General features: G+C 40.0%; 1 protein-coding gene and 1 gene segment (V, D, J or C); one reads left to right on the forward strand and one right to left on the reverse strand.

Annotated features, from left to right (window-relative positions):
- Positions 1-5,605: 5,605 nt before the first annotated feature.
- Positions 5,606-37,166, reverse strand: LOC109884463 (T-cell receptor beta-1 chain C region-like). The segment is given in 5 exon segments: positions 5,606-6,658; positions 9,427-9,533; positions 9,717-9,740; positions 9,947-10,297; positions 37,103-37,166. Coding segments are annotated over 5 exon segments (555 nt in total).
- A 33,445-nt stretch (positions 37,167-70,611) lies between these two features.
- The window catches only part of LOC109885740 (zinc transporter ZIP9-like), a 12,446-nt gene continuing 10,968 nt past the window's right edge, over positions 70,612-72,089 (forward strand). The window contains exon 1 of the mRNA XM_031829348.1: positions 70,612-71,924. Within this exon, the coding sequence (XP_031685208.1) occupies positions 71,823-71,924 (102 nt within the window). The 5' untranslated portion in view covers positions 70,612-71,822. The remainder of the gene's footprint in view (positions 71,925-72,089) is intronic.

Raw genomic sequence — 72,089 nt, forward strand, 5'->3', positions numbered from 1 at the left:
TATAAGGTCCCACAGTTGACAGTGCATGTCAGAGCAAAAAGGTTGAAGGAATTATCTGTAGCTCTACGAGACAGGATTGTGTCGAGGCACAGATCTGGGGAAGGGTACCAAAACATTTCTGTAGCATTGAAGGACCGCAAGAACACAGTGGCCTCCATCATTCTGAAATGGAAGAAGTTTGGAACCACCAACACTCTTCCTATAGCTGGCTACCCGGCCAAACTGATCAATTGGGGGAGAAGGGCCTTGGTCAGGGAGGTTACCAAGAACCCAATGGTCACTCTGACAGAGCTCTAGAGTTCCTCTGTGGAGATGGGAGAACCTTCCAGACGGACAACCAATCAGGCCTTTATGGTAGAGTGGCCAGACGGAAGCCACTCCTCAGTAAGAGGCACAAACAGCCCACTTGTAGTTTGCAAAAGGCACCTAAAGGACTTTCAGACCATTAGAAAATAGATTCTCTGTTCTGATAAAACCAAAATTGAACTCGTTGGCCTGAATGCCAAGCGTCACGTCTGGAGGAAACCTGGCACCATCCCTACGGTGAAGCATGGTGGAGGCAGCATCATGCTGTGGGGAGGTTTTTCAGGGGCAGGGACTGGGAGATTAGCTAGGATCGAGGGAAAGATTAACGGAGCAAAGTACAGAGAGATTCTTAATCAAAACCTGCTCCAGAGCGCTCAGGACCTCAGACTGGGGCAATGGTTCACCTTCTAACAGGACAACAACCCTAAGCACACAGCCAAGACAACACAGGAGTGGCTTTGGGACAAGTCCCTGAATGTCCTTGAGCAAGGCTCTCCAGAGGGTGGTGAGGTCTGCACAACGCACCACCGGGGGGCAAACTACCTGCCCTCCATGACACCTACACCACCCGATGTCACAGGAAGGTCAAAATGATCATCAAGGACAACAACCACCCGAGCCACTGCCTGTTCACACCGCTACCATCCAGAAGGCGAGGTCAGTACAGGTGCATGAAAGCTGGGACTGAGAGACTGAAGAACAGCTTCTATCTCAAGGCCATCAGACTGTTAAACAGCCACCACTAACACAGAGAGGATGCCTACATTGAGACCCAATCACTGACCTCTTTAATAAATGGATCATTAGTCACTTTAAACCAATGCCACTTTAATAATGTCTACATATCTTACATTACTCATATCACATGTATATACTGTACTCTATACCATCTACTGCATCCTCATTATGCCGCTCGGCCATCGCTCATCCATATATTTATATGTACATATTCTCATTCACCCCTTTAGATTTGTGTGTATTAGGTAGTTGTTAGGGAATTGTTAGATTACTTGTTAGATATTACTGCACTGTCGGAACTAGAAGCACAAGCATTTTGCTACCCTCGCATTAACATCTGCTAACCATGTGTATGTGACAAATACATTTGATTTGATTTGAATGGCTAGAGCCAGAGCCCGGACTTGAACCTGATCGAACATCTAGAGAGACCTGAAAATAGCTGTGCAGCGATGCTCTCCCATCCAACCTGACAGTGCTTGAGAGTCATCTGCAGAGAAGAATGGGAGGAACTCCCCAAATACAGGTGTGCCAAGCAGGTAGCCTCACTGCCAAAGGTGTTTCAACAAGGTATTGAGTAAAGGGCCTGAATACTACATATTATGTAAATGTGATATTTCTGTTTTTTAATCTTTTTATAAATTTGCTAACATTTCTAAAAACCTGTTTTTGATTTGTCATTATGGGGTATTATGTTTAGATTGATGAGAAAAAAATATATTTGATCCATTTTAGAATAAGGCTGTGAAGGAACAAGATATTGAAGGGGTCTGAATACTTCCTGAATGCATCGTACTCAATGGGCTGGGCGATTCTCATCTCATCAGTCTCAAAACGTAAACTAAAAACTTCGAAGTCAATCAATCTGCCATCATTAACACAATGGATAAAAACAAATGATTATTTTTTTATATATTGAAATTCCACAAATTAACTTTTAACAAGGCAGACCTGTTAATTTCAATAAATTCCAGGTGACTACCTCATGAAGCTGGTTGAGAGAATGACAAGAGTGTCCAAAGCTGTCATTTGAAGAATCTCAAATATAAAATCTATTTTGATTTGTGTAACACTTTTCTGGTTACTACATGATTCCATAGGTGTTGTTTCATAGGTTTGATGTCTTCACTATTATTCTACAATGTAGAAAATAGTAAAAATAAAGAAAAACCCTTGAATGAGTGTCCAAACCTTTGACTGGTACTGTAAATACTGTAACAAGTGTTCCTAATGTTTTTCTCAGTGTTCAACATGATTTTAGACTGTTGTGAACACAACTCCCCTTATTTGTGGAAAAATAAGATTTGACTCAGATGAATTTATAAAAATGTCTAAAAACACGTTTTCCCGTTGTCATTATGGGGTATTGTGTGTAGACGGGTAAATGTGTTTATATTTAATCCATTTTGAATCCAGGCTGTAACAACAAAATAACACAGAATACTTTCTGAAGGCGATGTATATCTGTTCCACCTGAGGTCTGAGACCATGATGCACTGCAGCGCTGCAGAGTGTCACGGAAACTTCCTGTCTGTGTGGGCAGGAAAGCAGGAAGCGGTGTGTTTCTCAGAAATCAGGCGTGATACAGACATAAACATCACAATATACTCCCTCGATGGAAAGAAACAGTTGAAATCAATATTGTAGAGAGTTTCAGCTCCAAAGAGACAGACTCTATCTACCATGTCTTGACCTTATTTCAGGTGTCACGTCCTGACCTTAGTTCATTTTTTATGTCTCTGTTTTAGTTTGGTCAGTGAGTTGGGGTGGGCATTCTATGTTGTGTGTTCTAGGTTTTGTATTTCTGTGTTTGGCCTGGTATGGTTCCCAATCAGAGGCAGCTGCCTATCGTTGTCTCTGATTGAGAACCATAATTAGGCAGCCTGTTTTCCCACTATGGGTTGTGGGTAGTTGTTTTCTGTGTCTGTGTTTCACCATACAGAACTGTTTTGTTTTAGTTTCACTCTCTTTGTTATTTTGTTTAGTGTTTCTGTTCTAATAAATATTACATGAACATTTACCACGCTGCACATTGGTCCGATCCATCCTATTGGTCCGATCCATCCTATTGGTCCGATCCATCCTATTCCTCATCAGAAGAGGAAGAGAACCGTTACATCAGGTGAAGTGATATATTTACCACGCTGCACATTGGTCCGATCCATCCTATTGGTCCGATCCATCCTATTGGTCCGATCCATCCTATTCCTCATCAGAAGAGAACCGTTACATCAGGTGAAGTGATATATTTACCACGCTGCGCATTGGTCCGATCCATCCTATTGGTCCGATCCATCCTATTGGTCCGATCCATCCTATTGGTCCGATCCATCCTATTCCTCATCAGAAGAGAACCGTTACATCAGGTGAAGTTATATATCTACCAGTTATATATCTACCAGTTATATATCTACCAGTTATATATCTACCAGTTATATATCTACCAGTTATATATCTACCAGTTATATATCTACCAGTTATATATCTACCATGTCTTGACCTTATTTCAGGTGTCATTTCCTGCATCTGGGTAATGTCACAAACAGTGTATCATGTTCAGTCATCACCCACATGCTGGGAGGGACTGGAAACGGGACTACATGCCAGTATGTCTTTTAAAGAGCCTGACTGGGTATTGAGTCATGAAATGAACTCTTTGAGGGAAGTCAGTCGTAATGAATCATTCAAAGGTTTCAACATTACCAACTTCTCTTAGGTGGAAATAAGTGTCAAATAGTCACATTCCCAACTTTATTATTGAGTAACACGTGAGTAATATAGTAACAAGTGAGTATATAGTAACATGTGAGTAATATAGTAACAAGTGAGTAATATAGTAACAAGTGAGTAATATAGTAACAAGTGAGTAATATAGTAACAAGTGAGTATATAGTAACAAGTGAGTAATATAGTAACAAGTGAGTAATATAGTAACATGTGAGTAATATAGTAACAAGTGAGTATATAGTAACAAGTGAGTAATATAGTAACAAGTGAGTAATATAGTAACAAGTGAGTATATAGTAACAAGTGAGTAATATAGTAACAAGTGAGTAATATAGTAACATGTGAGTAATATAGTAACAAGTGAGTATATAGTAACAAGTGAGTAATATAGTAACAAGTGAGTATATAGTAACAAGTGAGTAATATAGTAACAAGTGAGTATATAGTAACAAGTGAGTAATATAGTAACAAGTGAGTATATAGTAACAAGTGAGTAATATAGTAACAAGTGAGTATATAGTAACAAGTGAGTATATAGTAACAAGTGAGTAATATAGTAACAAGTGAGTAATATAGTAACAAGTGAGTATATAGTAACAAGTGAGTATATAGTAACAAGTGAGTATATGGTAACACGTGAGTAATATAGTAACAAGTGAGTATATAGTAACAAGTGAGTATATAGTAACAAGTGAGTAATATAGTAACAAGTGAGTAATATAGTAACAAGTGAGTATATAGTAACAAGTGAGTAATATAGTAACAAGTGAGTATATAGTAACAAGTGAGTATATAGTAACAAGTGAGTATATAGTAACAAGTGAGTATATAGTAACAAGTGAGTATATAGTAACAAGTGAGTAATATAGTAACAAGTGAGTATATAGTAACAAGTGAGTATATAGTAACAAGTGAGTATATAGTAACAAGTGAGTATATAGTAACAAGTGAGTATATAGTAACAAGTGAGTATATAGTAACAAGTGAGTAATATAGTAACAAGTGAGTAATATAGTAACAAGTGAGTATATAGTAACAAGTGAGTAATATAGTAACAAGTGAGTATATGGTAACACGTGAGTAATATAGTAACAAGTGAGTAATATAGTAACAAGTGAGTATATAGTAACAAGTGAGTAATATAGTAACAAGTGAGTAATATAGTAACAAGTGAGTAATATAGTAACAAGTGAGTAATATAGTAACAAGTGAGTATATAGTAACAAGTGAGTAATATAGTAACAAGTGAGTATATGGTAACACGTGAGTAATATAGTAACAAGTGAGTAATATAGTAACAAGTGAGTAATATAGTAACAAGTGAGTAATATAGTAACAAGTGAGTATATGGTAACACGTGAGTAATATAGTAACAAGTGAGAAATATAGTAACAAGTGAGTAATATAGTAACACGTGAGTAATATAGTAACAAGTGAGTAATATAGTAACAAGTGAGTATATAGTAACACGTGAGTAATATAGTAACAAGTGAGTAATATAGTAACAAGTGAGTAATATAGTAACAAGTGAGTAATATAGTAACAAGTGAGTAATATAGTAACAAGTGAGTAATATAGTAACAAGTGAGTATATAGTAACAAGTGAGTAATATAGTAACAAGTGAGTAATATAGTAACAAGTGAGTAATATAGTAACAAGTGAGTAATATAGTAACAAGTGAGTAATATTGTAACAAGTGAGTATATAGTAACAAGTGAGTAATATAGTAACACGTGATGATGAAATTACTAGAGCAGATGTCACAGCGTGTTGAAGGAAAACGTTACCTGACAACTCAGACTGATAAAATGACACTTGAACAGACTAATTATATATATATATTTTATTTAACCTTTATTTAACTGGGCAAGTCAGTTAAAAAACAAATTCTTATTTATAATGTCGGCCTACCGGGGCCAAACCCAGACGCCTCTATTTGCACATTATTGAATGTGTTGTTCATCAGGAAAACATTGAAATTGGAAAGCAACATATATTTATACTGTATACACTATGATGTAATTCCTGCAACAAAAATAATACAAACATTAACATAAATGTTGATTTTGTAAGTTAATGGAATAGTTTTTTGACACACTTCCTGAATTAACTCATATACACTGAGTGAACAAAACATTATGAACACCTGCTCTTTCCATGACATAAATTGGCCAGGTGAATCCAGGTGAAAGATATGATCCCACTTGTTAAGTAGAATGAAGGGGAGGAGACTGGATAAAGGAAGGATTTTTAAGCCTTGAGACAATAGAGACATGGATTGTGTCTGTGTGTCCTTCAGAGGGTGAATGGACAAGACAAAATATTTAAGTGCCTTTGAACGGGGGTATGGTAGTAGGTGCTGGGTGCACTGGTTGTGTCAAGAACTGCAACGCTGCTGGGTTTTTCACGTTCTACAGTTTCCGGTGTTTATCAAGAATGGTCCACCACCCGAAGGACATCCAGACAACTTGACACAACTGTGGGAAGCATTGGAGTCAACATGGGCCAGCATCCCTGTGGAACGCTTTCAACACCTTGTAGAGTCCATGTCCCCGACGAATTCAAGGGGGAGGATGAGGAAGGTGTTCTTAATGTTTTGTACACTCAGTGAATACATGAATAAAGATTCTGTTTATTGGGGACGATAAAATACATCCTCACATTGTATAGTAAGTGACAGATAATAGACAGCACACTGTACATTGTAATCACATGATAGAAATGGGTTTGTTCTTCGTCCCAAATGGCATCCTGTTCCCTTTATAGTGCACTACTTTTCACCAGAGCCTTATGCCACACATGACTCCCTCCAGTACACTGAGCTCAGCTTCCACAGGTGGCCTGGTCTCGGTCAGGGATCAATTACATCTGTTTATCTGAGGAGCGCTGTATGGGAACACAGAGATACAGGATAAAGACAGTATGGTGTCTGTATGGGAACACAGAGATACAGGATAAAGACAGTATGGTGTCTGTATGGGGAACACAGAGATACAGGATAAAGACAGTATGGTATCTGTATGGGAACACAGAGATACAGGATAAAGACAGTATGGTGTCTGTATGGGAGCACAGAGATACAGGATAAAGACAGTATGGTGTCTGTATGGTGTCTGTATGGGAACACAGAGATACAGGATAAAGACAGTATGGTGTCTGTATGGGAACACAGAGATACAGGATAAAGACAGTATGGTGTCTGTATGGGAACACAGAGATACAGGATAAAGACAGTATGGTGTCTGTATGGGAACACAGAGATACAGGATAAAGACAGTATGGTGTCTGTATGGTGTCTGTATGGGAACACAGAGATACAGGATAAAGACAGTATGGTGTCTGTATGGGAACACAGAGATACAGGATAAAGACAGTATGGTGTCTGTATGGGAACACACAGAGATACGGGATAAAGACAGTATGGTGTCTGTATGGGAACACAGAGATACGGGATAAAGACAGTATGGTGTCTGTATGGAAACACAGAGATACAGGATAAAGACAGTATGGTGTCTGTATGGTGTCTGTATGGGAGCACAGAGATACAGGATAAAGACAGTATGGTGTCTGTATGGTGTCTGTATGGGAACACAGAGATACAGGATAAAGACAGTATGGTGTCTGTATGGGGAACACAGAGATACAGGATAAAGACAGTATGGTGTCTGTATGGGAACACAGAGATACAGGATAAAGACAGTATGGTGTCTGTATGGTGTCTGTATGGGAACACAGAGATACAGGATAAAGACAGTATGGTGTCTGTATGGGAACACAGAGATACAGGATAAAGACAGTATGGTGTCTGTATGGGAACACACAGAGATACGGGATAAAGACAGTATGGTGTCTGTATGGGAACACAGAGATACAGAATAAAGACAGTATGGTGTCTGTATGGTGTCTGTATGGGAACACAGAGATACAGGATAAAGACAGTATGGTGTCTGTATGGGGAACACAGAGATACAGGATAAAGACAGTATGGTGTCTGTATGGGAACACACAGAGATACGGGATAAAGACAGTATGGTGTCTGTATGGGAACACAGAGATACAGGATAAAGACAGTATGGTGTCTGTATGGAAACACAGAGATACAGGATAAAGACAGTATGGTGTCTGTATGGGAACACAGAGATACAGGATAAAGACAGTATGGTGTCTGTATGGGAACACAGAGATACAGGATAAAGACAGTATGGTGTCTGTATGGGAACACAGATACAGGATAAAGACAGTATGGTGTCTGTCTGGTGTCTGTATGGGAACACAGAGATACAGGATAAAGACAGTATAGTGTCTGTGTGGGAACACAGAGATACAGGATAAAGACAGTATGGTGTCTGTATGGGAACACAGAGATACGGGATAAAGACAGTATGGTGTCTGTATGGGGACACTGAGATACAGGATAAAGACAGTATGGTGTCTGTATGGGAACACACAGAGATACAGGATAAAGACAGTATGGTGTCTGTATGGGAACACAGAGATACAGGATAAAGACAGTATGGTGTCTGTATGGGAACACACAGAGATACAGGATAAAGACAGTATGGTGTCTGTATGGGAACACAGAGATACAGGATAAAGACAGTATGGTGTCTGTATGGTGTCTGTATGGGAACACAGAGATACAGGATAAAGACAGTATGTTGCCATCTTAGATCCTTTATTAGCACAAAGCTAGCCTGGTCCCAGATCTGTTTCCTGCCAACTCCTACAGTATGTCACAGTGCCATCCGTTTTGTCACTAAAGCACCTTATACTACCCACCACTGCGACTTGTATGCTCTAGTCGGCTGGCCCTCGCTACATATTCGTCGCCAGACCCACTGGCTCCAGGTCATCTACAAGTCTATGCTAGGTAAAGCTCCGCCTTATCTCAGCTCACTGGTCACGATGGCAACACCCATCCGTAGCACGCGCTCCAGCAGGTGTATCTCACTGATCATCCCTAAAGCCAACACCTCATTTGGCCGCCTTTCGTTCCAGTACTCTGCTGCCTGTGACTAGAACGAATTGCAAAAATCGCTGAAGTTGGAGACTTTTATCTCCCTCACCAACTTCAAACATCAGCTATCTGAGCAGCTAACCGATCGCTGCAGCTGTACATAGTCTATTGGTAAATAGCCCACCCTTTTCACCTACCTCACCCCCGTACTGTTTTTATTTATTTACTTTTCTGCTCTTCTGCACACCAATATCTCTACCTGTACATGACCATCTGATCTTTTATCACTCCAGTGTTAATCTGCAAAATTGTAATTATTTGCCTACCTCCTCATGCCTTTTGCACACATTGTATATAGACCCCCCCTTCGTTTTCTACTGTGTTATTGACTTGTTAATTGTTTACTCCATGTGTAACTCTTTGTTGTATGCTCACACTGCTATGCTTTATCTTGGCCAGGTCGCAGTTGCAAATGAGAACTTGTTCTCAACTAGCCTACCTGGTTAAATAAAGGTGTTCTCAACTAGCCTACCTGGTTAAATAAAGGTGAAAATAAAAAATAAAATAAAAATGTCGTTGTCATGCCGACCATAACAGCACAAACAGATCTGGGACCAGGCTAGCTGGCACAAGACATAGATTGAAGAAGAGAGAGAAGGCTGTGTGATGTCCCTCATCATAGTAGCAGTGAACTCACCTGAAACTTCCAAATCAGAGCCACGACGACCAGGCCGTAGAAGGTACTCTTAGCGATGAAGAAGCTGTAGGCCAGCTTGGCAGTCTGGGTGCTCTTCACGTAGTACTCTACAAGGACAACAAGACATTGAAATGACCTTGACTAAGATGCTGTCGGGTTAATATTGTTCCGCAGATTAGGCATCTAAATATGATAGTATTGTAAACAGTATTATGTAAACTATAGGTTATATGTATTCCATGTATTTGGCATGAACAATAAGTATTTCAGTATAGAATGGGCACATTTACCTGTCGTCATCCCTCCATCACCACCTTGACATGGAGGAAACAGAGCAGTGTTTCACATGACACAGGCTAAAGTACATCCTAGTTCTACATAATGATGTAGAGAAGCTCACTAGTTTACTTATTATTTTACTAGAGAATGACAAATACAGAGAAGCATACTATTGTCATTCAATGAAACCTGTTTCTTCTCATAAACAAGGACAGTGTTTTAGTTCATCATTTGACCATACCTTCTTCTCCGTTAATGTGATCTGCAACATATATGTCATCGGTCCCATTGAAGAAGCGGACGGTGCAGGTGAATCTGTTAGAGGCCGTGTTCCATGTCTTGGCTGGGACTCTCAGTCTGCTGGTGATACTGTAGCGTCTGTTTTCATCCCTCAAGGCAGTGTTGTCGGTCCCCACTCCATCGGTGATGTTGGCGCCTCCATTTAACTTCCAGAACACAGTGACGTGGTCGGGGTAGAAGTCGGTGGCCACACACACCAACGTCTTCTTCTTCTTCTTGTTTCTATCTTCACACTCCTTAGTGGAGGGTGGAAGGACTTTGACTTTGGGTGGAGTGACAGGGATGTCTGGCTCTGCAGGGAGGAAATAGAAGAAGCTTTAACCTTTAACAGTCAATCAATGGCTCTATTTGTTGTCCACTCAGACCTGAACCTGAGTGCTTTAAAAGAGACGAGACAGAAATGACACCTATAAACCAGTCCTGTCTATCTCCTTCTATAAACCGGTCCTGTCTATCTCCTTCTATAAACTGGTCCTGTCTTTCTCCTTCTATAAACCGGTCCTGTCTTTCTCATTCTATAAACCGGTCCTGTCTTTCTCCTTCTATAAACCGGTCCTGTCTATCTCCTTCTATAAACCGGTCCAGTAACATCAAGGCAACGTGAACCACCAAATTCTGTGTCCAGACAAGCCCATAACACAACATTTCAGTCAGCATCTCAGAGTGAACCTCTTTGTAACCCAGCTGCCAAAGTCATTGTCAAGACCGTCGAACATGAAAGCTATAATATACGATTATTACAGTATTATTACAGTATTATTACAGTATTATTACAGTATTTTTACAGTATTATTACAGTATTTTTACAGTATTATTACAGTATTATTACAGTATTTTTACAGTATTTTTACAGTTTTTTTACAGTATTTTTACAGTATTTTTACAGTATTATTACAGTATTTTTACAGTATTATTACAGTATTTTTACAGTATTATTACAGTTTTTTTTACAGTTTCTTTTTGCAGCATCCTTACCCAGAACTGTTAGCATGGTTCCCTCTCCAAAGTAGGCAGGATAAGCGCCAGAGAACACCACATACTCACAGACAGAAAACCAGGCTGATGCTAGCTAGCAAGTACTGTAGTTGCTGTAGTTTGTCTTTACCAAGGGGGGTTAATACTGTAGTTGCTGTAGTTTGTCTTTACCAAAGGGGGTTAATACTGTAGTTGCTGTAGTTTGTCTTTACCAAAGGGGGTTAATACTGTAGTTGCTGTAGTTTGTCTTTACCAAAGGGGGTTAATACTGTAGTTGCTGTAGTTTGTCTTTACCAAAGGGGTTAATACTGTAGTTGCTGTAGTTTGTCTTTACCAAGGGGGGTTAATACTGTAGTTGCTGTAGTTTGTCTTTACCAAAGGGGGTTAATACTGTAGTTGCTGTAGTTTGTCTTTACCAAAGGGGCTAGTACTGTAGTTGCTGTAGTTTGTCTTTACCAAAGGGGCTAGTACTGTAGTTGCTGTAGTTTGTCTTTACCAAAGGGGCTAGTACTGTAGTTGCTGTAGTTTGTCTTTACCAAGGGGGCTAGTACTGTAGTTGCTGTAGTTTGTCTTTACCAAGGGGGCTAGTACTGTAGTTGCTGTAGTTTGTCTTTACCAAGGGGGCTAGTACTGTAGTTGCTGTAGTTTGTCTTTACCAAAGGGGCTAGTACTGTAGTTGCTGTAGTTTGTCTTTACCAAAGGGGCTAGTACTGTAGTTGCTGTAGTTTGTCTTTACCAAAGGGGCTAGTACTGTAGTTGCTGTAGTTTGTCTTTACCAAAGGGGCTAGTACTGTAGTTGCTGTAGTTTGTCTTTACCAAAGGGGCTAATACTGTATTTCTAGCATGTTTATGTCGACAGAGCTTAACTCTCTTTCTCCGTTAGCTCTATTCACAGGACTAAAACAAACCTAGCTATTTTCCACCTCCTGAATATTTGCATGTTCAACTAATATACCAGATCAATCAACTAGAATTCAACCAATATTTAAAAATCATTCACAATCACAACTCTAGCAGAGTCTTGCCTTTACCTCAGACTGTGAGTCTAGTTCCATTGTCGTAGTAAGTCTGTGTCTTGAAACTCAACTAGATAACAACTAGAACCATGAGAGATGTAGACTGGGTCTGGGCATAGAACCAGACCACTTTATACCTCAATACCATGAGAGATGTGGACTGGGTCTGGGCATAGAACCAGACCACTTTATACCTCAATACCATGAGAGATGTAGACTGGGTCTGGGCATAGAACCAGACCACTTTATACCTCAATACCATGAGAGATGTAGACTGGGTCTGGGCATAGAACCAGACCACTTTATACCTCAATACCATGAGACATGTAGACTGGGTCTGGGCATAGAACCAGACCACTTTATACCTCAATACCATGAGAGATGTAGACTGGGTCTGGGCATAGAACCAGACCACTTTATACCTCAATACCATGAGACATGTAGACTGTTAGAGGAAGATAACTGATGTTTTTACTGTGATCCAGTTACATTAAAACAACCTTTTAGTTTAAAGTGTGACTGTTTTTATAATGCAGAATACTGTATCTCTGTGTTTCCATTTTTCTCTAATATAGATATACAGTATAGACATGCTGAGCCTGGCACCATTAACACAGTACAGTGGAATACTGCTCTAATATAGATATACAGTATAGACATGCTGAGCCTGGCACCGTTAACACAGTACAGTGGAATACTGCTCTAATATAGATATACAGTATAGACATGCTGAGCCTGGCACCATTAACACAGTACAGTGGAATAGTGCTCTAATATAGATATACAGTATAGACATGCTGAGCCTGGCACCGTTAACACAGTACAGTGGAACACTGCTCTAATATAGATATACAGTATAGACATGCTGAGCCTGGCACCGTTAACACAGTACAGTGGAACACTGCTCTAATATAGATATACAGTATAGACATGCTGAGCCTGGCACCATTAACACAGTACAGTGGAATACTGCTCTAATATAGATATACAGTATAGACATGCTGAGCCTGGTACCATTAACACAGTACAGTGGAATACTGCTCTAATATAGATATACAGTATAGACATGCTGAGCCTGGCACCGTTAACACAGTACAGTGGAACACTGCTCTAATATAGATATACAGTATAGACATGCTGAGCCTGGCACCGTTAACACAGTACAGTGGAATACTGCTCTAATATAGATATACAGTATAGACATGCTGAGCCTGGCACCGTTAACACAGTACAGTGGAATACTGCTCTAATATAGATATACAGTATAGACATGCTGAGCCTGGCACCGTTAACACAGTACAGTGGAATAGTGCTCTAATATAGATATACAGTATAGACATGCTGAGCCTGGCACCGTTAACACAGTACAGTGGAATACTGCTCTAATATAGATATACAGTATAGACATGCTGAGCCTGGCCGGCACCGTTAACACAGTACAGTGGAATACTGCTCTAATATAGATATACAGTATAGACATGCTGAGCCTGGCACCGTTAACACAGTACAGTGGAATACTGCTCTAATATAGATATACAGTATAGACATGCTGAGCCTGGCCGGCACCGTTAACACAGTACAGTGGAATACTGCTCTAATATAGATATACAGTATAGACATGCTGAGCCTGGCACCATTAACACAGTACAGTGGAACACTGCTCTAATATAGATATACAGTATAGACATGCTGAGCCTGGCACCATTAACACAGTACAGTGGAATACTGCTCTAATATAGATATACAGTATAGACATGCTGAGCCTGGCACCGTTAACACAGTACAGTGGAATAGTGCTCTAATATAGATATACAGTATAGACATGCTGAGCCTGGCCGGCACCGTTAACACAGTACAGTGGAATACTGCTCTAATATAGATATACAGTATAGACATGCTGAGCCTGGCACCGTTAACACAGTACAGTGGAATAGTGCTCTAATATAGATATACAGTATAGACATGCTGAGCCTGGCACCGTTAGCACAGTACAGTGGAATAGTGCTCTAATATAGATATACAGTATAGACATGCTGAGCCTGGCACCGTTAACACAGTACAGTGGAATACTGCTCTAATATAGATATACAGTATAGACATGCTGAGCCTGGCCGGCACCGTTAACACAGTACAGTGGAATACTGCTCTAATATAGATATACAGTATAGACATGCTGAGCCTGGCACCGTTAACACAGTACAGTGGAACACTGCTCTAATATAGATATACAGTATAGACATGCTGAGCCTGGCCGGCACCGTTAACACAGTACAGTGGAATACTGCTCTAATATAGATATACAGTATAGACATGCTGAGCCTGGCACCGTTAACACAGTACAGTGGAATACTGCTCTAATATAGATATACAGTATAGACATGCTGAGCCTGGCACCGTTAACACAGTACAGTGGAACACTGCTCTAATATAGATATACAGTATAGACATGCTGAGCCTGGCCGGCACCATTAACACAGTACAGTGGAATACTGCTCTAATATAGATATACAGTATAGACATGCTGAGCCTGGCACCATTAACACAGTACAGTGGAATACTGCTCTAATATAGATATACAGTATAGACATGCTGAGCCTGGCACCGTTAACACAGTACAGTGGAATACTGCTCTAATATAGATATACAGTATAGACATGCTGAGCCTGGCACCGTTAACACAGTACAGTGGAATACTGCTCTAATATAGATATACAGTATAGACATGCTGAGCCTGGCACCATTAACACAGTACAGTGGAATATTGCTCTAATATAGATATACAGTATAGACATGCTGAGCCTGGCACCGTTAACACAGTACAGTGGAATACTGCTCTAATATAGATATACAGTATAGACATGCTGAGCCTGGCACCGTTAACACAGTACAGTGGAATACTGCTCTAATATAGATATACAGTATAGACATGCTGAGCCTGGCACCGTTAACACAGTACAGTGGAATACTGCTCTAATATAGATATACAGTATAGACATGCTGAGCCTGGCACCGTTAACACAGTACAGTGGAATACTGCTCTAATATAGATATACAGTATAGACATGCTGAGCCTGGTACCGTTAACACAGTACAGTGGAATACTGCTCTAATATAGATATACAGTATAGACATGCTGAGCCTGGCCGGCACCGTTAACACAGTACAGTGGAATACTGCTCTAATATAGATATACAGTATAGACATGCTGAGCCTGGCACCGTTAACACAGTACAGTGGAATACTGCTCTAATATAGATATACAGTATAGACATGCTGAGCCTGGCACCGTTAACACAGTACAGTGGAATACTGCTCTAATATAGATATACAGTATAGACATGCTGAGCCTGGCCGGCACCATTAACACAGTACAGTGGAATACTGCTCTAATATAGATATACAGTATAGACATGCTGAGCCTGGCACCGTTAACACAGTACAGTGGAATACTGCTCTAATATAGATATACAGTATAGACATGCTGAGCCTGGCACCGTTAACACAGTACAGTGGAATACTGCTCTAATATAGATATACAGTATAGACATGCTGAGCCTGGCACCGTTAACACAGTACAGTGGAACACTGCTCTAATATAGATATACAGTATAGACATGCTGAGCCTGGCACCGTTAACACAGTACAGTGGAACACTGCTCTAATATAGATATACAGTATAGACATGCTGAGCCTGGCACCGTTAACACAGTACAGTGGAACACTGCTCTAATATAGATATACAGTATAGACATGCTGAGCCTGGCACCGTTAACACAGTACAGTGGAATACTGCTCTAATATAGATATACAGTATAGACATGCTGAGCCTGGCACCGTTAACACAGTACAGTGGAATACTGCTCTAATATAGATATACAGTATAGACATGCTGAGCCTGGCCGGCACCATTAACACAGTACAGTGGAATACTGCTCTAATATAGATATACAGTATAGACATGCTGAGCCTGGCACCATTAACACAGTACAGTGGAATACTGCTCTAATATAGATATACAGTATAGACATGCTGAGCCTGGCCGGCACCATTAACACAGTACAGTGGAATACTGCTCTAATATAGATATACAGTATAGACATGCTGAGCCTGGCACCGTTAACACAGTACAGTGGAATACTGCTCTAATATAGATATACAGTATAGACATGCTGAGCCTGGCACCGTTAACACAGTACAGTGGAATACTGCTCTAATATAGATATACAGTATAGACATGCTGAGCCTGGCACCGTTAACACAGTACAGTGGAATACTGCTCTAATATAGATATACAGTATAGACATGCTGAGCCTGGCACCGTTAACACAGTACAGTGGAATACTGCTCTAATATAGATATACAGTATAGACATGCTGAGCCTGGCACCGTTAACACAGTACAGTGGAATACTGCTCTAATATAGATATACAGTATAGACATGCTGAGCCTGGCACCGTTAACACAGTACAGTGGAATACTGCTCTAATATAGATATACAGTATAGACATGCTGAGCCTGGCACCGTTAGCACAGTACAGTGGAACACTGCTCTAATATAGATTTAGTCTCTAGCTGTGCTGTTTTCTAGAACCTTCCATCCCCGATCACGACCTTTGATAAATCTATTCTCCTAATACCAACCAACACCCTGTTCTTACCAGTTTAGAACAAATAGATGAGACAAACATACTATAATCTACTAGGATATCACATCTCTCTTCTCACAATTACGTTGTCTAACTCAAACGACACATAAAGGCAAACATAGTGTACGGATTACTTACCGAGAACTGTTAATTTGGTGCCTGAACCGAAATGTGCCTCATAGTTGGCACAGTGTACAGGCTTAACATCAAAAAGCATTGAGTGGAGTAACACTAGTATGAACTAATCTAATATACTGAATCCACAACCAACTAACTCTTCACATCACTATGCTACTACACCACACATAGACACCCATTAGTTCCATCATGGTGAATATTCTCTTACCCAGAACAGTCAGTTTGGTTCCTGCTCCAAAGAAGGCAGGATTATAGTTGTCACAGTGCGGACATACTGAGCAGTAATGGACCAACTACTACTGCCTTGTTCTATGCTTTTGGCATCAGTAATACTTTAAGAATGCTTGTTTTTAGTCAATTATTCATGTTTTTATGAAGAAAGAAAATAAAAAATCATACATTTCACGATGAGAAAGTAGGAAGTCTTTACCTAAAACAGTGAGTTTGGTTCCTTTGCCAAAGAAGGCTGGTTGGTTTGAAGTCACAGCGTTTTCACATCAACCCTTTAGTTCAGATTGACCACTTTAGGAGACTCTTATTGGCAACGAAACACCTTCAGGGTTACATATTTACATACATATTATGAATCTTTAAGAAGTTAACTTACCTAAAACAGTGAGCTTTGTTCCATTTCCAAAGTAGGGCACACTTCCAGTGTCACATCGCTACTCTCCTCTTCCAAAAATACCTCAGATCTCTCTGTCATTCACCCTCTAGGGAAAATGAACAGAGATACTCAGAGATACAGAGAACAGATACTACCTCAGATCTCTCTGTCATTCTCCCTCTAGGGAAAATGAACAGAGATACAGAGAACAGATAATACCTCAGATCTCTCTGTCATTCACCCTCTAGGGAAAATGAACAGAGATACTCAGAGATACAGAGAACAGATACTACCTCAGATCTCTCTGTCATTCTCCCTCTAGGGAAAATGAACAGAGATACAGAGAACAGATAATACCTCAGATCTCTCTGTCATTCACCCTCTAGGGAAAATGAACAGAGATACTCAGAGATACAGAGAACAGATACTACCTCAGATCTCTCTGTCATTCTCCCTCTAGGGAAAATGAACAGAGATACTCAGAGATACAGAGAACAGATACTACCTCAGATCTCTCTGTCATTCTCCCTCTAGGGAAAATGAACAGAGATACTCAGAGATACAGAGAACAGATACTACCTCAGATCTCTCTGTCATTCTCCCTCTAGGGAAAATGAACAGATACAGAGAACAGATAATACCTCAGATCTCTCTGTCTTTCACCCTCTAGGGAAAATGAACAGAGATACTCAGAGATACAGAGAACAGATACTACCTCAGATCTCTCTGTCATTCTCCCTCTAGGGAAAATGAACAGAGATACAGAGAACAGATAATACCTCAGATCTCTCTGTCATTCACCCTCTAGGGAAAATGAACAGAGATACTCAGAGATACAGAGAACAGATACTACCTCAGATCTCTCTGTCATTCACCCTCTAGGGAAAATGAACAGAGATACTCAGAGATACAGAGAACAGATACTACCTCAGATCTCTCTGTCATTCACCCTCTAGGGAAAATGAACAGAGATACTCAGAGATACAGAGAACAGATACTACCTCAGATCTCTCTGTCATTCATCCTCTAGGGAAAATGAACAGAGATACAGAGAACAGATACTACCTCAGATCTCTCTGTCATTCACCCTCTAGGGAAAATGAACAGAGATACAGAGAACAGACACTAGGAGGTTTTTGTACGAAAGTGAATGGGAGGAGGTTGTTTTTGTATGGAAGTGAATGGGAGGAGGTTGTTTTTGTATGGAAGTGAATGGGAGGAGGTTGTTTTTGTATGGAAGTGAATGGGAGGAGGTTTTTGTACGGAAGTGAATGGGAGGAGGTTGTTTTTGTATGGAAGTGAATGGGAGGAGGTTGTTTTTGTATGGAAGTGAATGGGAGGAGTTTTTTTTGTATGGAAGTGAATGGGAGGAGGTTGTTTTTGTATGGAAGTGAATGGGAGGAGGTTTTTGTATGGAAGTGAATGGGAGGAGGTTTTTGTACGGCGTCTCTATGTGAATATATCACCGTGGCCCCCTGTCCCCACAGTGTGAAAGCATCACACAAAAACACAAATTCTCTCTCATTCTCTCGTCTTTCTCTTCCCTCCTTCCCCCCACCCGGTCTCTCTCTCATTCTCTCGTCTTTCTCTTCCCTCCTTCCCCCCACCCGGTCTCTCTCTCTCTCTCTCTACCCATCTCTCCTTCTCAGTATCTGTCTGTAGCAGCAGGTGTGTCGATATGGGGGTTCCTGTTCCAAACGGACTCTTTCTATTTCTGTCAACAGCGCTAAGAAAAGCAGAGGGGAGGAAGCAGAAGAGAAGACAGAGGAACAGGAGGGGACAGGTAATGTTTTGTTTCTGTTTCGTCCTATAGTGGAGTTGACGCCTCTCTCTGCCATCTCTCTGTCTCTAAAACAGAAAGATGTAATATCAATCAGGGATTCATATGTATTTATATTCGTATATATAATATTTAGAGGGAATCTTAAATACGTTTTCTTTTTGTTTTATATCTGAAGTCATGGAATTGAATCCAGGATAGTTTATAATCTAGGATAGTTTATAATCTAGGATAGTTTATAATCTAGGATAGTTTATAATCTAGGATAGTTTATAATCTAGGATAGTTTATAATCTAGGATAGTTTAGACTCCTGGTTTCATTTCTGTGTAGTCTGACATTTACCCTCCAGAGGTCAGTGTATAATCTAGGATAGTTTATAATCTAGGATAGTTTAGACTCCTGGTTTCATTTCTGTGTAGTCTGACATTTACCCTCCAGGGGTCAGTGTATAATCTAGGATAGTTTAGACTCCTGGTTTCATTTCTGTGTAATCTGACATTTACCCTCCAGGGGTCAGTGTATAATCTAGGATAGTTTAGACTCCTGGTTTCATTTCTGTGTAATCTGACATTTACCCTCCAGGGGTCAGTGTATAATCTAGGATAGTTTATAATCTAGGATAGTTTAGACTCCTGGTTTCATTTCTGTGTAATCTGACATTTACCCTCCAGGGGTCAGTGTATAATCTAGGATAGTTTAGACTCCTGGTTTCATTTCTGTGTAATCTGACATTTACCCTCCAGGGGTCAGTGTATAATCTAGGATAGTTTAGACTCCTGGTTTCATTTCTGTGTAATCTGACATTTACCCTCCAGGGGTCAGTGTATAATCTAGGATAGTTTATAATCTAGGATAGTTTAGACTCCTGGTTTCATTTCTGTGTAATCTGACATTTACCCTCCAGGGGTCAGTGTATAATCTAGGATAGTTTATAATCTAGGATAGTTTATAATCTAGGATAGTTTAGACTCATGGGTTGATTTCTGTGTAATCTGACATTTACCCTCCAGGGGTCAGTGTATAATCTAGGATAGTTTATAATCTAGGATAGTTTAGACTCATGGGTTGATTTCTGTGTAATCTGACATTTACCCTCCAGGGGTCAGTGTATAATCTAGGATAGTTTAGACTCCTGGTTTCATTTCTGTGTAATCTGACATTTACCCTCCAGAGGTCAATGGAAGGTCAACTCTGAGAAACTTCTCCCTTTTTAATCAAATAGTTTAATTTGATACAAGGGTAGACCTATATACCAGGTACATCTGGATGACAGTCAGACAGTCAGAAAAACACCCATATACTGTTTGTTATATCTATCTTTGAAAGTGTAGAACCACTGACTTGGCCTGCAGGTATGAGGACAACGAGGACAACAACTCTAGTATAATGGTTGGCACCTGTACTCTCCTATCTCATAGGATCAGTTATCTGATGCGAAAACAACAACTGAAGGACAGTTTAATGTCAAATACTATCAAATTAGAGATATCAACCACACTAGCTGAACTACCCCCCCCCCCCCCCAGAGATATCAACCCCACTAGCTAAACTACCCCCACCGGGAAAAACAACACTAGCTGAAAAACAACACTAGCCCCCCCCCCCCCCCCCCAAATAGGCCTATCTCCTGTACACTACCACTACTGATTGGCTCAAATGCATTAAGAAGTAAAGAATTTCCACAAATTAACTTTTAACAAGGCACACCTGTTAATTGAAATGCATTCCAGGTGACTACCTCATGAAGCTGGTTGAGAGAATGCCAAGAGTGTGCAAAGCGAACACTTTTCTGGTTACTACATGATTCCATATGTGTTATTTCATAGTTTTGATGTGACTATTATTCTACAATGTAGAAAAGAGTAAAAATAAAGAAAAACTCTGGGATGAGTAGGCATGTCTATCACGGCTCAGGAAAAGACACAGATGCAGACAGTTGAAATAACAGACGTTTATTATATAAACATGGGGCAGGCAAACAACAGGTCAGGGTCAGGGCAGGCAGGCTCAGGGTCAGGACAGGCAGGCTCAGGGTCAGGGCAGGCAGGCTCAGGGTCAGGGCAGGCAGGCTCAGGGTCAGGGCAGGCAGGCTCAGGGTCAGGGCAGGCAGGCTCAGGGTCAGGGCAGGCAGGCTCAGGGTCAGGGTCAGGGTCAGGGTCAGGCAGGCTCAGGGTCAGGGTCAGGGTCAGGGTCAGGCAGGCTCAGGGTCAGGGTCAGGGTCAGGGTCAGGCAGGGTCAGGGTTAGGGCAGGCAGGCTCAGGGTCAGGGCAGGGTCAGGGTCAGGGTTAGGGCAGGCAGGCTCAGGGTTAGGGTCAGGGTCAGGGTCAGGGTCAGGGTCAGGGTCAGGGCAGGCAGGCTCAGGGTCAGGGTCAGGGTTAGGGCAGGCAGGCTCAGGGTCAGGGCAGGCAGGCTCAGGGTCAGGGTCAGGGTTAGGGCAGGCAGGCTCAGGGTCAGGGCAGGCAGGCTCAGGGTCAGGGTCAGGGTTAGGGCAGGCAGGCTCAGGGTCAGGGCAGGCAGGCTCAGGGTCAGGGTCAGGGTTAGGGCAGGCAGGCTCAGGGTCAGGGCAGGCAGGCTCAGGGTCAGGGTCAGGGTTAGGGCAGGCAGGCTCAGGGTCAGGGCAGGCAGGCTCAGGGTCAGGGTCAGGGTTAGGGCAGGCAGGCTCAGGGTCAGGGTCAGGGTTAGGGCAGGCAGGCTCAGGGTCAGGGCAGGCAGGCTCAGGGTCAGGGTCAGGGTCAGGGTTAGGGCAGGCAGGCTCAGGGTCAGGGCAGGCAGGCTCAGGGTCAGGGCAGGCAGGCTCAGGGTCAGGGCAGGCAGGCTCAGGGTCAGGGCAGGCAGGCTCAGGGTCAGGGCAGGCAGGCTCAGGGTCAGGGCAGGCAGGCTCAGGGTCAGGGCAGGCAGGCTCAGGGTTAGGGCAGGCAGGCTCAGGGTCAGGGCAGGCAGGCTCAGGGTCAGGGCAGGCTAACAACAGGTCAAGGGCAGGCAGGCTCAGGGTTAGGGCAGGCAGGCTCAGGGTTAGGGCAGGCAGGCTCAGGGTCAGGACAGGCAGGCTCAGGGTTAGGGCAGGCAGGCTCAGGGTCAGGGCAGGCAGGCTCAGGGTTAGGGCAGGCAGGCTCAGGGTCAGGGCAGGCAGGCTCAGGGTCAGGGCAGGCAGGCTCAGGGTTAGGGCAGGCAGGCTCAGGGTCAGGGCAGGCAGGCTCAGGGTTAGGGCAGGCAGGCTCAGGGTTAGGGCAGGCAGGCTCAGGGTCAGGGCAGGCAGGCTCAGGGTTAGGGCAGGCAGGCTCAGGGTCAGGGCAGGCAGGCTCAGGGTCAGGGCAGGCAGGCTCAGGGTTAGGGCAGGCAGGCTCAGGGTCAGGGCAGGCAGGCTCAGGGTTAGGGCAGGCAGGCTCAGGGTCAGGGCAGGCAGGCTCAGGGTCAGGGCAGGCAGGCTCAGGGTTAGGGCAGGCAGGCTCAGGGTCAGGGCAGGCAGGCTCAGGGTCAGGGCAGGCAGGCTCAGGGTCAGGGCAGGCAGGCTCAGGGTCAGGGCAGGCTAACAACAGGTCAAGGGCAGGCAGGCTCAGGGTTAGGGCAGGCAGGCTCAGGGTTAGGGCAGGCAGGCTCAGGGTCAGGACAGGCAGGCTCAGGGTTAGGGCAGGCAGGCTCAGGGTCAGGGCAGGCAGGCTCAGGGTTAGGGCAGGCAGGCTCAGGGTCAGGGCAGGCAGGCTCAGGGTTAGGGCAGGCAGGCTCAGGGTCAGGGCAGGCAGGCTCAGGGTTAGGGCAGGCAGGCTCAGGGTCAGGGCAGGCAGGCTCAGGGTTAGGGCAGGCAGGCTCAGGGTCAGGGTTAGGGCAGGGTCAGGGTCAGGGTTAGGGCAGGCTAACAACAGGTCAAGGACAGGCAGGCTCAGGGTTAGGGCAGGCTAACAACAGGTCAAGGGCAGGCAGGCTCAGGGTCAGGGCAGGCAGGCTCAGGGTCAGGGCAGGCAGGCTCAGGGTTAGGGCAGGCAGGCTCAGGGTCAGGGCAGGCAGGGTCAGGGTCAGGGTTAGGGCAGGCTAACAACAGGTCAAGGACAGGCAGGCTCAGGGTTAGGGCAGGCTAACAACAGGTCAAGGACAGGCAGGCTCAGGGTTAGGGCAGGCTAACAACAGGTCAAGGACAGGCAGGCTCAGGGTTAGGGCAGGCTAACAACAGGTCAAGGGCAGGCAGGCTCAGGGTCAGGGCAGGCAGGCTCAGGGTCAGGGCAGGCAGGCTCAGGGTCATGGCAGGCAGGCTCAGGGTCAGGGCAGGCAGGCTCAGGGTCATGGCAGGCAGGGTCAGGGTCAGGGCAGGCAAACAACAGGTCAAGGGCAGGCAGGCAGGCTCAGGGTCAGTGCAGGCAGAATGATCAAAACCGTGATAACTAGAACACAGGCTCAAGAAAACAGGAGTACGAAAAACAAGCTGGTAGGCTTGACGAGACAAGAAGAACTGGCAACAGACAAACAGAGATTGTCTCGTAAACTGAACAGGGCAGAATATTCTAGTCTCGTCCTCAAAATGTGACGCTGTGTTGTTGAAAAGGAAGGTGTATTCACGGTTTAGTTACAGAGGTTGTGGTTCATAGCTCTTGCTATGCCCCCTACTGGGATGCTAGATATAACATCTTTGAAGACCGATCAACATGTATGGGTTTTTACTAAGAACTTCAAGATAAACGTTATATTTATGTGTCGGTCAAAATCCCACTTCAGAACAGTCTCAACTGTGACCCCGAAACCATGCTGGAAAGAAGGACACTCAAAACATAAACAGGCATTATGATCTTTCTCTCCAAGTTTATTCAGCTCTGTTATCCCCTTCTCTTATCTTCCTTTTATTAATCCACAGTTACATGTACCAGAGGTAGCCTCTAATTCCTCCACAGTTACATGTACCAGAGGTAGCCTCTAATTCCTCCACAGGTACATGTACCAGAGGTAGCCTCTAATTCCTCCACAGTTACATGTACCAGAGGTAGCCTCTGATTACTAGACAGTTACATTGTCACACCCTGACCATAGTTTGCTCTGTATGTTTCTACGTTTTGGTTGGTCAGGGTGTGATCTGAGTGGGCATTCTATGTTGTGTGTCTAGTTTGTCTGTTTCTGTGTTTGGCCTGATATGGTTCTCAATCAGAGGCAGGTGTTAGTCATTGTCTCTGATTGGGAACCATATTTAGGTAGCCTGTTTGGGTTTTGTGGGTGATTGTCTCCTGTGTCAGTGTTTGTACCACACGGGACTGGTTTTGTGTGTGATTGTCGCCTGTGTCAGTGTTTGTACCACACGGGACTGGTTTTGTGGGTGATTGTCTCCTGTGTCAGTGTTTGTACCACACGGGACTGGTTTTGGGTTTTGTGGGTGATTGTCTCCTGTGTCAGTGTTTGTACCACACGGGACTGGTTTTGTGGGTGATTGTCTCCTGTGTCAGTGTTTGTACCACACGGGACTGGTTTTGGGTTTTGTGGGTGATTGTCTCCTGTGTCAGTGTTTGTACCACACGGGACTGGTTTTGTGGGTGATTGTCTCCTGTGTCAGTGTTTGTACCACACGGGACTGGTGTTGGGTTTTGTGGGTGATTGTCTCCTGTGTCAGTGTTTGTACCACACGGGACTGGTTTTGGGTTTTGTGGGTGATTGTCTCCTGTGTCAGTGTTTGTGCCACACGGGACTGGTTTTGGGTTTTGTGGGTGATTGTCTCCTGTGTCAGTGTTTGTACCACACGGGACTGGTTTTGGGTTTTGTGGGTGATTGTCTCCTGTGTCAGTGTTTGTGCCACACGGGACTGGTTTTGGGTTTTGTGGGTGATTGTCTCCTGTGTCAGTGTTTGTACCACACGGGACTGGTTTTGGGTTTTGTGGGTGATTGTCTCCTGTGTCAGTGTTTGTACCACACGGGACTGGTGTTGGGTTTTGTGGGTGATTGTCTCCTGTGTCAGTGTTTGTACCACACGGGACTGGTTTTGGGTTTTGTGGGTGATTGTCTCCTGTGTCAGTGTTTGTACCACACGGGACTGGTTTTGGGTTTTGTGGGTGATTGTCTCCTGTGTCAGTGTTTGTACCACACGGGACTGGTTTTGGGTTTTGTGGGTGATTGTCTCCTGTGTCAGTGTTTGTACCACACGGGACTGGTTTTGGGTTTTGTGGGTGATTGTCTCCTGTGTCAGTGTTTGTACCACACGGGACTGGTTTCGGGTTTTCACATTTATTGTTTTGTAGTTTGTTCATGTATAGTTTTTCTTATTAAAACACCATGAACTTCAACCCCGCTGCGTATCGGTCCGCCTCTCCTTCGACGGAAGAACCCCGTGACATACATGCTGCTGTGATATTCAGTATAAGCTAACTTATCACCCGAATAACCCATGTTGAGGTAGACTGTGTAGACACAACAGACTGCATTGTGTATGGACTGCCTTCTCTACCCACCCAGCTAAATATAAAACCACATATTCATTGTTCACCAGAGACAGTTAGAGTTAACCTTGTGCAGGTGTGTTGATACGACCAGTAGTTTTGGGTTAGTGAGGGAATGAATCTGCAGCACTGTGCTGACTGGCTGCACAGTAATACATGGCACTGTCTGTAGGGTTTATCTCAGAGATAACCAGGCTGGCTTTGGCCTTGGAATGACCTGTTAAGTTGAACCGTGTTTCATAGTTCTTCTCAAGAGTTGGGTTTGTATAGTGTAGTGTTCCAATGAGTTCCATGGTCTTCTGTCCTCCCTTGTCCTTCTGTTGGTACCACAACATGTACGGGTAGTCGTTGTCGCCGTGGTGACAGTCCAGGTGTGCCTCTCTGTGTTCAGTTGTCCTCCTCAGGAGGTGTTGAGGAGTCTGGCGGATGAGGAGAGAGGAGGAGAACACCACCTCCTCTACAGAGGGGAGGAAAACACAGTCAAGAGGACATTACAAAGATGCCACAGTGGATATAACGTATCTCTGTGACACTTACCTGAGAGGAAGGAGAGACAAACAAGGAACGTGGTAAATATTTTGAACATGGTGACTTTTTTAGTGCAGATAGATACTAAGACAAATGAAAAGGCTGAGGTAGGAACTCAATGGTAATTCCCCAGGAGGAGAGGGGAGGAGAGAAGGAGGGGAGGGGAGGAGGGGAGGAGAGAAGGAGGGGAGGGGGGAGGAGAGAAGGAGGAGAGAAGGAGGGATGAGGAGGGGAGGAGGGGAGGAGAGAAGGAGGGGGGAGGGATGAGGAGGGGAGGAGAGGAGAGGAGGGGAGGAGAGAAGGAGGGTAGGGGGGAGGAGAGAAGGAGGGGAGGGATGAGGAGGGGAGGAGAGGGGAGGAGAGAAGGAGGGGAGGGGGGAGGAGAGAAGGAGAGGGGAGCAGAGAAGGAGGGGAGGGGTTTAGTGAGTCTTTGTTCTGAGGAGGGAGGAGCTTATAGTTGATGTGTCTACCTACAGTACAGTGTGACATTACTGCGCTCTGCTGGATCAGCTGGAAGTTATTGATACAGGAACAGAAGTGATTGATACAGTAACAGAAGTTGTTGATACAGGAACATAAGTTATTAATACAATAACAGAAGTTATTGATACAGGACCAGAAGTTATTGATACAGGAACAGAAGTTATTGATACAGGAACAGAAGTTATTGATACAGGAGCAGAAGTTATTGATATAGGAGCAGAGGTTATTGATACAGGAGCAGAAGTTATTGATACAGGAACAGAAGTTATTGATACAGGAACAGAAGTTATTGATACAGGAGCAGAAGTTATTGATATAGGAGCAGAGGTTATTGATACAGGAGCAGAAGTTATTGATACAGGAACAGAAGTTATTGATACAGGAACAGAAGTTATTGATACAGGAACAGAAGTTATTGATACAGGAACAGAAGTTATTGATACAGGAACAGAAGTTATTGATACAGGAACAGAAGTTATTGATACAGGAGCAGAAGTTATTGATACAGGAACAGAAGTTATTGATACAGGAACAGAAGTTATTGATACAGGAACAGAAGTTATTGATACAGGAACAGAAGTTATTGATACAGGAGCAGAGGTTATTGATATAGGAGCAGAGGTTATTGATACAGGAGCAGAAGTTATTGATACAGGAACAGAAGTTATTGATACAGGAACAGAAGTTATTGATACAGGAACAGAAGTTATTGATACAGGAACAGAAGTTATTGATACAGGAACAGAAGTTATTGATACAGGAGCAGAAGTTATTGATACAGGAACAGAAGTTATTGATACAGGAACAGAAGTTATTGATACAGGAACAGAAGTTATTGGTGCAATAATAGAAAAAGTTAAGCTATAAGTAACAAAGAAAAGTACTCTTTATTTTGAAGAAAATAAATGATTATGATTATACATTTTTGAGGATGTTTAGCATTGCAAATGTTCAGCATTGAGGATGTTTCGCATTGAGGATGTTTAGCAGTGAGGATGTTTAGCAGTGAGGATGTTTAGCAGTGAGGATGTTTCGCATTGAGGATCTTTCGCATTGAGGATGTTTAGCAGTGAGGATGTTTAGCAGTGAGGATGTTTAGCAGTGAGGATGTTTCGCATTGAGGATGTTTCGCATTGAGGATGTTTAGCAGTGAGGATGTTCAGCATTGAGGATGTTTAGCAGTGAGGATGTTTCGCATTGAGGATGTTTAGCAGTGAGGATGTTTCGCAGTGAGGATGTTTAGCAGTGAGGATGTTTCGCATTGAGGATGTTTCGCATTGAGGATGTTTAGCAGTGAGGATGTTTAGCAGTGAGGATGTTCAGCATTGAGGATGTTTAACATTGCAAATGTTTAGCATTGAGGATGTTCAGCAGTGAGGATGTTCAGCAGTGAGGATGTTCAGCATTGAGGCTGTGGTTCAGAACACTGTAGGAGGTGTGACTATATATCTCAGAGTTGGGTTTGTATGGCTGAGATAGGACCTGCTGCAATGTCCTGTCTGGCAGTACAGAAATACACTGTCCTGTCTGGCAGTACAGAAATACACTGTCCTGTCTGGCAGTACAGAAATACACTGTCCTGTCTGGCAGTACAGAAATACACTGCACTGTCCTGTCTGGCAGTACAGAAATACACTGTCCTGTCTGGCAGTACAGAAATACACTGTCCTGTCTGGCAGTACAGAAATACACTGTCCTGTCTGGCAGTACAGAAATACACTGTCCTGTCTGGCAGTACAGAATTACACTGTCCTGTCTGGCAGTACAGAAATACACTGTCCTGTCTGGCAGTACAGAAATACACTGCACTGTCCTGTCTGGCAGTACAGAAATACACTGCAATGTCCTGTCTGGCAGTACAGAAATACACTGCACTGTCCTGTCTGGCAGTACAGAAATACACTGTCCTGTCTGGCAGTACAGAAATACACTGTCCTGTCTGGCAGTACAGAAATACAATGTCCTGTCTGGCAGTACAGAAATACACTGTCCTGTCTGGCAGTACAGAAATACACTGTCCTGTCTGGCAGTACAGAAATACACTGTCCTGTCTGGCAGTACAGAAATACACTGCACTGTCCTGTCTGGCAGTACAGAAATACACTGTCCTGTCTGGCAGTACAGAAATACACTGTCCTGTCTGGCAGTACAGAAATACACTGTCCTGTCTGGCAGTACAGAAATACACTGTCCTGTCTGGCAGTACAGAAATACACTGCACTGTCCTGTCTGGCAGTACAGAAATACACTGTCCTGTCTGGCAGTACAGAAATACACTGCACTGTCCTGTCTGGCAGTACAGAAATACACTGTCCTGTCTGGCAGTACAGAAATACACTGTCCTGTCTGGCAGTACAGAAATACACTGTCCTGTCTGGCAGTACAGAAATACACTGCACTGTCCTGTCTGGCAGTACAGAAATACACTGTCCTGTCTGGCAGTACAGAAATACACTGCACTGTCCTGTCTGGCAGTACAGAAATACACTGTCCTGTCTGGCAGTACAGAAATACACTGTCCTGTCTGGCAGTACAGAATTACACTGTCCTGTCTGGCAGTACAGAAATACACTGTCCTGTCTGGCAGTACAGAAATACACTGCACTGTCCTGTCTGGCAGTACAGAAATACACTGCAATGTCCTGTCTGGCAGTACAGAAATACACTGCACTGTCCTGTCTGGCAGTACAGAAATACACTGTCCTGTCTGGCAGTACAGAAATACACTGTCCTGTCTGGCAGTACAGAAATACAATGTCCTGTCTGGCAGTACAGAAATACACTGTCCTGTCTGGCAGTACAGAAATACACTGTCCTGTCTGGCAGTACAGAAATACACTGTCCTGTCTGGCAGTACAGAAATACACTGCACTGTCCTGTCTGGCAGTACAGAAATACACTGTCCTGTCTGGCAGTACAGAAATACACTGTCCTGTCTGGCAGTACAGAAATACACTGTCCTGTCTGGCAGTACAGAAATACACTGTCCTGTCTGGCAGTACAGAAATACACTGCACTGTCCTGTCTGGCAGTACAGAAATACACTGTCCTGTCTGGCAGTACAGAAATACACTGCACTGTCCTGTCTGGCAGTACAGAAATACACTGTCCTGTCTGGCAGTACAGAAATACACTGTCCTGTCTGGCAGTACAGAAATACACTGTCCTGTCTGGCAGTACAGAAATACACTGCACTGTCCTGTCTGGCAGTACAGAAATACACTGTCCTGTCTGGCAGTACAGAAATACACTGCACTGTCCTGTCTGGCAGTACAGAAATACACTGCACTGTCCTGTCTGGCAGTACAGAAATACACTGCACTGTCCTGTCTGGCAGTACAGAAATACACTGTCCTGTCTGGCAGTACAGAAATACACTGCACTGTCCTCTTGTGTCAGGTTGGAAACGGTTGAATCACAATACTGCGTTTCCTCTCAATTTCCTTTAGTTTTTGTTGTCTGTGTAAAGGTACCCCAGCAGTTGTAGCTGACTGTCCTGAGAATGAGACTGTCTGTACCAGAGAATGAGACTGTCTGTACCAGAGAATGAGACTGTCTGTACCAGAGAATGACATCATAGTATTTTAGAGTGTGGGAACAGAAGAGATCAGCGGAGTCCCCTGGGGGTCATTACCAGGGCAACAGGAGTTTTTTATTTATTTATTTTATTTCACCTTTATTTAACCAGGTAGGCTAGTTGAGAACAAGTTCTCATTTGCAACTGCGACCTGGCCAAGATAAAGCATAGCAGTGTGAGCATACAACAAAGAGTTACACATGGAGTAAACAATTAACAAGTCAATAACACAGTAGAAAACGAAGGGGGGGTCTATATACAATGTGTGCAAAAGGCATGAGGAGGTAGGCAAATAATTACAATTTTGCAGATTAACACTGGAGTGATAAAAGATCAGATGGTCATGTACAGGTAGAGATATTGGTGTGCAGAAGAGCAGAAAAGTAAATAAATAGAAACAGTACGGGGATGAGGTAGGTGAAAAGGGTGGGCTATTTACCAATAGACTATGTACAGCTGCAGCGATCGGTTAGCTGCTCAGATAGCTGATGTTTGAAGTTGGTGAGGGAGATAAAAGTCTCCAACTTCAGCGATTTTTGCAATTCGTTCCAGTCACAGGCAGCAGAGTACTGGAACGAAAGGCGGCCAAATGAGGTGTTGGCTTTAGGGATGATCAGTGAGATACACCTGCTGGAGCGCGTGCTACGGATGGGTGTAGCCATCGTGACCAGTGAGCTGAGATAAGGCGGAGCTTTACCTAGCATAGACTTGTAGATGACCTGGAGCCAGTGGGTCTGGCGACGAATATGTAGCGAGGGCCAGCCGACTAGAGCATACAAGTCGCAGTGGTGGGTAGTATAAGGTGCTTTAGTGACAAAACGGATGGCACTGTGATAGACTGCATCCAGTTTGCTGAGTAGAGTGTTGGAAGCCATTTTGTAGATGACATCGCCGAAGTCGAGGATCGGTAGGATAGTCAGTTTTACTAGGGTAAGCTTGGCGGCTTGAGTGAAGGAGGCTTTGTTGCGGAATAGAAAGCCGACTCTTGATTTGATTTTCGATTGGAGATGTTTGATATGAGTCTGGAAGGAGAGTTTGCAGTCTAGCCAGACACCTAGGTACTTATAGACGTCCACATATTCTAGGTCGGAACCATCCAGGGTGGTGATGCTAGTCGGGCATGCAGGTGCAGGCAGCGACCGGTTGAAAAGCATGCATTTGGTCTTACTAGCGTTTAAGAGCAGTTGGAGGCCACGGAAGGAGTGTTGTATGGCATTGAAGCTTGTTTGGAGGTTAGATAGCACAGTGTCCAAAGACGGGCCGAAAGTATATAGAATGGTGTCGTCTGCGTAGAGGTGGATCTGGGAATCGCCCGCAGCAAGAGCAACATCATTGATATACACAGAGAAAAGAGTCGGCCCGAGAATTGAACCCTGTGGCACCCCCATAGAGACTGCCAGAGGACCGGACAGCATGCCCTCCGATTTGACACACTGAACTCTGTCTGCAAAGTAATTGGTGAACCAGGCAAGGCAGTCATCCGAAAAACCGAGGCTACTGAGTCTGCCGATAAGAATATGGTGATTGACAGAGTCGAAAGCCTTGGCGAGGTCGATGAAGACGGCTGCACAGTACTGTCTTTTATCGATGGCGGTTATGATGTCGTTTAGTACCTTGAGTGTGGCTGAGGTGCACCCATGACCGGCTCGGAAACCAGATTGCACAGCGGAGAAGGTACGGTGGGATTCGAGATGGTCAGTGACCTGTTTGTTGACTTGGCTTTCGAAGACCTTAGATAGGCAGGGCAGGATGGATATAGGTCTGTAACAGTTTGGGTCCAGGGTGTCTCCCCCTTTGAAGAGGGGGATGACTGCGGCAGCTTTCCAATCCTTGGGGATCTCAGACGAGATGAAAGAGAGGTTGAACAGGCTGGTAATAGGGGTTGCGACAATGGTGGCAGATAGTTTCAGAAATAGAGGGTCCAGATTGTCAAGCCCAGCTGATTTGTACGGGTCCAGGTTTTGCAGCTCTTTCAGAACATCTGCTATCTGGATTTGGGTAAAGGAGAACCTGGAGAGGCTTGGGCGAGGAGCTGCGGGGGGGGCGGAGCTGTTGGCCGAGGTTGAAGTAGCCAGGCGGAAGGCATGGCCAGCCGTTGAGAAATGCTTATTGAAGTTTTCGATAATCATGGATTTATCAGTGGTGACCGTGTTACCTAGCCTCAGTGCAGTGGGCAGCTGGGAGGAGGTGCTCTTGTTCTCCATGGACTTCACAGTGTCCCAGAACTTTTTGGAGTTGGAGCTACAGGATGCAAACTTCTGCCTGAAGAAGCTGGCCTTAGCTTTCCTGACTGACTGCGTGTATTGGTTCCGGACTTCCCTGAACAGTTGCATATCACGGGGACTATTCGATGCTATTGCAGTCCGCCACAGGATGTTTTTGTGCTGGTCGAGGGCAGTCAGGTCTGGGGTGAACCAAGGGCTGTATCTGTTCTTAGTTCTGCATTTTTTGAACGGAGCATGCTTATCTAAAATGGTGAGGAAGTTACTTTTAAAGAATGACCAGGCATCCTCAACTGACGGGATGAGGTCAATGTCCTTCCAGGATACCCGGGCCAGGTCGATTAGAAAGGCCTGCTCACAGAAGTGTTTTAGGGAGCGCTTGACAGTGATGAGGGGTGGTCGTTTGACTGCGGCTCCGTAGCGGATACAGGCAATGAGGCAGTGATCGCTGAGATCCTGGTTGAAGACAGCGGAGGTGTATTTGGAGGGCCAGTTGGTCAGGATGACGTCTATGAGGGTGCCCTTGTTTACAGAGTTAGGGTTGTACCTGGTGGGTTCCTTGATGATTTGTGTGAGATTGAGGGCATCTAGCTTAGATTGTAGGACTGGCGGGGTGTTAAGCATATCCCAGTTTAGGTCACCTAACAGAACAAACTCTGAAGCTAGATGGGGGGCGATCAATTCACAAATGGTGTCCAGGGCACAGCTGGGAGCTGAGGGGGGTCGGTAGCAGGCGGCAACCGTGAGAGACTTATTTCTGGAGAGAGTAATTTTCAAAATTAGTAGTTCGAACTGTTTGGGTATGGACCTGGAAAGTATGACATTACTTTGCAGGCCATCTCTGCAGTAAACTGCAACTCCTCCCCCTTTGGCGGTTCTATCTTGACGGAAGATGTTATAGTTGGGTATGGAAATCTCTGAATTTTTGGTGGCCTTCCTGAGCCAGGATTCAGACACAGCAAGGACATCAGGGTTAGCAGAGTGTGCTAAAGCAGTGAGTAAGACAAACTTAGGGAGGAGGCTTCTGATGTTGACATGCATGAAACCAAGGCTTTTTCGAACACAGAAGTCAACAAATGAGGGTGCCTGGGGACATGCAGGGCCTGGGTTTACCTCCACATCACCCGCGGAACAGAGAAGGAGTAGTATGAGGGTGCGGCTAAAGGCTATCAAAACTGGTCGCCTAGAGCGTTGGGGACAGAGAATAAGAGGAGCAGGTTTCTGGGCATGGTAGAATATATTCAGGGCATAATGCGCAGACAGGGGTATGGTGGGGTGCGGGTACAGCGGAGGTAAGCCCAGGCACTGGGTGATGATGAGAGAGGTTGTATCTCTGGACATGCTGGTAGTAATGGGTGAGGTCACCGCATGTGTGGGAGGTGGGACAAAGGAGTTATCAGGGGTATGAAGAGTGGAACTAGGGGCTCCATTGTGAACTAAAACAATGATAACTAACCTGAACAACAGTATACAAGGCATATTGACATTTGAGAGAGACATATAGCGAGGCATACAGTAATCACAGGTGTTGAATTGGGAAAGCTAGCTAAAACAGTAGGTGAGACAACAGCTAATCAGCTAGCACAACAACAGCAGGTAAAATGGCGTAGACTAGGCAACGGGGCCAACAGATAAAACAAACAAGCAGAATGGAGTACCGTGATTTATGGACAGTCCAGCGTGCATCAGCTATGTAGCCAAGAGATCAGTGTCCAGGGGGCAGCGGTGGATGGGGAAGGGAAGCTGGACTGGCGAGTGTTATCCAGGTTAAAAAAACGAACAATGACTAAATAGCTTGTAGCTAGTTAGCTGGTTAGCTTCTGGAGGTTCTTGAGTGTGTTCTAAAAATAAAAAAAAATAAAAAATAATAGCGATTCCGTATCACATTGGGTGAGGCAGGTTTCCGGAAGGTATAAAGTCTGGAGAATCCTGGCACGTAGACACAACCCTGGAAGGAGAGGAAGAGGGGAGGAAGAGGGGGAGGAGAGGAAGTGGAGGAAGAGGGGAATAAGAGGAGGAAGATGATGAGGAAGTGGTGAGGAGGAGGAAGTGGAGGAGAAAGAGGAGGAGGATGAGGAAGATGAAGAGGAGAGGAAGAGAAGAGGAAGATGAGAGGAGGAGGGGGAGGAAGAGTGGAGATAATCAAATGTGTGTGAATCTAAGTTGACTAATGAATTGATTGTCAGCAGGTTTTTCATGTATCCAGATTAGACACAATTGCTAGCAAACACAGAAATGCCCTCCATGACAATGAAATGTCTGGTACCTCAATATATTACCATGGTCTTAGTCTTACCTGTGAGACAATGTGATACCAAAGAGACAGTGAGGATCATGGTAACAAATTAAAGAAAGCTTTGACTATGTACAGACTCAGTGAGCATAGCCTTGCTATTGAGAAAGGCCGCCGTAGGCAGTCATGGCTCTCAAGAGAAGACAGGCTATGTGCTCACTGCCCACAAAATGAGGTGGAAACTGAGCTGCACTTCCTAACCTCCTGCCCAATGTATGACCATATTAGAGACACATATTTCCCTCAGATTACACAGATCCACAAAGAATTCGAAAACAAATCCAATTTTGATAAACTCCCATATCTACTGGGTGAAATTCCACAGTGTGCCATCACAGCAGCAAGATTTGTGACCTGTTGCCACGAGAAAAGGGCAACCAGTGCAGAACAAACACCATTGTAAATACAACCCATATTTATGCTTATTTATTTTATCTTGTGTCCTTTAACCATTTGTACATTGTTAAAACACTGTATATATATAATATGACATTTGTAATGTCTTTATTGTTTTGAAACGTCTGTATGTGTGATGTTTACTGTTAATTTTTATTGTTTATTTCACTTTATATATTCACTTTATATATTATCTACCTCACTTGCTTTGGCAATGTTAACACATGTTTCCCATGCCAATAAAGCCCTTGAATTGAATTGAATTGACAGTCTGTCTGCACTACAGAGAGAGAAGAGCAGATCATCTGTGTAAAGCTTCACACTGAGACAGACAAAGGGGAAAGTACATCATCACAGCGACATTGATTGGCAGCTACCCAACCTCGGTCTGTCTATCCCTCTTTCTCAGTCCCCCTTTCTCTTTCCCTCCTTCTCGCTCTCTCTTTCTAACTTCCCTCTTCTCTCTATCCTCCTCTCCCCTCATCTCTCTCTGAACAGAGGTCTGTTAGTTCATGTGGTTTAATGCAGGTGTTTTGATACAGTACCAGATGGGTCTGATAGGTAGAGGTTTTTGTAGAGTAGACGGTGTCTCTGTACCACTGTGTATAACTAGCAGCACAGAAATACTCCCCACTGTCTTCAACTTGTCTCAGTTTGAGGAGATCAAGGAAGGCTTCGTTCCTTCCATCACCTTTCACGTCAAAGTAACCTTCATATGAGGGTTCAACAGTCTGACCTGTATAGTTTACATATGCTATGAGTTTCAGAGCCTCCCACAGGACACTGGTACCAGAGGATAGTGTCATAGTTAGGGATTTTATGACTGCAGCTGAGTGGGACAGAGACAGACGCATTAGGCTCTAGCAGCAGTGTAGAGGGAGACTGGTACACTACCTTACTGAGAGAGACACCTGGGGAGAGAGACAGAGACAGATGCATTAGGCTCCACCAGCAGTGTAGAGGGAGACTGGTACACTACCTTACTGAGAGAGACACCTGGGGAGAGAGACAGAGACAGACGCATTAGGCTCTAGCAGCAGTGTAGAGGGAGACTGGTACACTACCTTACTGAGAGAGACACCTGGAGAGAGAGACAGAGACAGATGCATTAGGCTCTAGCAGCAGTGTAGAGGGAGACTGGTACACTACCTTACTGAGAGAGACACCTGGGGAGAGAGACAGAGACAGATGCATTAGGCTCCACCAGCAGTGTAGAGGGAGACTGGTACACTACCTTACTGAGAGAGACACCTGGGGAGAGAGACAGAGACAGACGCATTAGGCTCTAGCAGCAGTGTAGAGGGAGACTGGTACACTACTTTACTGAGAGAGACACCTGGGGAGAGAGACAGGGAGAGGGACAGAGACAGACGCATTAGGCTCTAGCAGCAGTGTAGAGGGAGACTGGTATACTACCTTACTGAGAGACACACCTGGGGAGAGAGACAGAGACAGGGAGAGGGACAGAGACAGACGCATTAGGCTCTAGCAGCAGTGTAGAGGGAGACTGGTACACTACATTACTGAGAGACACACCTGGGGAGAGAGACATAGCGAGCGAGAGAGACAGCGAGAGAGAGAGACAGCAAGAGAGAGAGACAGCGAGAGAGTGAGACAGTGAGAGGGGAGAGAGAGACAGGGAGAGAGGAGAGAGAGACAGGGAGAGAGAGAGAATAAGAGAGAGACAGTGTGATTGAGAGAGAGAGAGAGAGAGAGAGAGAGAGAGAGAGAGAGAGAGAGAGAGAGAGAAAGACAGCGAGAGAGACAGAGAGAGAGAGAGAGAGAGACAGAGAGAGAGAGAGAGCGCGAGAGAGAGAGAGAGAGAGAGAGCGCGAGAGAGAGAGAGAGAGAGAGAGGAAAGAGAGACAGTGAGAGAGAGTACAGAGTACATTACTTTAACTTTACAATGCATAACAAATTATTGCATGAAACCTGTGAAGTAATTATTTTTACAGATTTAATACACATTGTTACATGTTCATATTTAATAAATATTTGAGGAAACTAATAAATAACAGTAGCTAAATTACCTGTGATCCAGAAGAGGGGGACTGTGATAATGATAAGAGGTTTGTACATGTTGACTCTCAATGATTGTTGAAAACCAACTGACATCTCATCTTTACTGAGTGGAGAGGAGAGCCAGGAAGTGACCTCATCGGTGATGTAATGACAGAATGCAGACCTCAAATGCAGCTGTAAGGGGAGGTGTTGTTTCAGTATAATCGACTGAGACAGTGAATGAGAGAAAGGTTTTTTTGTTGTAGTGTAGAGAGGGGAATGAGCACCACCGTGATTCACCAGCAGCACAGAAATACACGGCGCTGTGTTGGGGTCGTCTCAAGTCGAACATATTCAGAGAGACATTCTTTGGGCCACCACCACTCAAATCCCTACTCCTATCGAAACGCTTTTCATATGAACGCTCAATAGTTGGAGTCAGTAAATAGTGGAGTGGAGGAAGAGACAGGAAGTGACATCATTTGTTGTTTTAATTGACAGAACTCTGTTACAGTCATAGCCAATAGAATCTCTAGAAAAGGACGGCTGCCAGCGCACAGCATTATGACATCACGGGGATGACCCATTGTACTCGTTCTAGTTCTGTGGTTATACAATATTGGCACTGAATCAAATCCAAACCTTCAATGCAGGTGTGAGGGGAGGTAATCTGCTAAACGGGATACTACAGTGAGACAGACTGTGTCACATAAGGTTTTTGTTGTAGGAGAGAGGGAATCTACAACACAGTGCAGCACCTTCACTTGCAACACAGAAATACACTGCACTGTGTTCGGGACCTTAAAGGTTGAACATGTTCAGAGAAGCGTTCTTTGGTTCATTTTGAGTCAAATCCCCAGTCACGTTTAGATGTTCTTCAAAGTATGAGACTTGACATATAAATAAGCTAGGTGTTTTAGTTCTGTTTCTCCTGGTGACTGCTGGAACCACTGCATCAGTCTGTAGTTAGTTCTCTCGTGATGGCAGAAGAGTTGAACATTTTCTCCACGTTTGAGTAAGACTTCAGAGGGAGTCTGGTGAACCTCAACGCTGACAGAAAGACCTGGAGAGGGGTGAAGAGAACACATTTAGACACTTTTATATATTTTTTTAATGGAAACATACGTACACAAAAACTCTCATACTTGTCATAGTTTCCTAGACTAATGTTATTACCTGTCAGACAAATAAGTGAGACAGAGAATGGGATGAGAAATGGGAACATTTCTCTGTCAACAAGAACAATATGTAGAGGAAGTGTCATTCAGAACTCACCAGGAAGAGGATAAAGAACACTATGACATCACAATCCAAAACATGGGCGTGACAGTAATGATCCCTCCCACTGGAAACAAAAACAGAAATTGTGAATCACAAATGGATACCAACTGGCACCTATTCCCTATAAAGTGCACTACTTTAGACCAGGGCCCATACGGTCCAATTTGGGACTCACTACTACAGAATGAATTCAACTGTTCACAAGAAGCACCATCCTACAGTACATGCATTTACAATGGTGTTAAGCAGCCAGGTGGTTTGAATGAGCATCAGTACATATAGGGATTCAACTGGATCAGAATCAAGGGGTTTGAGTCAGGGAGAGGGAAGTGGATCAGAACAAGGGGTTTGAGTCGGGAGAGAGGGAAGTGGATCAGAACCAAGGGGTTTGAGTCAGGGAGAGGGAAGTGGATCAGAACCAAGGGGTTTGAGTCAGGGAGAGAGGGAAGTGGATCAGAACCAAGGGGTTTGAGTCGGGAGAGAGGGAAGTGGATCAGAACCAAGGGGTTTGAGTCAGGGAGAGGGAAGTGGAACAGAACAAGGGGTTTGAGTCAGGGAGAGAGGGAAGTGGATCAGAACAAGGGGTTTGAGTCAGGGAGAGGGAAGTGGATCAGAACAAGGGGTTTGAGTCAGGGAGAGGGAAGTGGATCAGAACCAAGGGGTTTGAGATATATCAGAGCAGCGTCAGTCTCTAGGTCTACCCCATCATGATAGATATATCAGAGCAGCGTCAGTCTCTAGGTCTACCCCATCATGATAGATATATCAGAGCAGCTCCAGTCTCTAGGTCTACCCCATCATGATAGATATATCAGAGCAGCTCCAGTCTCTAGGTCTACCCCATCATGATAGATATATCAGAGCAGCGTAAGTCTCTAGGTCTACCCCATCATGATAGATATATCAGAGCAGCGTTAGACTAATAGAATGTTCTGGTGACACCAGTAGACTAACAGAATGTTCTGGTGACACCAGTAGACTAATATAATGTTCTGGTGACACCAGTAGACTAATAGAATGTTCTGGTGACACCAGTAGACTAATATAATGCTCTGGTGACACCAGTAGACTAATAGAATGCTCTGATGACACCAGTAGACTAATAGAATGTTCTGGTGACACCAGTAGACTAACAGAATGTTCTGGTGACACCAGTAGACTAATAGAATGCTCTGATGACACCAGTAGACTAATAGAATGCTCTGGTGACACCAGTAGACTAATATAATATTCTGGTTACATCAGTAGACAAACAGAATTTTCTGATGACACCAGTAGACTAATAGAATGTTCTGGTGACACCAGTAGACTAATATAATGTTCTGGTGACACCAGTAGACTAATATAATGCTCTGGTGACACCAGTAGACTAATAGAATGTTCTGGTGACACCAGTAGACTAATAGAATGCTCTGGTGACACCAGTAGACTAATAGAATGTTCTGGTGGCACCAGTAGACTAATAGAATGTTCTGGTTACACCAGTAGACTAATATAATGTTCTGGTGACACCAGTAGACTAATAGAATGCTCTGGTGACACCAGTAGACTAATAGAATGCTCTGGTGACACCAGTAGACTAATAGAATATTCTGGTGACACCAGTAGACTAATAGAATGCTCTGGTGACACCAGTAGACTAATATAATGTTCTGGTGACACCAGTAGACTAATAGAATGTTCTGGTGACACCAGTAGACTAATAGAATGTTCTGGTGACACCGGTAGACTAATAGAATGTTCTGGTGACACCAGTAGACTAATAGAATGTTCTGGTGACACCAGTAGACTAACAGAATGCTCTGGTGACACCAGTAGACTAATAGAATGTTCTGGTGACACCAGAGACTAATAGAATGTTCTGGTGACACCAGTAGACTAATAGAATGCTCTGGTGACACCAGTAGACTAATAGAATGTTCTGATGACACCAGTAGACTAATAGAATGTTCTGGTGACACCGGTAGACTAATAGAATGCTCTGGTGATACCAGTAGACTAATAGAATGTTCTGGTGACACCGGTAGACTAATAGAATGCTCTGGTGATACAAGTAGACTAATAGAATGTTCTGGTGACACCAGTAGACTAATAGAATGTTCTGATGACACCAGTAGACTACTAGAATGTTCTGATGACACGAGTAGACAAACAGAATGCCACTTGAAGACGCTGAGAAGAGAGGAGAATGTGATGCTGTGTGCTGCTGCATACATAACTCAACCTCTAACCAATAGACAGCAGTAGGCCTTCCTGTAACCCTGACCTTAACAACTCTACATCTGAGTTGAACTCTACACGGGAGTACAAACATGATATAATGCTTCAACCCAGCCAGTGTCACATCAGGTAGTAGTATATATAGACCAGGTAGTAGTATATATAGACCAGGTAGTAGTATATATAGACCAGGTAGTAGTATATATAGACCAGGTAGTAGTATATATAGACCATGTAGTAGTATATATAGACCAGGTATATATAGACCAGGTAGTAGTATATATAGACCAGGTAGTAGTATATATAGACCAGGTATATATAGACCAGGTAGTAGTATATATAGACCAGGTATATATAGACCAGGTAGTAGTATATTAGACCAGGTATATATAGACCAGGTAGTAGTATATATAGACCAGGTAGTAGTATATATAGACCAGGTATATATAGACCAGGTAGTAGTATATATAGACCAGGTAGTAGTATATATAGACCAGGTATATATAGACCAGGTAGTAGTATATATAGACCAGGTAGTAGTATATATAGACCAGGTAGTAGTATATATAGAGCAGGTATATATAGACCAGGTAGTAGTATATTTAGACCAGGTAGTAGTATATATAGACCAGGTAGTAGTATATATAGACCAGGTAGTAGTATATATAGACCAGGTATATATAGACAGGTAGTAGTATATATAGACCAGGTAGTAGTATATATCGACCAGGTAGTAGTATATATAGACCAGGTAGTAGTATATATAGACCAGGTATATATAGACCAGGTGGTAGTATATATAGACCAGGTAGTAGTATATATAGACCAGGTAGTAGTATATATAGACCAGGTAGTAGTATATATAGACCAGGTAGTAGTATATATTTACCAGGTAGTAGTATATATAGACCAGGTAGTAGTATATATAGACCAGGTAGTAGTATATATAGACCAGGTAGTAGTATATATAGACCAGGTAGTAGTATATATTTACCAGGTAGTAGTATATATCGACCAGGTAGTAGTATATATAGACCAGGTAGTAGTATATATAGACCAGGTAGTAGTATATATAGACCATGTAGTAGTATATATAGACCAGGTATATATAGACCAGGTAGTAGTATATATAGACCAGGTAGTAGTATATATAGACCAGGTAGTAGTATATATAGATCAGGTATATATAGACCAGGTAGTAGTATATATAGACCAGATAGTAGTATATATATACCAGGTAGTAGTATATATCGACCAGGTAGTAGTATATATCGACCAGGTAGTAGTATATATAGACCAGGTAGTAGTATATATAGACCAGGTATATATAGACCAGGTAGTAGTATATATAGACCAGGTAGTAGTATATATAGACCATGTAGTAGTATATATAGACCAGGTATATATAGACCAGGTAGTAGTATATATAGACCAGGTAGTAGTAATATAAGACCAGGTATATATAGACCAGGTAGTAGTATAATAGACCAGGTATATATAGACCAGGTAGTAGTATATATAGACCAGGTATATATAGACCAGGTAGTAGTATATATAGACCAGGTAGTAGTATATATAGACCAGGTATATATAGACCAGGTAGTAGTATATATAGACCAGGTAGTAGTATATATAGACCAGGTATATATAGACCAGGTAGTAGTATATATAGACCAGGTAGTAGTATATATAGACCAGGTAGTAGTATATATAGAGCAGGTATATATAGACCAGGTAGTAGTATATTTAGACCAGGTAGTAGTATATATAGACCAGGTAGTAGTATATATAGACCAGGTAGTAGTATATATAGACCAGGTAGTAGTATATATAGATCAGGTAGTAGTATATATAGACCAGGTATATTAGACAGGTAGTAGTATATATGACCAGGTAGTAGTATATACTCGACCAGGTAGTAGTATATATAGACCAAGGTAGTAGTATATATAGACCAGGTATATATAGACCAGGTGGTAGTATATATAGACCAGGTAGTAGTATATATAGACCAGGTAGTAGTATATATAGACCAGGTAGTAGTATATATAGACCAGGTAGTAGTAATATATTTACCAGGTAGTAGTATATATCGACCAGGTAGTAGTATATATAGACCAGGTAGTAGTATATATAGACCAGGTAGTAGTATATATAGACCATGTAGTAGTATATATAGACCAGGTATATATAGACCAGGTAGTAGTATATATAGACCAGGTAGTAGTATATATAGACCAGGTAGTAGTATATATAGATCAGGTATATATAGACCAGGTAGTAGTATATATAGACCAGATAGTAGTATATATATACCAGGTAGTAGTATATATCGACCAGGTAGTAGTATATATTGACCAGGTAGTAGTACATATAGACCAGGTAGTAGTATATATAGACCAGGTATATATAGACCAGGTAGTAGTATATATAGACCAGGTAGTAGTATATATAGACCAGGTAGTAGTATATATAGACCAGGTATATATAGACCAGGTAGTAGTATATATAGACCAGGTAGAGTATATATATACAGGTAGTAGTATATATCGACCAGGTAGTAGTATATATCGACCAGGTAGTAGTATATATAGACCAGGTAGTAGTATATATAGACCAGGTATATATAGACCAGGTAGTAGTATATATAGAACCAGGTATATATATACCAGGTAGTAGTATATATGACCAGGTAATATATAGACCAGGTAGTAGTATATATAGACCAGGTATATATAGACCAGGTAGTAGTATATATAGACAGGTAAGTAGTATATATAGACCAGGTATATATAGACCAGGTAGTAGTATATATAGACCAGGTAGTAGTATATATAGACCAGGTATATATAGACCAGGTAGTAGTATATATAGACCAAGGTAAGTAGTATATATAGACCAGGTAGTAGTATATATAGAGCAGGTATATATAGACCAGGTAGTAGTATATTTAGACCAGGTAGTAGTATATATAGACCAGGTAGTAGTATATATAGACCAGGTATATATAGACAGGTAGTAGTATATAGACCAGGTAGTAGTATATATCGACCAGGTAGTAGTATATATAGACCAGGTAGTAGTATATATAGACCAGGTATATATAGACCAGGTAGTAGTATATAGACCAGATAGTAGTATATATCGACCAGGTAGTAGTATATATCGACCAGGTAGTAGTATATATAGACCAGGTAGTAGTATATATAGACCAGGTATATATAGACCAGGTAGTAGTATATATAGACCAGGTAGTAGTATATATAGACCAGGTAGTAGTATATATAGATCAGGTAGTAGTATATATAGATCAGGTAGTAGTATATATAGACCAGGTATATATACACAGGTAGTAGTATATATAGACCAGGTAGTAGTATATATAGACCAGGTATATATACACAGGTAGTAGTATATATAGACCAGGTAGTAGTATATATAGACCAGGTAGTAGTATATATAGACCGGGGTAGTAGTATATATAGACCAGGTAGTAGTATATATAGATCAGGTAGTAGTATATATAGACCAGGTATATATAGACAGGTAGTAGTATATATAGACCAGGTAGTAGTATATATCGACCAGGTAGTAGTATATATAGACCAGGTAGTAGTATATATAGACCAGGTATATATAGACCAGGTGGTAGTATATATAGACCAGGTAGTAGTATATATAGACCAGGTAGTAGTATATATAGACCAGGTAGTAGTATATATAGACCAGGGTAGTAGTATATATTTACCAGGTAGTAGTATATATCGACCAGGTAGTAGTATATATCGACCAGGTAGTAGTATATATAGAACCAGGTAGTAGTATATATAGACCAGGTAGTAGTATATATAGACCAGATAGTAGTATATATAGACCATGTAGTAGTATATATAGACCAGGTATATTAGACCAGGTAGTAGTATATATAGACCAGGTAGTAGTATATATAGACCAGGTAGTAGTATATATAGATCAGGTATATATAGACCAGGTAGTAGTATATATAGACCAGGTAGTAGTATATATACCAGGTAGTAGTATATATTCGACCAGCGTAGTAGTATATATCGACCAGGTAGTAGTATATATAGACCAGGTAGTAGTATATATAGACCAGGTATATATAGACCAGGTAGTAGTAATATATAGACCAGGTAGTAGTATATATAGACCAGGTAGTAGTATATATAGACCAGGTATATATAGACCAGGTAGTAGTATATATAGACCAGGTAGTAGTATATATATACCAGGTAGTAGTATATATCGACCAGGTAGTAGTATATATCGACCAGGTTGTAGTATATATAGACCAGGTAGTAGTATATATAGACCAGGTATATATAGACCAGGTAGTAGTATATATAGACCAGGTAGTAGTATATATAGACCAGGTATAATATAGACCAGGTAGTAGTATATATAGACCAGATAGTAGTATATATAGACCAGGTAGTAGTATATATAGACCAGGTATATATAGACCAGGTAGTAGTATATATAGACCAGGTAGTAGTATATATAGACCAGGTATATATAGACCAGGTAGTAGTATATATAGACCAGGTAGTAGTATATATAGACCAGGTAGTAGTATATATAGAGCAGGTATATATAGACCAGGTAGTAGTATATTTAGACCAGGTAGTAGTAATATAGACCAGGTAGTAGTATATATAGACCAGGTAGTAGTATATATAGACCAGGTAGTAGTATATATAGACCAGGTATATACACAGGTAGTAGTATATATAGACCAGGTAGTAGTATATATAGACCAGGTAGTAGTATATATAGATCAGGTAGTAGTATATATAGACCAGGTATATATACACAAGTAGTAGTATATATAGACCAGATAGTAGTATATATAGACCAGGTAGTAGTATATATAGATCAGGTAGTAGTATATATAGACCAGGTAGTAGTATATATAGACCAGGTAGTAGTATATATAGACCAGGTAGTAGTATATATAGACCAGGTAGTAGTATATATAGATCAGGTAGTAGTATATATAGACCAGGTAGTAGTATATATAGACCAGGTAGTAGTATATATAGACCAGGTATATATAGACCAGGTAGTAGTATATATAGACCAGGTAGTAGTATATATAGACCAGGTATATATAGACAGGTAGTAGTATATATAGACCAGGTAGTAGTATATATAGACCAGGTAGTAGTATATATAGACCAGGTATATATAGACAGGTAGTAGTATATATAGACCAGGTAGTAGTATATATCGACCAGGTAGTAGTATATATAGACCAGGTAGTAGTATATATAGACCAGGTATATATAGACCAGGTAGTAGTATATATAGACCAGGTAGTAGTATATATCGACCAGGTAGTAGTATATATCGACCAGGTAGTAGTATATATAGACCAGGTAGTAGTATATATAGACCAGGTATATATACACAAGTAGTAGTATATATAGACCAGGTAGTAGTATATATAGACCAGGTAGTAGTATATATAGATCAGGTAGTAGTATATATAGACCAGGTAGTAGTATATATAGACCAGGTAGTAGTATATATAGACCAGGTAGTAGTATATATAGACCAGGTAGTAGTATATATAGATCAGGTAGTAGTATATATAGACCAGGTAGTAGTATATATAGACCAGGTAGTAGTATATATAGACCAGGTATATATAGACCAGGTATATATAGACCAGGTAGTAGTATATATAGACCAGGTAGTAGTATATATAGACCAGGTATATATAGACAGGTAGTAGTATATATAGACCAGGTAGTAGTATATATAGACCAGGTAGTAGTATATATAGACCAGGTATATATAGACAGGTAGTAGTATATATAGACCAGGTAGTAGTATATATCGACCAGGTAGTAGTATATATAGACCAGGTAGTAGTATATATAGACCAGGTATATATAGACCAGGTAGTAGTATATATAGACCAGGTAGTAGTATATATCGACCAGGTAGTAGTATATATCGACCAGGTAGTAGTATATATAGACCAGGTAGTAGTATATATAGACCAGGTAGTAGTATATATAGATCAGGTAGTAGTATATATAGATCAGGTAGTAGTATATATAGACCAGGTATATATACACAGGTAGTAGTTATATAGACCAGGTAGTAGTATATATAGACCAGGTATATATACACAGGTAGTAGTATATATAGACCAGGTAGTAGTATATATAGACCAGGTAGTAGTATATATAGACCGGGTAGTAGTATATATAGACCAGGTAGTAGTATATATAGATCAGCTAGTAGTATATATAGACCAGGTATATATAGACAGGTAGTAGTATATATAGACCAGGTAGTAGTATATATCGACCAGGTAGTAGTATATATAGACCAGGTAGTAGTATATATAGACCAGGTATATATAGACCAGGTGGTAGTATATATAGACCAGGTAGTAGTATATATAGACCAGGTAGTAGTATATATAGACCAGGTAGTAGTATATATAGACCAGGTAGTAGTATATATTTACCAGGTAGTAGTATATATCGACCAGGTAGTAGTATATATCGACCAGGTAGTAGTATATATAGACCAGGTAGTAGTATATATAGACCAGGTAGTAGTATATATAGACCAGGTAGTAGTATATATAGACCATGTAGTAGTATATATAGACCAGGTATATATAGACCAGGTAGTAGTATATATAGACCAGGTAGTAGTATATATAGACCAGGTAGTAGTATATATAGATCAGGTATATATAGACCAGGTAGTAGTATATATAGACCAGTAGTAGTATATATATACCAGGTAGTAGTATATATCAACCAGGTAGTAGTATATATCGACCAGGTAGTAGTATATATAGACCAGGTAGTAGTATATATAGACCAGGTATATATAGACCAGGTAGTAGTATATATAGACCAGGTAGTAGTATATATAGACCAGGTAGTAGTATATATAGACCAGGTATATATAGACCAGGTAGTAGTATATATATATACCAGGTAGTAGTATATATATACCAGGTAGTAGTATATATCGACCAGGTAGTAGTATATATCGACCAGGTAGTAGTATATATAGACCAGGTAGTAGTATATATAGACCAGGTATATATAGACCAGGTAGTAGTATATATAGACCAGGTAGTAGTATATATAGACCAGGTATATATATACCAGGTAGTAGTATATATAGACCAGGTATATATAGACCAGGTAGTAGTATATATAGACCAGGTATATATAGACCAGGTAGTAGTATATATAGACCAGGTAGTAGTATATATAGACCAGGTATATATAGACCAGGTAGTAGTATATATAGACCAGGTATATATAGACCAGGTAGTAGTATATATAGACCAGGTAGTAGTATATATAGACCAGGTAGTAGTATATATAGACCAGGTAGTAGTATATATAGATCAGGTAGTAGTATATATAGACCAGGTAGTAGTATATATAGACCAGGTAGTAGTATATATAGACCAGGTATATATAGACCAGGTATATATAGACCAGGTAGTAGTATATATAGACCAGGTAGTAGTATATATAGACCAGGTATATATAGACAGGTAGTAGTATATATAGACCAGGTAGTAGTATATATAGACCAGGTAGTAGTATATATAGACCAGGTATATATAGACAGGTAGTAGTATATATAGACCAGGTAGTAGTATATATCGACCAGGTAGTAGTATATATAGACCAGGTAGTAGTATATATAGACCAGGTATATATAGACCAGGTAGTAGTATATATAGACCAGGTAGTAGTATATATCGACCAGGTAGTAGTATATATCGACCAGGTAGTAGTATATATAGACCAGGTAGTAGTATATATAGACCAGGTATATATAGACCAGGTAGTAGTATATATAGACCAGGTAGTAGTATATATAGACCAGGTAGTAGTATATATAGATCAGGTAGTAGTATATATAGATCAGGTAGTAGTATATATAGACCAGGTATATATACACAGGTAGTAGTATATATAGACCAGGTAGTAGTATATATAGACCAGGTATATATACACAGGTAGTAGTATATATAGACCAGGTAGTAGTATATATAGACCAGGTAGTAGTATATATAGACCGGGTAGTAGTATACATAGACCAGGTAGTAGTATATATAGATCAGGTAGTAGTATATATAGACCAGGTATATATAGACAGGTAGTAGTATATATAGACCAGGTAGTAGTATATATCGACCAGGTAGTAGTATATATAGACCAGGTAGTAGTATATATAGACCAGGTATATATAGACCAGGTGGTAGTATATATAGACCAGGTAGTAGTATATATAGACCAGGTAGTAGTATATATAGACCAGGTAGTAGTATATATAGACCAGGTATATATAGACAGGTAGTAGTATATATAGACCAGGTAGTAGTATATATAGACCAGGTAGTAGTATATATAGACCAGGTATATATAGACAGGTAGTAGTATATATAGACCAGGTAGTAGTATATATCGACCAGGTAGTAGTATATATAGACCAGGTAGTAGTATATATAGACCAGGTATATATAGACCAGGTAGTAGTATATATAGACCAGGTAGTAGTATATATAGACCAGGTAGTAGTATATATCGACCAGGTAGTAGTATATATAGACCAGGTAGTAGTATATATAGACCAGGTATATATAGACCAGGTAGTAGTATATATAGACCAGGTAGTAGTATATATAGACCAGGTAGTAGTATATATAGATCAGGTAGTAGTATATATAGACCAGGTATATATACACAGGTAGTAGTATATATAGACCAGGTAGTAGTATATATAGACCAGGTATATATACACAGGTAGTAGTATATATAGACCAGGTAGTAGTATATATAGACCAGGTAGTAGTATATATAGACCGGGTAGTAGTATATATAGACCAGGTAGTAGTATATATAGATCAGGTAGTAGTATATATAGACCAGGTATATATAGACAGGTAGTAGTATATATAGACCAGGTAGTAGTATATATCGACCAGGTAGTAGTATATATAGACCAGGTAGTAGTATATATAGACCAGGTATATATAGACCAGGTGGTAGTATATATAGACCAGGTAGTAGTATATATATACCAGGTAGTAGTATATATAGACCAGGTAGTAGTATATATAGACCAGGTAGTAGTATATATTTACCAGGTAGTAGTATATATCGACCAGGTAGTAGTATATATCGACCAGGTAGTAGTATATATAGACCAGGTAGTAGTATATATAGACCAGGTAGTAGTATATATAGACCAGGTAGTAGTATATATAGACCATGTAGTAGTATATATAGACCAGGTATATATAGACCAGGTAGTAGTATATATAGACCAGGTAGTAGTATATATAGACCAGGTAGTAGTATATATAGATCAGGTATATATAGACCAGGTAGTAGTATATATAGACCAGGTAGTAGTATATATATACCAGGTAGTAGTATATATCGACCAGGTAGTAGTATATATCGACCAGGTAGTAGTATATATAGACCAGGTAGTAGTATATATAGACCAGGTATATATAGACCAGGTAGTAGTATATATAGACCAGGTAGTAGTATATATAGACCAGGTATATATATACCAGGTAGTAGTATATATAGACCAGGTATATATAGACCAGGTAGTAGTATATATAGACCAGGTATATATAGACCAGGTAGTAGTATATATAGACCAGGTAGTAGTATATATAGACCAGGTATATATAGACCAGGTAGTAGTATATATAGACCAGGTATATATAGACCAGGTAGTAGTATATATAGACCAGGTAGTAGTATATATAGACCAGGTAGTAGTATATATAGAGCAGGTATATATAGACCAGGTAGTAGTATATTTAGACCAGGTAGTAGTATATATAGACCAGGTAGTAGTATATATAGACCAGGTAGTAGTATATATAGACCAGGTAGTAGTATATATAGATCAGGTAGTAGTATATATAGACCAGGTATATATACACAGGTAGTAGTATATATAGACCAGGTAGTAGTATATATAGACCAGGTAGTAGTATATATAGATCAGGTAGTAGTATATATAGACCAGGTATATATACACAAGTAGTAGTATATATAGACCAGATAGTAGTATATATAGACCAGGTAGTAGTATATATAGACCAGGTAGTAGTATATATAGACCAGGTAGTAGTATATATAGACCAGGTAGTAGTATATATAGATCAGGTAGTAGTATATATAGACCAGGTAGTAGTATATATAGACCAGGTAGTAGTATATATAGACCAGGTAGTAGTATATATAGACCAGGTAGTAGTATATATAGATCAGGTAGTAGTATATATAGACCAGGTAGTAGTATATATAGACCAGGTAGTAGTATATATAGACCAGGTATATATAGACCAGGTAGTAGTATATATAGACCAGGTAGTAGTATATATAGACCAGGTAGTAGTATATATAGACCAGGTATATATAGACAGGTAGTAGTATATATAGACCAGGTAGTAGTATATATAGACCAGGTAGTAGTATATATAGACCAGGTATATATAGACAGGTAGTAGTATATATAGACCAGGTAGTAGTATATATCGACCAGGTAGTAGTATATATAGACCAGGTAGTAGTATATATAGACCAGGTATATATAGACCAGGTAGTAGTATATATAGACCAGGTAGTAGTATATATAGACCAGGTAGTAGTATATATCGACCAGGTAGTAGTATATATAGACCAGGTAGTAGTATATATAGACCAGGTATATATAGACCAGGTAGTAGTATATATAGACCAGGTAGTAGTATATATAGACCAGGTAGTAGTATATATAGATCAGGTAGTAGTATATATAGATCAGGTAGTAGTATATATAGACCAGGTATATATACACAGGTAGTAGTATATATAGACCAGGTAGTAGTATATATAGACCAGGTATATATACACAGGTAGTAGTATATATAGACCAGGTAGTAGTATATATAGACCAGGTAGTAGTATATATAGACCGGGTAGTAGTATATATAGACCAGGTAGTAGTATATATAGATCAGGTAGTAGTATATATAGACCAGGTATATATAGACAGGTAGTAGTATATATAGACCAGGTAGTAGTATATATCGACCAGGTAGTAGTATATATAGACCAGGTAGTAGTATATATATACCAGGTAGTAGTATATATAGACCAGGTATATATAGACCAGGTAGTAGTATATATAGACCAGGTATATATAGACCAGGTAGTAGTATATATAGACCAGGTAGTAGTATATATAGACCAGGTATATATAGACCAGGTAGTAGTATATATAGACCAGGTATATATAGACCAGGTAGTAGTATATATAGACCAGGTAGTAGTATATATAGACCAGGTAGTAGTATATATAGAGCAGGTATATATAGACCAGGTAGTAGTATATTTAGACCAGGTAGTAGTATATATAGACCAGGTAGTAGTATATATAGACCAGGTAGTAGTATATATAGACCAGGTAGTAGTATATATAGATCAGGTAGTAGTATATATAGACCAGGTATATATACACAGGTAGTAGTATATATAGACCAGGTAGTAGTATATATAGACCAGGTAGTAGTATATATAGATCAGGTAGTAGTATATATAGACCAGGTATATATACACAAGTAGTAGTATATATAGACCAGATAGTAGTATATATAGACCAGGTAGTAGTATATATAGACCAGGTAGTAGTATATATAGACCAGGTAGTAGTATATATAGACCAGGTAGTAGTATATATAGACCAGGTAGTAGTATATATAGATCAGGTAGTAGTATATATAGACCAGGTAGTAGTATATATAGACCAGGTAGTAGTATATATAGACCAGGTAGTAGTATATATAGACCAGGTAGTAGTATATATAGATCAGGTAGTAGTATATATAGACCAGGTAGTAGTATATATAGACCAGGTAGTAGTATATATAGACCAGGTATATATAGACCAGGTAGTAGTATATATAGACCAGGTAGTAGTATATATAGACCAGGTAGTAGTATATATAGACCAGGTATATATAGACAGGTAGTAGTATATATAGACCAGGTAGTAGTATATATAGACCAGGTAGTAGTATATATAGACCAGGTATATATAGACAGGTAGTAGTATATATAGACCAGGTAGTAGTATATATCGACCAGGTAGTAGTATATATAGACCAGGTAGTAGTATATATAGACCAGGTATATATAGACCAGGTAGTAGTATATATAGACCAGGTAGTAGTATATATAGACCAGGTAGTAGTATATATCGACCAGGTAGTAGTATATATAGACCAGGTAGTAGTATATATAGACCAGGTATATATAGACCAGGTAGTAGTATATATAGACCAGGTAGTAGTATATATAGACCAGGTAGTAGTATATATAGATCAGGTAGTAGTATATATAGACCAGGTAGTAGTATATATAGACCAGGTATATATAGACCAGGTAGTAGTATATATAGACCAGGTAGTAGTATATATAGACCAGGTATATATATACCAGGTAGTAGTATATATAGACCAGGTATATATAGACCAGGTAGTAGTATATATAGACCAGGTATATATAGACCAGGTAGTAGTATATATAGACCAGGTAGTAGTATATATAGACCAGGTATATATAGACCAGGTAGTAGTATATATAGACCAGGTAGTAGTATATATAGACCAGGTATATATAGACCAGGTAGTAGTATATATAGACCAGGTAGTAGTATATATAGACCAGGTAGTAGTATATATAGAGCAGGTATATATAGACCAGGTAGTAGTATATTTAGACCAGGTAGTAGTATATATAGACCAGGTAGTAGTATATATAGACCAGGTAGTAGTATATATAGACCAGGTATATATAGACAGGTAGTAGTATATATAGACCAGGTAGTAGTATATATCGACCAGGTAGTAGTATATATAGACCAGGTAGTAGTATATATAGACCAGGTATATATAGACCAGGTGGTAGTATATATAGACCAGGTAGTAGTATATATAGACCAGGTAGTAGTATATATAGACCAGGTAGTAGTATATATAGACCAGGTAGTAGTATATATTTACCAGGTAGTAGTATATATCGACCAGGTAGTAGTATATATAGACCAGGTAGTAGTATATATAGACCAGGTAGTAGTATATATAGACCATGTAGTAGTATATATAGACCAGGTATATATAGACCAGGTAGTAGTATATATAGACCAGGTAGTAGTATATATAGACCAGGTAGTAGTATATATAGATCAGGTATATATAGACCAGGTAGTAGTATATATAGACCAGGTAGTAGTATATATATACCAGGTAGTAGTATATATAGACCAGGTAGTAGTATATATCGACCAGGTAGTAGTATATATAGACCAGGTAGTAGTATATATAGACCAGGTATATATAGACCAGGTAGTAGTATATATAGACCAGGTAGTAGTATATATAGACCATGTAGTAGTATATATAGACCAGGTATATATAGACCAGGTAGTAGTATATATAGACCAGGTAGTAGTATATATAGACCAGGTATATATAGACCAGGTAGTAGTATATATAGACCAGGTATATATAGACCAGGTAGTAGTATATATAGACCAGGTATATATAGACCAGGTAGTAGTATATATAGACCAGGTAGTAGTATATATAGACCAGGTATATATAGACCAGGTAGTAGTATATATAGACCAGGTAGTAGTATATATAGACCAGGTATATATAGACCAGGTAGTAGTATATATAGACCAGGTAGTAGTATATATAGACCAGGTAGTAGTATATATAGAGCAGGTATATATAGACCAGGTAGTAGTATATATAGACCAGGTAGTAGTATATATAGACCAGGTAGTAGTATATATAGACCAGGTAGTAGTATATATAGACCAGGTAGTAGTATATATAGATCAGGTAGTAGTATATATAGACCAGGTATATATAGACAGGTAGTAGTATATATAGACCAGGTAGTAGTATATATCGACCAGGTAGTAGTATATATAGACCAGGTAGTAGTATATATAGACCAGGTATATATAGACCAGGTAGTAGTATATATAGACCAGGTAGTAGTATATATAGACCAGGTAGTAGTATATATAGACCAGGTAGTAGTATATATAGACCAGGTAGTAGTATATATTTACCAGGTAGTAGTATATATCGACCAGGTAGTAGTATATATAGACCAGGTAGTAGTATATATAGACCAGGTAGTAGTATATATAGACCATGTAGTAGTATATATAGACCAGGTATATATAGACCAGGTAGTAGTATATATAGACCAGGTAGTAGTATATATAGACCAGGTAGTAGTATATATAGATCAGGTATATATAGACCAGGTAGTAGTATATATAGACCAGATAGTAGTATATATATACCAGGTAGTAGTATATATCGACCAGGTAGTAGTATATATTGACCAGGTAGTAGTACATATAGACCAGGTAGTAGTATATATAGACCAGGTATATATAGACCAGGTAGTAGTATATATAGACCAGGTAGTAGTATATATAGACCAGGTAGTAGTATATATAGACCAGGTATATATAGACCAGGTAGTAGTATATATAGACCAGGTAGAGTATATATATACCAGGTAGTAGTATATATCGACCAGGTAGTAGTATATATCGACCAGGTAGTAGTATATATAGACCAGGTAGTAGTATATATAGACCAGGTATATATAGACCAGGTAGTAGTATATATAGACCAGGTATATATATACCAGGTAGTAGTATATATAGACCAGGTATATATAGACCAGGTAGTAGTATATATAGACCAGGTATATATAGACCAGGTAGTAGTATATATAGACCAGGTAGTAGTATATATAGACCAGGTATATATAGACCAGGTAGTAGTATATATAGACCAGGTAGTAGTATATATAGACCAGGTATATATAGACCAGGTAGTAGTATATATAGACCAGGTAGTAGTATATATAGACCAGGTAGTAGTATATATAGAGCAGGTATATATAGACCAGGTAGTAGTATATTTAGACCAGGTAGTAGTATATATAGACCAGGTAGTAGTATATATAGACCAGGTATATATAGACAGGTAGTAGTATATATAGACCAGGTAGTAGTATATATCGACCAGGTAGTAGTATATATAGACCAGGTAGTAGTATATATAGACCAGGTATATATAGACCAGGTAGTAGTATATATAGACCAGATAGTAGTATATATCGACCAGGTAGTAGTATATATCGACCAGGTAGTAGTATATATAGACCAGGTAGTAGTATATATAGACCAGGTATATATAGACCAGGTAGTAGTATATATAGACCAGGTAGTAGTATATATAGACCAGGTAGTAGTATATATAGATCAGGTAGTAGTATATATAGATCAGGTAGTAGTATATATAGACCAGGTATATATACACAGGTAGTAGTATATATAGACCAGGTAGTAGTATATATAGACCAGGTATATATACACAGGTAGTAGTATATATAGACCAGGTAGTAGTATATATAGACCAGGTAGTAGTATATATAGACCGGGTAGTAGTATATATAGACCAGGTAGTAGTATATATAGATCAGGTAGTAGTATATATAGACCAGGTATATATAGACAGGTAGTAGTATATATAGACCAGGTAGTAGTATATATCGACCAGGTAGTAGTATATATAGACCAGGTAGTAGTATATATAGACCAGGTATATATAGACCAGGTGGTAGTATATATAGACCAGGTAGTAGTATATATAGACCAGGTAGTAGTATATATAGACCAGGTAGTAGTATATATAGACCAGGTAGTAGTATATATTTACCAGGTAGTAGTATATATCGACCAGGTAGTAGTATATATCGACCAGGTAGTAGTATATATAGACCAGGTAGTAGTATATATAGACCAGGTAGTAGTATATATAGACCAGATAGTAGTATATATAGACCATGTAGTAGTATATATAGACCAGGTATATATAGACCAGGTAGTAGTATATATAGACCAGGTAGTAGTATATATAGACCAGGTAGTAGTATATATAGATCAGGTATATATAGACCAGGTAGTAGTATATATAGACCAGGTAGTAGTATATATATACCAGGTAGTAGTATATATCGACCAGGTAGTAGTATATATCGACCAGGTAGTAGTATATATAGACCAGGTAGTAGTATATATAGACCAGGTATATATAGACCAGGTAGTAGTATATATAGACCAGGTAGTAGTATATATAGACCAGGTAGTAGTATATATAGACCAGGTATATATAGACCAGGTAGTAGTATATATAGACCAGGTAGTAGTATATATATACCAGGTAGTAGTATATATCGACCAGGTAGTAGTATATATCGACCAGGTTGTAGTATATATAGACCAGGTAGTAGTATATATAGACCAGGTATATATAGACCAGGTAGTAGTATATATAGACCAGGTAGTAGTATATATAGACCAGGTATATATATACCAGGTAGTAGTATATATAGACCAGGTATATATAGACCAGGTAGTAGTATATATAGACCAGATAGTAGTATATATAGACCAGGTAGTAGTATATATAGACCAGGTATATATAGACCAGGTAGTAGTATATATAGACCAGGTAGTAGTATATATAGACCAGGTATATATAGACCAGGTAGTAGTATATATAGACCAGGTAGTAGTATATATAGACCAGGTAGTAGTATATATAGAGCAGGTATATATAGACCAGGTAGTAGTATATTTAGACCAGGTAGTAGTATATATAGACCAGGTAGTAGTATATATAGACCAGGTAGTAGTATATATAGACCAGGTAGTAGTATATATAGACCAGGTATATACACAGGTAGTAGTATATATAGACCAGGTAGTAGTATATATAGACCAGGTAGTAGTATATATAGATCAGGTAGTAGTATATATAGACCAGGTATATATACACAAGTAGTAGTATATATAGACCAGATAGTAGTATATATAGACCAGGTAGTAGTATATATAGATCAGGTAGTAGTATATATAGACCAGGTAGTAGTATATATAGACCAGGTAGTAGTATATATAGACCAGGTAGTAGTATATATAGACCAGGTAGTAGTATATATAGATCAGGTAGTAGTATATATAGACCAGGTAGTAGTATATATAGACCAGGTAGTAGTATATATAGACCAGGTATATATAGACCAGGTAGTAGTATATATAGACCAGGTAGTAGTATATATAGACCAGGTATATATAGACAGGTAGTAGTATATATAGACCAGGTAGTAGTATATATAGACCAGGTAGTAGTATATATAGACCAGGTATATATAGACAGGTAGTAGTATATATAGACCAGGTAGTAGTATATATCGACCAGGTAGTAGTATATATAGACCAGGTAGTAGTATATATAGACCAGGTATATATAGACCAGGTAGTAGTATATATAGACCAGGTAGTAGTATATATCGACCAGGTAGTAGTATATATCGACCAGGTAGTAGTATATATAGACCAGGTAGTAGTATATATAGACCGGGTATATATACACAAGTAGTAGTATATATAGACCAGATAGTAGTATATATAGACCAGGTAGTAGTATATATAGATCAGGTAGTAGTATATATAGACCAGGTAGTAGTATATATAGACCAGGTAGTAGTATATATAGACCAGGTAGTAGTATATATAGACCAGGTAGTAGTATATATAGATCAGGTAGTAGTATATATAGACCAGGTAGTAGTATATATAGACCAGGTAGTAGTATATATAGACCAGGTATATATAGACCAGGTATATATAGACCAGGTAGTAGTATATATAGACCAGGTAGTAGTATATATAGACCAGGTATATATAGACAGGTAGTAGTATATATAGACCAGGTAGTAGTATATATAGACCAGGTAGTAGTATATATAGACCAGGTATATATAGACAGGTAGTAGTATATATAGACCAGGTAGTAGTATATATCGACCAGGTAGTAGTATATATAGACCAGGTAGTAGTATATATAGACCAGGTATATATAGACCAGGTAGTAGTATATATTTTTTTTATTTTTTTTTTTATTTTACCTTTATTTAACCAGGTAGGCAAGTTGAGAACAAGTTCTCATTTACAATTGCGACCTGGCCAAGATAAAGCAAAGCAGTTCGACAGATAAAACGACACAGAGTTACACATGGAGTAAAAACAAACATACAGTCAATAATGCAGTATAAACAAGTCTATATACAATGTGAGCAAATGAGGTGAGAAGGGAGGTAAAGGCAAAAAAAGGCCATGATGGCAAAGTAAATACAATATAGCAAGTAAAATACTGGAATGGTAGTTTTGCAATGGAAGAATTGCAAAGTAGAAATAAAAAATAATGGGGTGCAAAGGAGCAAAATAAATAAATAAATAAAAATTAAATACAGTTGGGAAAGAGGTAGTATATATAGACCAGGTAGTAGTATATATCGACCAGGTAGTAGTATATATCGACCAGGTAGTAGTATATATAGACCAGGTAGTAGTATATATAGACCAGGTAGTAGTATATATAGATCAGGTAGTAGTATATATAGATCAGGTAAGTAGTATATATAGACCAGGTATATATACACAGGTAGTAGTTATATAGACCAGGTAGTAGTATATATAGACCAGGTATATATACACAGGTAGTAGTATATATAGACCAGGTAGTAGTATATATAGACCAGGTAGTAGTATATATAGACCGGGTAGTAGTATATATAGACCAGGTAGTAGTATATATAGATCAGCTAGTAGTATATATAGACCAGGTATATATAGACAGGTAGTAGTATATATAGACCAGGTAGTAGTATATATCGACCAGGTAGTAGTATATATAGACCAGGTAGTAGTATATATAGACCAGGTATATATAGACCAGGTGGTAGTATATATAGACCAGGTAGTAGTATATATAGACCAGGTAGTAGTATATATAGACCAGGTAGTAGTATATATAGACCAGGTAGTAGTATATATTTACCAGGTAGTAGTATATATCCGACCAGGTAGTAGTATATATCGACCAGGTAGTAGTATATATAGACAGGTAGTAGTATATATAGACCAGGTAGTAGTATATATAGACCAGGTAGTAGTATATATAGACCATGTAGTAGTATATATAGACCAGTATATATAGACCAGGTAGTAGTATATATAGACCAGGTAGTAGTATATATAGACAGGTAGTAGTATATATAGATCAGGTATATATAGACCAGGTAGTAGTATATATAGACCAGGTAGTAGTATATATATACCAGGTAGTAGTATATATCAACCAGGTAGTAGTATATATCGACCAGGTAGTAGTATATATAGACCAGGTAGTAGTATATATAGACCAGGTATATATAGACCAGGTAGTAGTATATATAGACCAGGTAGTAGTATATATAGACAGGTAGTAGTATATATAGACCAGGTATATATAGACCAGGTAGTAGTATATATATATACCAGGTAGTAGTATATAATACCAGGTAGTAAGTATATATCGACCAGGTAGTAGTATATATCGACCAGGTAGTAGTATATATAGACCAGGTAGTAGTATATATAGACCAGGTATATATAGACCAGGTAGTAGTATATATAGACCAGGTAGTAGTATATATAGACCAGGTATATATATACCAGGTAGTAGTATATATAGACCAGGTATATATAGACCAGGTAGTAGTATATATAGACCAGGCATATATAGACCAGGTAGTAGTATATATAGACCAGGTAGTAGTATATATAGACCAGGTATATATAGACCAGGTAGTAGTATATATAGACCAGGTATATATAGACCAGGTAGTAGTATATATAGACCAGGTAGTAGTATATATAGACCAGGTAGTAGTATATATAGACCAGGTAGTAGTATATATAGATCAGGGTAGTAGTATATATAGACCAGGTAGTAGTATATATAGACCAGGTAGTAGTATATATAGACCAGGTATATATATAGACCAGGTATATATATAGACCAGGTAGTAGTATATATGACCAGGTATATATAGACAGGTAGTAGTATATATAGACCAGGTAGTAGTATATATAGACCAGGTATATATAGACCAGGTATATAGACCAGGTAGTAGTATATATAGACCAGGTAGTAGTATATATAGACCAGGTATATATAGACAGGTAGTAGTATATATAGACCAGGTAGTAGTATATATAGACCAGGTAGTAGTATATATAGACCAGGTATATATAGACAGGTAGTAGTATATATAGACCAGGTAGTAGTATATATCGACCAGGTAGTAGTATATATAGACCAGGTAGTAGTATATATAGACAGGTATATATAGACAGGTAGTAGTATATATAGACAGGTAGTAGTATATATCGACCAGGTAGTAGTATATATCGACCAGGTAGTAGTATATATAGACCAGGTAGTAGTATATATAGACCAGGTATATATAGACAGGTAGTAGTATATATAGACAGGTAGTAGTATATATAGACCAGGTAGTAGTATATATAGATCAGGTAGTAGTATATATAGATCAGGTAGTAGTAATATATAGACCAGGTATATATACACAGGTAGTAGTATATATAGACCAGGTAGTAGTATATTAGACCAGGTTATATATACACAGGTAGTAGTATATATAGACCAGGTAGTAGTATATATAGACCAGGTAGTAGTATATATAGACCGGGTAGTAGTATACATAGACCAGGTAGTAGTATATATAGATCAGGTAGTAGTATATATAGACCCAGGTATATATAGACAGGTAGTAGTATATATAGACCAGGTAGTAGTATATATCGACCAGGTAGTAGTATATATAGACCAGGTAGTAGTATATATAGACCAGGTATATATAGACCAGGTGGTAGTATATATAGACCAGGTAGTAGTATATAGACCAGGTAGTAGTATATATAGACCAGGTAGTAGTATATATAGACCAGGTATATATAGACAGGTAGTAGTATATATAGACCAGGTAGTAGTATATATAGACCAGGTAGTAGTATATAGACCAGGTAATATATAGAACAGGTATATATAAGACCAGGTAGTAGTATATATCGACCAGGTAGTAGTATATATAGACCAGGTAGTAGTATATATAGACCAGGTATATATAGACCAGGTAGTAGTATATATTAGACCAGGTAGTAGTATATATAGACCAGGTAGTAGTATATATCGACCAGGTATAGTATATATAGACCAGGTAGTAGTATATATAGACCAGGTATATAGACCAGTAGTAGTATATATAGACCAGGTAGTAGTATATATAGACCAGTAGTAGTATATATAGATCAGGTAGTAGTATAATATAGACCAGGTATTATACACAGGTAGTAGTTATATAGACAGGTAGTATATATTAGACCAGGTATATATACACAGGTAGTAGTATATATAGACCAGGTAGTAGTTATATAGACCAGGTAGTAGTATATATAGACCGGGTAGTAGTATATATAGACCAGGTAGTAGTATATATAGATCAGGTAGTAGTATATATAGACCAGGTATATATAGACAGGTAGTAGTAATATAAGACCAGGTAGTAGTATATATCGACCAGGTAGTAGTATATATAGACCAGGTAGTAGTATATATAGACCAGGTATATATAGACCAGGTGGTAGTATATATAGACCAGGTAGTAGTATATATATACCAGGTAGTAGTATATATAGACCAGGTAGTAGTATATATAGACCAGGTAGTAGTATATATTTACCAGGTAGTAGTATATATCGACCAGGTAGTAGTATATATCGACCAGGTAGTAGTATATATAGAACCAGGTAGTAGTATATATAGACCAGGTAGTAGTATATATAGACCAGGTAGTATATAGACCAGGTAATATAGACCATGTAGTAGTATATATAGACCAGGTAGTATATAGACCACGGTAGTATAGATCAGTATACTATAGACAGGTAGTAGTATATATAGACCAGGTAGTAGTATATATATACCAGGTAGTAGTATATATCGACCAGGTAGTAGTATATATCGACCAGGTAGTAGTATATATAGACCAGGTAGTAGTATAATAGACCAGGTATATATAGACCAGGTAGTTAGTATATATAGACCAGGTAGTAGTATATATAGACCAGGTATATATATACCAGGTAGTAGTATATATAGACCAGGTATATATAGACCAGGTAGTAGTATATATAGACCAGGTATATATAGACCAGGTAGTAGTATATATAGACCAGGTAGTAGTATAATAGACCAGGTATATATAGACCAGTAGTAGTATATATAGACCAGGTATATATAGACAGGTAGTAGTATATATAGACCAGGTAGTAGTATATATAGACCAGGTAGTAGTATATATAGAGCAGGTATATATAGACCAGGTAGTAGTATATTTAGACCAGGTAGTAGTAATATGACCAGGAGTAGTATATATAGACCAGGTAGTAGTATATATAGACCAGGTAGTAGTATAATCAGATCAGGTAGTAGTATATATAGACCAGGTATATATACACAGGTAGTAGTATATATAGACAGGTAGTAGATATATAGACCAGGTAGTAGTATATATAGATCAGGTAGTAGATATATAGACCAGGTATATATACACAAGTAGTAGTATATATAGACCAGATAGTAGTATATATAGACCAGGTAGTAGTATATATAGACCAGGTAGTAGTATATATAGAACCAGGTAGTAGTATATATAGACCAGGTAGTAGTAAATATATAGATCAGGTAGTAGTTATATAGACCAGGTAGTAGTATATATAGACCAGGTAGTAGTATATATAGACCAGGTAGTAGTATATTATAGACCAGGTAGTAGTATATATAGATCAGGTAGTAGTATATATAGACCAGGTAGTAGTATATATAGACCAGGTAGTATGTATATATAGACCAGGTATATATTAGTATAAGACCAGGTAGTAGTATATATAGACCAGGTAGTAGTATATATAGACCAGGTATATATAGACAGGTAGTAGTATATATAGACCAGGTAGTAGTATATATAGACCAGGTAGTAGTATATATAGACCAGGTATATATAGACAGGTAGTAGTATATATAGACCAGGTAGTAGTATATATCGACCAGGTAGTAGTATATATAGACCAGGTAGTAGTATATATAGACCAGGTATATATAGACCAGGTAGTAGTATATATAGACCAGGTAGTAGTATATATAGACCAGGTAGTAGTATATATCGACCAGGTAGTAGTATATATAGACCAGGTAGTAGTATATATAGACCAGGTATATATAGACCAGGTAGTAGTATATATAGACCAGGTAGTAGTATATAGACCAGGTAGTAGTATATATAGATCAGGTAGTAGTATATATAGATCAGGTAGTAGTATATATAGACCAGGTATATATACACAGGTAGTAGTATATATAGACCAGGTAGTAGTATATATAGACCAGGTATATATACACAGGTAGTAGTATATATAGACCAGGTAGTAGTATATATAGACCAGGTAGTAGTATATATAGACCGGGTAGTAGTATATATAGACCAGGTAGTAGTATATATAGATCAGGTAGTAGTATATATAGACCAGGTATATATAGACAGGTAGTAGTATATATAGACCAGGTAGTAGTATATATCGACCAGGTAGTAGTATATATAGACCAGGTAGTAGTATATATATACCAGGTAGTAGTATATATAGACCAGGTATATATAGACCAGGTAGTAGTATATATAGACCAGGTATATATAGACCAGGTAGTAGTATATATAGACCAGGTAGTAGTATATATAGACCAGGTATATATAGACCAGGTAGTAGTATATATAGACCAGGTATATATAGACCAGGTAGTAGTATATATAGACCAGGTAGTAGTATATATAGACCAGGTAGTAGTATATATAGAGCAGGTATATATAGACCAGGTAGTAGTATATTTAGACCAGGTAGTAGTATATATAGACCAGGTAGTAGTATATATAGACCAGGTAGTAGTATATATAGACCAGGTAGTAGTATATATAGATCAGGTAGTAGTATATATAGACCAGGTATATATACACAGGTAGTAGTATATATAGACCAGGTAGTAGTATATATAGACCAGGTAGTAGTATATATAGATCAGGTAGTAGTATATATAGACCAGGTATATATACACAAGTAGTAGTATATATAGACCAGATAGTAGTATATATAGACCAGGTAGTAGTATATATAGACCAGGTAGTAGTATATATAGACCAGGTAGTAGTATATATAGACCAGGTAGTAGTATATATAGACCAGGTAGTAGTATATATAGATCAGGTAGTAGTATATATAGACCAGGTAGTAGTATCTATAGACCAGGTAGTAGTATATATAGACCAGGTAGTAGTATATATAGACCAGGTAGTAGTATATATAGATCAGTAGTAGTATATATAGACCAGGTAGTAGTATATATAGACCAGGTAGTAGTATATATAGACCAGGTATATATAGACCAGGTAGTAGTATATATAGACCAGGTAGTAGTATATATAGACCAGGTAGTAGTATATATAGACCAGGTATATATAGACAGGTAGTAGTATATATAGACCAGGTAGTAGTATATATAGACCAGGTAGTAGTATATATAGACCAGGTATATATAGACAGGTAGTAGTATATATAGACCAGGTAGTAGTATATATCGACCAGGTAGTAGTATATATAGACCAGGTAGTAGTATATATAGACCAGGTATATATAGACCAGGTAGTAGTATATATAGACCCAGGTAGTAGTATATATAGACCAGGTAGTAGTATATATCGACCAGGTAGTAGTATATATAGACCAGGTAGTAGTATATATAGACCAGGTATATATAGACCAGTAGTAGTATATATAGACCAGGTAGTAGTATATATAGACCAGGTAGTAGTATATATAGATCAGGTAGTAGTATATATAGATCAGGTAGTAGTATATATAGACCAGGTATATATACACAGGTAGTAGTATATATAGACCAGGTAGTAGTATATATAGACCAGGTATATATACACAGGTAGTAGTATATATAGACCAGGTAGTAGTATATATAGACCAGGTAGTAGTATATATAGACCGGGTAGTAGTATATATAGACCAGGTAGTAGTATATATAGATCAGGTAGTAGTATATATAGACCAGGTATATATAGACAGGTAGTAGTATATATAGACCAGGTAGTAGTATATATCGACCAGGTAGTAGTATATATAGACCAGGTAGTAGTATATATAGACCAGGTATATATAGACCAGGTGGTAGTATATATAGACCAGGTAGTAGTATATATAGACCAGGTAGTAGTATATATAGACCAGGTAGTAGTATATATAGACCAGGTAGTAGTATATATTTACCAGGTAGTAGTATATATCGACCAGGTAGTAGTATATATCGACCAGGTAGTAGTATATATAGACCAGGTAGTAGTATATATAGACCAGGTAATAGTACATATAGACCAGGTAGTAGTATATATAGACCATGTAGTAGTATATATAGACCAGGTATATATAGACCAGGTAGTAGTATATATAGACCAGGTAGTAGTATATATAGACCAGGTAGTAGTATATATAGATCAGGTATATATAGACCAGGTAGTAGTATATATAGACCAGGTAGTAGTATATATATACCAGGTAGTAGTATATATCGACCAGTATAGTATATAGTATTTTCACCAAATTGGCGGATATAAACATGGGCCGGTTGTGTGTCCACTCTTCTAGGAAGGCATTCCACTAGATGTTGGAACATTGCTGCTATAACAGTCTCCACTCTTCTAGGAAGGCTTTCTACTAGATGTTGGAACATTGCTGCTATAACAGCCTCCACTCTTCTGGGAAGGCTTTCCACTAGATGTTGGAACATTGCTGCTATAACAGCCTCCACTCTTCTGGGAAGGCTTTCCACTAGATGTTGGAACATTTCTGCTCTGACAGCCTCCACTCTTCTAGGAAGGCTTTCCACTAGATGTTGGAACATTGCTGCTATAACAGCCTCCACTCTTCTGGGAAGGCTTTCCACTAGATGTTGGAACATTGCTGCTATAACAGCCTCCACTCTTCTGGGAAGGCTTTCCACTAGATGTTGGAACATTGCTGCTATAACAGTCTCCACTCTTCTAGGAAGGCTTTCCACTAGATGTTGGAAAATTGCTGCTATAACAGCCTCCACTCTTCTGGGAAGGCTTTCTACTAGATGTTGGAACATTGCTGTTATAACAGCCTCCACTCTTCTAGGAAGGCTTTCTACTAGATGTTGGAACATTGCTGCTATAACAGCCTCCACTCTTCTAGGAAGGCTTTCCACTAGATGTTGGAACATTGCTTTTCTGACAGCCTCCACTCTTCTAGGAAGGCTTTTTACTAGATGTTGGAACATTGCTGCTATAACAGCCTCCACTCTTCTGGGAAGGCTTTCCACTAGATGTTGGAACATTGCTGCTATAACAGCCTCCACTCTTCTAGGAAGGCTTTCTACTAGATGTTGGAACATTGCTGCTATAACAGCCTCCACTCTTCTAGGAAGGCTTTCCACTAGATGTTGGAACATTGCTGCTATAACAGCCTCCACTCTTCTAGGAAGGCTTTCCACTAGATGTTGGAACATTGCTACTATAACAGCCTCCACTCTTCTAGGAAGGCTTTCTACTAGATGTTGGAACATTGCTGCTATGACAGCCTCCACTCTTCTAGGAAGGCATTCCACTAGATGTTGGAACATTGCTGCTATAACAGCCTCCACTCTTCTGGGAAGGCTTTCTACTAGATGTTGGAACATTGCTGTGGGGACTTGCTTCCATTCAGCCAGAGGAGTGTTAATGAGGTCGGGCACTGATGTTGGGAGATTCGGCCCGGCTCTTAGTCGGTGTTCCAATTCATCCCAAAGGTGTTCAATGGGTTGAGGTCAGGGCTCTGTGCAGGCCAGTCAAGTTCTTCCACATATATCTCGACAAACCATTTCTGTATGGACCTGGCTTTGTGCATCGAGGCATTGTGGGTGAAACAGGAAAGGGCCTTCCACAAACTGTTGCTAAAAAGTTGCAAGTACAGAATTGTCTAGAATGTCATTGTATTCTGTAGCGTTAAGATTTCCCTTCACTGGAACTAAGGGGCCTGAACCATGAAAAACAGCCCCAGACCATTATTTCTCCTCCACCAAGTTGGCACTATGCATTGGGGCATGTAGCGTTCTCCTGGCATCCTCCAGGAGTCCGCCGGACAACCAGATGGTGACACGTGATTCATCACTCCAGAGAACGTGTTTCCACTGCTCCAGAGTCCAATGGCGGCGAGCTTTACACCACTCCAGACGACATTTGACATTGCGCATGGTGAACACTAGGCTTGTATGCGGCTGCACGCCATAGTAAGTCTTGCAATATGCTAATATTTGTGTTATCTCTTCATAGTTGCTGCTGTGTCTCCCGAGTGGCGCAGTGGTTTAAGGCACTGCATCGTAGTGCTAACTGTGCCACTAGAGATTCTGGGTTCGAGTCAAGGCTCTGTCGCAGGGCGGCACACAATTGGCCCAGCGTTGTCTGGGTTAGGGGAGGGTTAGGGGAGGCGCACTAGTGACTCCTGTGGTAGGCTGGGTACAGTGCACGCTGACCAGGTCACCAGGTGCACAGTGTTTCATGGTTAAGTGGGTATTGTGTCAAGAAGCCGTGCAGCTTGTTTGGGTTGTGTTTCGAAGGATGCATGGCTCTTGACTTTCATGGGAGCGATGAGACAAGACTATAACTACGAATTGGATATCATGAAATTGGGGGTACAAATAAAAATAATAAATAAAATATACAAATAATAGTTGATATTTGTTGCTAGTTGGCTTTTTACCTTATATAATTGTATAATCAAACTCTGTATTTAACAAGTTTACCAACGTCTTAGTTTTGTCCTCACATGACGTTTCCAATTAAACTTTTTCACCCAGGACACTATCTGGCAGGACCTCGTCCGGACGAAAAGACTAAGTACCATTTTGCCAGCCGCTTTAGTCGCTGTAGTAATAATATACAGGTATCGCCTGTATATAATATACAGGTGAGGATAACCGAGTAGCAAGCTCGACTTCAGACGTAATCGTTAGGCAAGGGCAATTTAAGTGTAGATAAGGATGAAACAACGTCTGTGCCCCCAGTAAATAATGATCAGTCCCTGCAGCCGGACTAGGCTTCTGGAAAGAAATGCTATCGCATGGTCAACCGGTGTAGCTCATTCAGCCGATATAAACGTTCAACTGGTTTCCCCCACTAGTTGTTCCTCCCACTAGTTGTTCCTCCCATCATTAGCGCTGGCAAATTGAAAACCCTTGTCATTGGCGACTTCATTACCCGCAATATTCCACTTAAATACATGACCACTCATGTATAATCTACCAGGGGACAGGTCTACCGACGTAAAGGATCATGGTATAAGGCAGATGGTATAGGGATATTGTCCATCCATCTCAGTGTTACCGGCCTCAGTCTGTAGCTGAGGTGGCCTGTAATTGTAAAAAGAACGGACACATTTCGGGCACTTTCTTTATTCTGAAGAATGGTGCGTGCGATTGGACAGAACTTGTTGTTTCTCCAACTACCACAGTGCAACAGCGCCATCTATTGGCTTGATGGCCTCACTACTGCTGAAGCATGTAGTGATATATATATATATATACATATACAATTTAGATTAATTAAGACAAATACATAAACAAATTGGTTATAAAAAATAATAATAAAGGGGTGTCTGTTTTTAGTTACTTTGTTTTCAACCCATTACATTATCACTAACTATGTTATGATGAAACAGTCAGAGGTCACCAATGCGCAACATACACTATATTTACAAAGGTAAGTGGACACCACTAGAGCAGCTTATCAAAATGATGTGGACACATTCACTAGCTGGTTTTCATCAAGGATCTCACTGTACGTTGCTCCGTTCATCTTTCCCTCGATCCTGACTAGTCTCACTGACCCTGCCTCTTTAAAACATCCCCACAGCATGATGCTGCCACCACCATGCTTCACTGTAGAGATGGTGCTAGGTTTCCTCAAGACTTAACACTTGGAATTCAGGTCAAATAGTTCAGTCTTGGCTTCACAGACCACAGAATCTTGTTTCTCATGGTCTGAGAGTCCTTTACGTGCCTTTTGGCAAACTCCAAAAGGGGCTGTCCTGTGCCTTTTACTGAGAAGTGGCTTCCGTCTGGCCACTATACCATAAAGGCCTGATTGGTGGAGTGCTGCAGAGATGGTTGTCCTTGTGGAAGGTTCTCCCATCTCCACAGAGGAACTCTGGAGCTCTGTCAGAGTGACCATTGGGTTCTTGGTCACCTCCCTGACCATGGCCCTTCTCTTCAGATTACTCAGTTTGGCCGGGCGGCCAGCTCTAGGAAGAGTCTTGGTGGTTCAAAACTTCTTCCATTTAAGAATGATGGAGGCCACAGGGTTCTTGGAACTTCAACGCTGCAGAAATGTATTGGTACCCTTCCCCAGATTTGTGCCTCGCCCAATCCTGTCCCGGAGCTCTACGGACAATTCCTTGAACCTCATGGCTTGGTTTTTGCTCTGACATGCACTGTTAACTGTGGGACCTTATATAGACAGGTGTGTGCCTTTCCAAATCATGTCCAATCAATTGAATTTACCACCAGAGGACTCCAATCAAGTTGTAGAAACATCTCAAGGATGATCAATGGAAACAGGATGCACCTGAACTCAGTTTTGAGTCTCACGGCAAAGGGTCTGAATACTTATGTAAATAAGCTATTTCTGTTCTAAAAACCTGTTTTCGCTTTGTCATATTGGTGTATTGTGATGTCATTATGGGGTATTGTGATGTCATTATGGGGTATTGTGATGTCATTATGGGGTATTGTGTGTAGATTGATTAGGACAAACATTCATTAAATACATTGTAGAATAAGGCTGGACTGTAACAACATGTGGGAAAAGTGAAGGGGTCTGAATACTTTCCGAATGCACTGTAAACATGGCGGTGTTCAGCAATCTCACTGGAGTAAAGACCTCCTCCAGTTCTGTCGTTATTGAAAGAGATAATACCTCACATCTCAAAATAGAACCATTTAATGTCAGATCCCTCACTACCAAGGCAGTCATAGTCAATGAACTAATCACTGATCATAAACCTGATGTGATTGGCCTGACTGAAACATGGCTCAAGAATGATGAATTTACAGCGCAGTCATGGCAGATAAATCCTCACATTTTTGGTGACTTCACTATTAACACTGAGAACACCACAGACCCATTAAAAAAAATATTGCCTATATCTAATCTCCCATTCCACAATACGTGGCTGTGCATTGCACCTCAAAAAATTGGATACGATCCGTCAACCCAATCCCAAGGAAGATGAAAATGAAGAAGACATTTGTCATCATTAACTTCCAAGAAAAGATTAACCACAACCAGCTAAAACGGTTATACCTTTTATACATGTAAATAGATTGGCTTGTGTAACATCTGACGTATCGGTCCACAGTCAGTGAAGAGAAAAGTAAACACAGAATGAATATATGTCGTGTACGCGTACTACACGCGTACGTGGCATGTTTTTTTGTTTGTTGCACGGACGGTGACGTAAGCGTTACCCGGAAGTGCTACATTTCATCCGCAATGGAGATACTGGCTTGTTGGCAAAACATTTCAAGCTAGCTATAGATATATATATATATATATATATAAATAATAAGAATAAAAGCTTACTGCAGGTTGCTAGTTTTGATGAAATGGTTATAACAAATAGCAACGTTGGAGAGTGTACGATGTGGGTCAACACGCTATGAATTACAACTTGCCTGCTGTAGGCAATAAGACTCATGCGAGAAGATTGTCCGCTAGGCTAACCCTGCTAGCCGAGGGTGTTTACATATCTACAAAGTAAGGATCAGACTAGTTAGGTAGTTCTCTAGATGTACATGTTTGCATGACAAAACCGCGTTCAAGATAGATCAATAACTCGGAGCCTTTCCACGTCCTCTGAAAGTCACTAGAAATGATGTAGACTTACATGTCTGTTTAGACCTCGGTACAGAAAGCTCTAGCTAGAATTGCGACGTCCGGGAGTTATATTTGTCTAGCGAGCTAGAGCCTCAACACGAACCACAAGTTGTGTCTAGCAAGCAAGCTGAAGAGCAACAACACCATTTTTGTTATCAAATCTGTAACTATGTCTATGGACGACTTCACTTCGATCAGCCTGCTTTCCCTGGCCATGTTGGTGGGGTGTTATGTGGCTGGAACCATTCCTCTGGCTGTCAACTTCTCAGAGGTGAGTAGTATTCCAACTACAAACACATGGTTTAGAAACAAAGAAAGTTACTTTTACTTAAAACGGGAGTCAACAGCTGAAGTCCTTAGCTAATTACTGAGATTACAGTGCACATCAATGCACAATATGTTTAAAAACAGCAGTATCAGTGTTTCTTAGCCAAAC

Source organism: Oncorhynchus kisutch, linkage group LG7 (genome assembly GCF_002021735.2).
Source record: "Oncorhynchus kisutch isolate 150728-3 linkage group LG7, Okis_V2, whole genome shotgun sequence".
Classification (NCBI taxonomy): Eukaryota; Metazoa; Chordata; class Actinopteri; order Salmoniformes; family Salmonidae; genus Oncorhynchus; species Oncorhynchus kisutch.